Source organism: Hyaena hyaena, unplaced genomic scaffold (genome assembly GCF_003009895.1).
Source record: "Hyaena hyaena isolate Hyena2069 unplaced genomic scaffold, ASM300989v1 scaffold_7, whole genome shotgun sequence".
Lineage (NCBI taxonomy): Eukaryota > Metazoa > Chordata > Mammalia > Carnivora > Hyaenidae > Hyaena > Hyaena hyaena.
The window spans coordinates 7,938,998-8,011,086 of NW_024080639.1; the positions used below are offsets into that span (position 1 = coordinate 7,938,998).

Below are 72,089 nucleotides of genomic sequence, written 5' to 3' on the forward strand. Positions count from 1 at the left end.
TCTCATCTCTGATTCTCTATGAATGTCAGTTTTGCTGAAGATCCCATTTCCTCCATGAAACAAGAGCCATGTTGTCTTTGAAATTCGAGTTTCATGGGTTGTTTTTAGTTTCGCTTATTTCTTTTAATAATTTTAGTTTTTGGAGAGTTAGATTCTGTTTTTCAAGTTAGAGAATCCTGGGAATGGACTTACTGACCCATCCAAAGACCAGGGATTTGCAGATTACCTAAGAGGAGCTCCCTTACTTGGGGGAGGGAAGAATATTACCCGGAAACAGACAGGATGAGTCTGATCAGACAATACTGTAGATGTCCATTACTATACTACATATGGCAAGGGCAATCTCTAATTCTAGTTAATAGTGTATCTTGAGGTACCTGGATGGCTCATTCAGTTGAACGTCTGTCTGACTCTTGATTTCAGCTCAGGCGAGTGGGATGAGGGAAAAATCCCTTGTGTTTAAGAGAGATGCAGAGACTGTGTGAGGCTCTGCATTGAGCGTGGACAGTTCTATATGTTTTGACAAATGATCACACCAGTGTAACCCACAGCTCTATGAAGACATAGAACAGAACTTTGTTCCAAGCCATGATGGAGTAACAGGGACTGGACTTACCCGACTACCTTAATCAACTAAAAAGTTAGAGAAAAAAAAAAAAACCCTTACAAAACAAAAGGTGAGGCAGTAAACAACAACAGGCAGCACAAGGTAGTGTTCTCTGAGATAGGGAAACAAATGGAGCAAGTTGCAGGGTGCCCCAGCTTTCCGTCTAGCAAAAGGTTTTAGGCCACAGGGAATAGGGAGGGGAATACCAAACAAAACCTTTTTCCACAAGGCTTTGGAGGACATGTGTTTTTACTTCTCTTAGGTGATTTCCCAGCTAGGAGTGGAATTGCTGGGTCATAGAGTAGATGTAGATTTAATCTTGTAGGAATCTACCAGTTTTCCAAAGTGATTGGATTATTTTTCATTCCCACAATCAAAATTTTGATTGCTCCACCTCCCTGACATTTGATATTGTCACTCTTTTCATTTTAGCCATTCCAGTGGTATCTCAGTACTTTTAATTTTCATTCCTTTTGAGCACCGATGATGTTGAACATTTTTCCATGTGCCTATTGGCCATTTGTATATGCTTTGATGTTTTGAAGTTCTTTATATATTCTTGATACAAGTCCTTTATGAGATTTATGTTCTGAGAATGTCTTCTCTCTCTGTGAGGCTTGCCTTTTCATTTCTTTATGGTGTTCTTTAAAAAGCAGAAGTTTTTAATTTTCATGTGGTTCAATTTATCAATTTTTTCTTTTATGATTTGTGAGTTTCTGTCCTCAAAAATTTTTACCTACCTCAAAGTGGCAAAGATATTCTCTTATGTTTTCTTCTAAAAGATTTATAGTTTGAGCTCACATTTTAGATGTGAGCTCTATCTCAAATTTTGCATATGTGTAAGGTAGGAGTTGAAGTTGATTGTTTTCCCTATGTGGATATCCAGGTGCTGGGGTACCATTTGTTGAAGAGACTTTTCCTTCCCATTGTATTGCTTTGTCTTCTTTTTTTAGTGTTTATTCATTTTTGAGAGAAAGCACCTCAGTGTGAGCGGGGGACAGGAAGAGAGAAAGGGAGACAGAAGATCTTCCACACTGACAGCAGAGAGCCAAATGCAGGGTTTGAATCCACGAACCATGAGATCATGACCTGAGCCGAAGTCGGATGCTTAACCGACTGAGCCACCCAGGCGCCCCTTGTTGTACTGTTTTGTATCAAGAGTTATTTTGTCAATACAAGTGTATCAAAGACGTGTGTGTGTGTGTATGTGTGTGTGTGGTCTTTTTTTATGCTACAGTGACAAACGTATGAGTCTATTTCTAGACTCTCTTCTATTCTTTTGTCTGTCCTTTCCATAACACCATACGTTTCTGTAGTAGGCATATGCATGTTTACCATTGACAGTGCCAAATTGCCCTTCCAAAAGGTTGTACAAATTCACACTCCTACCAGCATGAATCCCCACTCTTACAAGCATGGGTCATTATTAACTTTACAAATCATGAGACCATGTCATATTCACTGCTGTTTTCCCATCACTGAGCATGAATGACAAGAAGCATGAGTGTGTGTACCCAGCATGAATGACAAGAAGCTCTAATATATCTGTGAATGTTGCCAACACTTACTAAGCTGCCCTAGTGGGTAACAAGATGAGACAATCAAGCTAAACTCCAGGCAGGTGTTTCTGAAAGCCCAAAAGATTGTGTCCTAAGATTAGGGTAGAATAACACAACAGCAGAAATAATAGCTAAATCTCACACAGTGTTCACTACATACATACATGTTGTCCTTGTTGACATGGCTCAGATGTCACCCATTACAGCTGTATTCCAAGCAGCTAGAGGACAAGGAAGAAAAGGGACAAAGGGGAGGCACCTTCTGATAAGGGAAGTTCCCAGCAGCTGCTACATGACATTATTTATGTCCCACTGAATTTATGGCCAGATATAGAAGCAAGGGAGGCTGAGAAATGTAGGTTTGACTTACCCAGTTCTTAATTTCTCAGGTTTGTTCTTCCCTGTCACATGCAACCAGAAAAACCCTAACTTAAATACTCTGTCTCCTCGAGTGGGGTTTTAGTACACAATGTGTATCCCATGATGCTGACCCAAAAGACTGGGGGCATCCTGTTTAGAAGTTTCAAATCAGCAATGGCAAACAGCAGCTTACCTTAACCACAAAGGGATAAGGGCTCACAGAGGTCCTTTGGGGGAGGGCACAACCCCATGTAAATACCAAGGAGCCCAGTGATTTCAGTTCCTAACTGGCACCAGCCAGTCAAGGTGGACCCATACCAAAAATAAATATCTAGTTACAATGTCCAGTTGTAAAAAGTAAAGTTTAAATTGGACTTACCTCATAAAGACCCCAGTGTAACTGGACTCAAGACATTTTTATTTCAGAAACTGTGACTAAAAAAAAAAAAGAGACAAGATATCACTGACAAAAAAATAACTAACCAGTGTACTCTGCCTCACAGATTATGTTCAGAAGTTTTGGCAAATGGTCCTCACAGATTCTGTCATTTTCATATTGTATCTGGCATATTGAGGGCATATTTTCCCATTCAATTTCAACATCATCAAACATAGGTCATATCAGCACTGCTCTAAACTGGAGATACTCATGGAAAGTGCTCAGTAAGTAAGGCTACTTGCCAGGAACTATGCTAAACTCTCTCTCTCTCTCTCTCTCTCTCTCTTTCTCACACACACACACACACACACACACACACACACACACAATTTTTCCCCATTTAATCTTCATAATTATCCTACTACTCCATGTTGGGATATTAGCTCCATTTTACAGATGGGGACAGAGGCTCAGTGATCCTACAACTAGTAAGAGCTAGAGCCTAGGTGTGCCCCATGGTCTACCCCACTCTGGACTCTGCCCTGGGGATGAAGCCCTTGAAACTCATGACAAACACTCAATCCTAAGAATGTTCCACAACAAGCCTAAATACAAGGGCGAGGGAGGTGTGATACCCTCTTAATGTGAGGATGCTAGTTATGTGGCATTATTTTTAAAAACCAAGAGCCATATACAATCTAAATTCTTAAGAGTACACTTAACTAAATGATGGGATCCTCCACAGAATTGATGAGATGACCAACCAAACTGCTCATCAGGCACCTTTATTAACATGTTGTGTTGCTAAGTGGGGAAAAAGTCAGGATTCAAACCACACACACACACATACACACCTCAACCCCATTAAAAATATTCTCAGGAAAAGGACAGTAAGGAAATCTTCCAGTATGTTAGACTTCTAACTCTGGTTAGGGGATTTCAAATTTTCTGCTTTTTTTAAATTTTCTAACTTCTCCACACAAACATGTTTACCTTGCTAATCAGAATATTTTTTGAGTTTTACACTTTTGTGGATTGCATACTTTTATGGTCTGAACTTGTCAGTTATCACTGGGATTCTGGATGTTGAAATATCTTCAAAGTCTTTAATATCTTTATAATCTTCAACATTTCATATCTTCAAGGACTTCAAGGGGATGTCACAGTATGTGCATTCAGAGCAAAGGCAGATGAAGTTGGGGAGGAGACAAAAATTCAGTATGGTTGTTTTTTTTAAGTGGGAGAATGAAATCTTTTTTTTTTTTTTTAATGTTTATTTTTGAGACAGAGAGAGACAGAACATGAGCAGGGGAGGGGCAGAGAGAGAGAGGGAGACACAGAATCTGCAACAAGCTTTGTTGCTGACAGCTCAGAGCCTGATGTGGGGCTCGAACCCACGAACCATGAGATCATGACCTGAGCCGAAGTAGGAAGCCCAACCGACTGAGCCACCCAGGCACCCCAGGAGAATGAAATCTTAATAGGAAACTTTATCTGACCTGTGCCTTGTAAGGAAGAGAGCTGAGTGGTGGCAGTTAAGACCCATTTTCTTTGTTTCTTAGGGAGAGGGATGTCTCCTGGCTTGGGGGCAGGATGAAAACCAAAGATATCTGGCACACCTCAGAAAGTACCAATCCTTAAATTGGTAGAGAACAGCATCATCCCCTTCTCCTAACCCACATGCTTCTTTTAAGCCCAGCACACTGGGTGGATTGAATTTGAGTACTGAACTGTCTGGTGGCCATTGCATGTATGGCTTTTTGAGGACAATGATATCTTATTAGTTTTGACTCCCTGTTCCCTAGAAGTCCATCAGCTTTCTAGGTATTATAGCAAACCATACCAAAAATAATATAGAATAAGTCCTTTCTAACCTGTTTAATAAACTCTGTGTATAAAAAGCTACACCAAGTTTAACCTCCAGATAAGTTGTATATGTTTCATGTATATGAATGATGAGGAAAGATACAGAGAACATCTCTAGTCCCCTTGGTTATCAACCAGTAATGACCCTCAGCACACCCTAAACACACCATTTCCTCCCCCAGTGTCTCTCTAAAGAGACACTTTTGGTAGATGAGGCCCCCTGTCCTACAAAGAGCAGTTCCTCCAATGGCTCTGATGGAGCTGGTGACTCTAAACTCCTCCTCTGCCTCCCCAGAAGCACAGGGCCAGCCAAAGTACCCTGGGCCACAGAGACTGATTCAGGGAAGGACACATGGGCCAATGTACCCAATATAAGTCCTTCCTTGGAATTTTTCAATGTGGAGCTGGTCAAGACAGGTTTTGCATTTAATAGAGTAAATAGGAATCCTCCAGGACTTCAAAAAATTCCTTTTTCCAAACTCAGGCTACTCTGAGTAGGTTTCCATTTCTTCCAACTAAAAGAATCCTACTTTTTTCCGTTTTACATTTTCCAATTCTTCTTTTATTTATTTATTTTGAGAGGCAGAGAGAGGGGGAGAGAATCCCATGCAGGTTCCATACTCTCAGCGTGGGGCCCAATCCCACGAACTGTGAGATCATGACCAAGAGTCAGATGTTCAACTGACTGGGCCACCCAGGTGCCCCTCCAATTCTTTTTTTAATAAAAACATATAAATTTTAGTTTTGAGTGAAAAATAAAGTTTTGAATTCAAAACCACACATCAAAACTGATGCAGTTGTATCATCAGTATCAGTGACTTGTATCAATGACTCCTCCTTTCCCCACAGGCCTCTCTGTGCTTGTTGAGCCTCTCCTGACCCCTCTGAAGAGGATGTTTGTTCTTATTCTACCAGACAAGGTCTGTATTCATTTTAACAACATCCCATTTCAAGAATCTGTTTTCCGACCTCAAACAACAAAAAGTGGCTCAGAGTCCTGGGGGTTGACATAAAAGGAAACAGAAACTGAGGAGTTGTGAGAGAAGTTTGTAGTATTTGAGGAAAATATTCATTCTAGTGCTAGGACCGTTACATTATAAAGAGTGAAGATGTACAATTAGTGAAATCCGCTTGCCTTTTAAACTACAAGAAAAGTTAAACACCGTCACCATTTTGGACATGTATTTTATTGTTTAGAAATTTCCAGCAGAGCTATCATTAAGTACCTTTTTCAGAAGATGCCTATGAGAATCTAAATTGGGAAACAGGGACAGGCAGGCCTGTCAGCTCTTCCTGCAAAATCACACAACACTGGGACGGCAACACGCCGGGCCTCGGGGTATGAGGTGATTGACTGCCCAAGGTACAGTCCAGTGTCCCCCGTGTGAGGATCTAGATGAAGAACATAAAACTTTGCAGGTGTAGATTTAAAGTGCGACCCCAAATGACAAATTACTTTCTTTGGCGGTACCCAAACAAGATACCAGAATAAAGTCTGTAAAAAATCAAATCTATCATGATCAGCATTCCTACCCTGAATGAAGTTAACCTCCTAAACAAGGTGACCTTAGTATGTTTTTATTTATTTTAAAAGCAAACCAAGTGCCTACGGTGTCTTTTAAAAAATCATGTAAACGTTCCAAAGTTTTTAGGTGTTATTTATAATCTGAAGAGATTTATAAAAAACTACTAGGCTTGTTAAGACTACAAATACTAACCCCCTCATCCCCCCATGAAAAAAGCAATTGTTACAAAAATATAAAAAATAGACTAGCTTCTACTATGTAACCTCTCCACCAGAAACCTCATGACTCCGGGACACATTCTGGTTGATGTGCCATCCAACAAGCACAAGTGCAATTTTCTCAATTTTTAAGGAAGGAAAAGTTCCAAAGCATTCCCTTTGTTACTGGATACTGTGGCTACTTTCTTCACAGGAACTGTAATGTTAGCAAGTAGGGGCAGTCTGTAGTGTTCTATCGAATTCCCCCTGCACAGGCCCAAGCATGGAAATTACAGCCTAGGAGGCTGCCCTCAAAGCTCGCTTCTCTTCATATTTGTCTCTCCGGCCCCTTTGATTCCAATTTGGGACTTGCTGGGCCCCCAGGCTCCAGAGAGGGCCTTGGCTTCCCTCACTGCCCACTGGGGAAGGCCAATGGTAGGAGGGGTCTCTTAGTGAAGGGACTCTCAGATAAGCCTATGTCTCCCATAGCACCCACTTTGTTCAAACTGTGGGTCAGGCCCCAACCCAGGCTTGCTAACACCAGGGAAGTGGCAGGCGTGGTGAAGGATACTCCCCGGCTGGAGACCTGACTGATGCCACAGCACAGTCTGCAGAGTCTGGGAGGGGAGCCAGCAGCAAATCTGAAGGCAAAACACTTGGAATTCAGTTAAAATACTTTTATAAACTTCAAATCCGATTACATGCATTCGCCCATGGCAGCCAAGCTACCAGCCACTTTGACCAGTTATGAGCTAGGAAATGGACTGAATTCAGTTTGAAACAATTCAACAGACACTACAAGAGGGGACTGATTTGGGGGGCAGGGGACTTGACTGGTCAAGTCCTTGAGGATGCCCCTCCCTCATTTGGACATCTTCAGTGTTTCCTTTTCCCTGCTGTTGCCAACAGGGGCCGATGTGTGGGGGCTCAATCAAGCCCTTGGTAGAAAATGGCTATTGGCTAACAGCAGGATGAATCCACACATCAGCGGGCAGAATGCCTCCAAGTGATTGGGACAGGCTGAACCCTATGTCCCTGAAGTCCAGGGAGACCTCCCAGATAGGGGTCCCAGCCTAAGCATGCTTAAGAGAATGTTTCACCTCCAAAGCCCTCATTACTTGTTGCTCAATGTGCAGAGTCCTCAGTACCTGGTGTGTGTGTTCCCAAGTGAAGACCTGATTCAACTTGGAATCTGGCTCATACCTACTCTTCCCCTGCAGAACCCTTTGACCTTGGCTGTCCCCCAGTACCTGTCACAACCTAGTCTGGCATCTAATCCAATTCACATGCTATTGCCTTCACCATTCTTGTCTGAGAGGCAGACTGCCTACAGGCCAGAATGGTGGGCCCTCTCTGAGCCTCTAGTAGACTTCCCGGCTCTCCTATTTGAAGAACTAGATTTTCACACCACTAATGGTTTTATTTCACAGATCACAGTGGTGAGTTTAGGATTTCCATTCCTCACCATGGTTGTCATACATTTCCCGACACCTTCTTGTTTCTTCAGATCTGAAACATCTCGCCCAACATACCCTGGTTGTTTTAAACCCCAAACGACCTCTCCAACAGCAACAACAACAGATTCAGAGAATACCGGCCACATGTGCTGAACAAGTCCCCTCTACTTTGGTTGCTTCCAAAAAACAAACAAACAAACAAACAAACAGGGCTTCTGAGATATCCCCAATTCACATTTGCTCAGAAGAGAAGTGCTCCCAACATCAAGGCACAAAGAAAGAAGTCTCTTGGGGCAAAATGACAACGAAAGCGACCAGTGGCCTTTGTGAGGCCTGAGGCAGAGTCGCTGGGGAAGGCAAGTTCAGTCTGGTGTAGGTGGGCCATCAGGAGGAAAGCCCGAGGACTGGGTCTCCCTTTGGGCCCAAGCAGTCCTCATGCGTACTTCTCTAGGAACTTTATGTGAAAGTCCTTCACCTTCTGTAGAACCGTTTTCAGCTTCTCCACCGGAGGGAGGATGGTCATTCTGTTAGGAAAGAGGACAGCATCAGCCTGGACACAAGTTGCTCTGGAAAAGGGGAGAGGAGTGAACCCAGCAGCTCCCTCCTTCAGCTGCAGTTGTGGAGATGAGGGGGTGTGGGCAAGCAGTGCGGGAGGGGGAAGGCTCGTCTTGTCCACTGCGATGCAATAGCACCAGCCCCTGGACAGAACCCAGAACTTGTTGACTTATTGAACCACCTCCCACCCCAACTCATACATTTACTTTTTACTCAAGTAACACGTATGACCAAAAGCAGTAAGATGGCGGCTGCATTTAAGCTCACTAACACATCCACCCATTGTCACAGAAGGCCTGTACAACATTCTGACCTGTGTATACAGCTTTCTCTAGAGCATGACTTGGTGTTTCCTGCAGATACAGTGCAAGATGTTCCTCCTGCTAGGTGGGCCTTTTTAAAATTTCTCTTATAGGAGTGCCTGGGTGGCTCAATGGGTTAAGCATCTGACTTTTGATTTCGGCTCAGGTTTGTGAATTCGAGCCCCACATCGGGCTCTATGCTGACAGTGCAAAGCCTGCTTGGGATTCTCTGTGCCCCTCTCTTTCTGTCCCTTCCCTGCTTGTTCTCTCTCTCCAAAATAAATAAAAATAAACTTAAAAAAATAAAATCTCTCTTACAGTGAGAACCTCCAGTCACAACTCTTACTCCAAAGGAACTCCCAAGTTGCCATAGTAACTAACTCCTTCCTCTAATACTATTGGTTTGCTTCCCTACCCTAAAGGCAGCCCTGTCAATTTAACAGTTTTTTGAATGAGCCATGAACTGCCAAGGTGAACCTCACTAGGGTGGAAAGGCCAACCAGACACGTTTGTCCAACTGGGGCACACTGCCCACAACCTGAGTCAGGACTTGGCTCCAGGTGCTAACTAAGCTCATGACATTTCTTTTTTTAGCATCTGCTGCAGGAGACATCTGAGAGCACTGAGCACGGAGAAGATGCTGTTCTGAATAGAACTGGCCTCAGTGGGGAAACCCAGGCTGAGCTGCTCTAGCCTGCTCTGCTCCTGGGGTTGCCATCCACACAGGGGCAGAGTTGGCACACCCTGTAAAATGCGTCACAGTAAGTGAAACTAATTCCATTGTTTTGGATGCGGTGTCCCTCCAGACTTTTGAATGAGCTACTGAGCACCTGGGTGCTGCGTGCTGCTATCATGGAGTTGGAAAAGGACAATGGAAATAAAGAAGAAAACATCCCACTGGGAACATTTCAGATAGTATGCAATAGATGAAGGCAATGGAGGAGGAGACAGAGTGGTCAAGGAGATGACCTTGGAGTCTACCCAGAGTTCTCCTTAATCCCTGGACCCAGGTCTTGGCTTGGCTCTGCAGGACTGAATGGGAGGGGGTGGGGCAGGTGGTTTGCAGGGAGTTTGGGGCTGCACACACCTCAGTTTCTGGAGCCAGCCTGTGTTCTATGAAAAGAAGCCCAAATTTTCCAAGACAAACCTGGGCCCAGCCCTCTGGCACAGAGAGGCAGAGGTACCTGAAGTGGTAGGTGCCTTCCCTCTGCCCGAAGCCGCTGCCAGGTACGACACAGATGCCAGTCTCCTCAAGGAGCTTCATGCAGTAGAACATGTCAGGGGCCATTTTATGGGCCTGTGGGAGCAGGGCAGGACTGAGGGTTCATTACAAAGTTACAGCTTTGGACTGCACAAACCCACCACTGAACACTCAAAGCCAAATACAACTGAAATGTCAGCTTCTTTCCCGTCCCAGGTCCCTGCAAGGACCAGGGCAGGACACTGCTGGAAGCTGGGGCCTGAGGGCTACTTCACGACGCCCATGGGTTGCAGTACTTCTACTCTCTGCCCGGGACAGACAGTCTCTCCTCTGCGCCCTACAGCCAGGCAGTAGCTCCACAAGCTTTGATGGTGGCCCCCTATATGCCAAGCCACATAACCCTCTGACAACACAGCCCTGAGGTCTGTGCCCAGGGAGGCTTTAGAGAACAGTTACTTGGGGGCTCTGCTCACAGTGCCTCTCACACCTTGGTTTTTACAACCTGGGGTACCTGTTAAATGGCTTCCTGGGCTCCAGCACCAGGGATTCTGACTCAGCAGGTCTGAGTGAGTGAAGGAGGGCCCAGATTCTGAACATTTAACAAGGTATTGAGGAGGCTTGAGGGGACACCAGGACAACACTTTCAGAAATACTGCTCTGGCTTCTGATCCTCAAAGTAGCCAGATGTCTATGACACGGCCTGAAACTTGTTGCAAACACAGAATCTCGGCCCCTCCACAGATTTCTTGAACTGGCACTGGGTTTTAACAAGGTCCGCAGGTGATTTTGTGTTTACATTCAAGGACTGAGAAATGCTGCTCCAGGGCATTCGCTATGCACGGGAGATGGGTGTCACTGCCTCCCCAGCATGTGTTCAGTTTTGAATGCATCACATCACGCTTGGGCACCTGCCTTCAGAACACTGGAGGTAACAGAGCCCAGATCAGCACCACTCGCCTGAGGCTGACCTCATTTCTGCCCCTTCATCACAGCATACTGCAGGACTGAGCCTCCGGGGGCTTATCACCTTTATGCTGTAAGCACCATCTGGATGAGGGGGCAGCAAAATTCCAAGCTTCCAGAGGCAACACTTTTGCTCTCCAAGGCAAGAATCAGCCACCAACCCAGCAATTCCAAGTGAACCCAGTAAGCCCCAGCCCAGCACTCCAGACCTGAGCTGCTTCCACGGCTTTGCTGGGGATGAAGATCCGAGGAAAGGCATACATAGCTCCCTGCAAGGGGTTGCAGTGAATTCCTGGGACTTGGTTAAACAGGTCTTCTGTCAGCTTGGCCTTTTTAGCCAGATTACCCAGGACAGACTCTTTCTCCTGATGAGACACAGAAAACATAAGAGTCAGCACCTCTGGGCTTCATGGAAGGCTCCAGCTACTGGAAACCGTCTCTTCAATGTGGAGGTAATGGGGTGGCCTAGTAAAAAGTGAGCCTGTGTGTGCATGAACACAGCAAACCAGGGAGGTGGGTGACATGCATTCCTCTGCAGGGACTTCTTCCCTGGGTGCTCAGCCCACAAGGCTACCAAGGGCCTGGGGCACACAAGTGCAGGGAGTTCTGGGAAAAAAGGTAAGTCCTAGGTAACTTGTGTCATGGCTTCCATTCTCTTACCAAGAGGTCATTCCTGAAAATGAGAAAACCCCATCCCTGCCCAGCAGTCTGAGTGGACCTGGCCCTGGATGGAGTGTCCTTAGACATGCTTCAAGGAGGTGTCCCAATCACTTCATTTTTGGGGGCCACTTTCAATCCATGTGGTGTGCACAGGGCATGTGACTCAGGCAAAGCAAATCTGTGGCTGGCTCAGAGGTGCACATGTGTCAGTCCAGGACTTCTGCAAGTACAGGGGATGGAAGCTATGGCCTGAAGATAAAGGAAACGTGGTATACACACACAGTGGAATATTACTCAGCCTTCCAAAGGAAGCCAAGTCTAACACATGCTACAACACAGATGTACCTTCAGGACATTATGCTGAGTTAAATAAACCAGTCACAAAAGACATACACTGTATGGTTCCATTTAGATGAAGTACCTAGAGTAGTCATGTTCATGGAGACAGAAAGTAGAACAGAGGTTAGTCACCAGGGGATGGGGGGATAGAGAAATGGGAAGTTAGTGTTTAATGGCTATAGAGTTTCAGTTTGCGATGAGGAAAAGGTTCTGGAGATCGATGGTGGTGATGGGTATGCAACAATGTAAGTGTACTTTATGTACCAAACTGGTGGGTGAAAAACAATGAAGACAATAAATTTTACGTTCTGTGTATTTTGCCACAATTTTTAAAAAATGTGAGCCTAGAATAGCTGGGAACTGACTTTTTGGTTACACGACCCATAAATTCCTTTTTTTGTTTTGTTTTGTTTTGTTTAAACAAGTTAAAGTCAGGTTTTTGTCACTTACAATGGAAAGGGTCTCACCAGATCACTTTGAGCTGTGAGGACATATGGTTGGCCAAAGGCAGGCCTATGGCCTAGAACCAATGCCATGCCCATCCTTTTCTCCTTTTTAGTTTAGAAAAGAATCCCCCAGGGTGTTCTCAGCACACAAGGCCCTTCCCTCAGGGTGCCTGCCCATCCAAGGTGCTCACAGGGGAGGAAAAGGTAGGGGTCCTCCACCCACATGCATGCACAGTCCTCCACTTCAGAACACAGCCCAGCTACATCTTCACACTGAACCTCGTGGAATGGTTTAGATACCAAAAGGAACCTAGAGAACCTGGTGGAGTGTGGAGAGAGGCTGGCCATGGTGATCCTGAATATACCATGAATACTCATGGCCTTCGCTATGGCAGGAATGCAGATGGGCCACAGGATACAGTGACTCACCCTGTGGAACAGCTCAAAGGACTCCTCTCCAGGCACTGGGGGGTTCACAACGATGTCCATGGCAGCCTGCCCGGACACTGGCGGGCACAGTCGTACAGAGAGCAGCTTCACCAGCTGGCCTTTGATCTCAGGGTGCAGGTTGATCACCTCCATGTAGCCTCCTCGGTAGCCACACCTGCAGGTTGAAGATGGTGAGAGGACCCAACAGTCACAGAGAGGTCTCAACCAAATGCAGTCTGGTCGGCCAGAATGTTCTGTAATCATCCCCATGCCCAACACTGAGTGGTCAGGTATGGCTGAGTTCTTCCCAATGGAAGGTAAATGGAAGTGACATGAGCAAATTCTACATCACTTCCTTACAAGAAAAAAGTATGCTCTCTTCTTTTTCTTTGATTTTTTTCCATTTCCTGAGAAATGGAGATACTGGAGCAGCAGCCTCAGTGCTAGAGATGGATGCCACATGTTAACATGGCAGAGCCACCCTACCAGCCCTAGTCCTTGAGCACAGCCTGTCCTGGACTTCCCCTACCTTTGGCCTATTATGTTAAAGATAGATCCACTCTCATCTTGTTTTAGCCACTATATTTTTGGGCCTCTTTGTTAAAGCAGCTTAGCCTGAGTCCTACCTAATATACTAGCCCCTGTTCTAAAGGGGCACATGATTCAAGCCTGCATAGGCTCCAGGGGTAGGTACCTGATTCACTGAGGCCAATGGGCACAGTCTGAGGACTTTTGCTGGAACTTTCTGCTTTCTGAAAACAAAGCTAACCTATAGGAGAGCAGAGCTGAGAAAAACAGCGAGACAAACCAAAATATCAGAAACAGAGTCCCACTGACATCTTTGACACTCCTAGACTTTTTACTGATATTAATTTTTTTTTAAAAAGCTTCTTTGGTGAAGGTCAGTTCAAGTTGAGTTTCCATTACTTATCACCACAAGGATCCTGATATTGATATTTGATACAGAGTCAAATCACAGGAAAGTAAGATGAGATATGCAAGGAGTTAAAACAAAAACAATACCAAAAACTTTCAGACCTGTATCTGCCCCAGCAGTCACAGTTTCTGGAACTGTGCCTCCTTCTCTGGACTGTGATAGATAACGTTCAGACTAAGACCCCAAAAATGCAGACTCCCTGACATGGGCACCTAGTCTTACCTTCCTCTGTATACCCAACACCCTCAACCTCAGAGCACCTGACACAATGAGACACTCAATAAAATGCCACTGGAATTAGGCTGCAGAACTGAACTGGCAAAGGCAAGTTACCATCTCATTTCTTGACTGGACTTTCCAAGGCAAGAAGATAAATTCAGGTCTTGCAGAAAGGTTTCCCATAAGAAAGGCTGACAGAAAGAACTTTCTGCTTAATCCTCTGCTGATGAGCAGAAAATCAAATTGAGAAGAGCAGTCTAATTCTAGGTAATCAGGATCTGAGGATTACAGGTCATAACTCAGGATACCAACATCCAGAAGACTGTTAAAACAATAATCAATAACACAGATGCAGACATGGCTAGGCTTGTGATAAAAATGCTTGAGTTTGAAAAATGAGTTAATAGAGAATAGACTTGTTTAGGAAAAGAGGTACATAGCACACGAAAGTCTAGCAGAGATAAAGCACGGCTATTCGCATAGATCAGAAAGACCAGCATAAATTAACCTCTGCCTACATCAAATAAAGCCAGCTGGCAATCATCCCAATGGTGCAGCTCCCTCGCCCTGGCCAAAATATTCCTCCAAGCTTTATGGTTCCACTGGCCTCCAGCTTAACAAGGGAGATCCTTCCCCATCCTGATAGCTGGCACATAAAAGAACCCCCACAATGTTGGGGGATGAATGCCCTTAGCTGTAACCTCACAGCCTTTCCTTCTCATTCTCTTCTGCAGGTTCCTCCTCTTCTCCTCCATTTTCTGAGCAATGAGGGCCTGAACCAGTCCCTGGTCTATCTATGCTCACTCTTTGTGAGACGTCCAGGCTCAGAGATCTAACAATTCATTCATTGCACCTCCCAAACTTAAATCAGCTGCCTATCAGTCCTGAGCTGGGGACTCACACATCCATCTCCATCTGGATATGTAATGGATATTTGCAAATTCAACAAGTCAAAAAACCAATTCCAAAAATTTCCCCCAAACCTACTTAACCCATAGACTTTCTCATTTGTTGATGGCTACTTCATCCTTCCTGTTGTTTGAATAAAAAGCCTGGGAATCATCCTTGATTCCTCTCTCACATAATCATCTTTTCCATCAAGCAACTCCTGTCCACTCCAGTTTTGAATATATCCAGGATTCAGAGTCTTCTCCTCATCTTGATCCTGACCCACAGAACCTCACCTGACTGTAACAGCCTCTTGACTCGTCTCTGTTCCTGTCCCCACCAGACAGCAACCAGACAGTGTCCATTAAAACTTAAGTCAGGAGAGTTCATACCTCTGCTGTATGAACTTCCAATAGATCCTCTCTCACCCTGAGTAAAAGTAAAAAATAACCTAAGTAGTCCAGATGATCTGGCCTCTTATGACTTTTTTGGTCTCAATGTCTGCCACTTTCCCCTCAAACACTCCTTTCCAGTTCCCCTGCTACTCCTTGAACATTCCAGGTATGCCTCAGGGCCTTTACACTTGAAATTCTCTCATCTTAGAAAGTTCCTCCCTCTGATACCTGCATAGCTCCCTCCTTCCTCCTCAGTGACCCCACTTCTACCTACATTCCCATTTCTTCTCTATTTTTGTCCACCTAACACATGATTTTATTCATTTGTCCCCTGCCTCTCTCTCTTCACTAGAACATAAGCTGTTAGGGCAAGGATTACTGAGGTTTGCTCACTGCTGTAACCTCAGAGCTGAGATCAGTATTGGACTTACAGCAGGTCATCAAACAGTATTAGCTGAATGAGCAAATACAGGATTGAAGCAGACTCTCTGGCCCCAGTACTAGGGCGAGGTGCACATATAGCTTGGCCCACTCACCGGCCTGACAGCATCTGTCCACTCAACCTGCCTTCCCTGGCCCCTCAGATTTCCATCAATGTTGGACTGAATTGGGTTGGCAGAAAACACTAGTGTTGGAAGCTGCTTTAGGTCCTGCTTTCATTTGCATTGTTTATTGCAGGCAGGTTTCTTTCAAGCATGACCTTATTTTATACGTGCCTCTGCACAAGGCTGTCCTGCTGTCCTCATACCACAGAGCTTCCCCTTGGGGAGATGTGGCCTGTCTCCTGCTTTTTAGGTCAGCAGAGGCCATAGATAAGGGCAGCCATCTCTGTCTAGAAGGTTGACTGTGATGCAAAGGAGAGGGGAGCTGGTACAGGGCAAGCCCAGAGGCAGTGAGAGGGAGGTGAGGGCCAACATACTCGCCCATGTAGCCCTTGGAGGTAGAGTGGAAGGAGGCAAGCTCCACGTTGCTGGAGTACTCGGGCCCCATCTCATAAAGCACCTTCTTAAAGGAGTGGAATCTGCAGTCCGGAGAGTACACATTGTCCTGGTACACCTGGGGGAGAGGACAGGATGGGGACAGTCACCCACATTCCCAGAGAGGCCTGAGTCCATGCAGGGAGGGCACAGGTACTCAGGGCCAACCTGCAGTCAGGCTGTGTGCTGTGAAGCCCATTCCAGGAATAAGGCAGACATGCCCGAAGGAACCTTCTAGAACAACCATGGAGAAAGGCTTTGGGTTGTATGCCCACTTGATTTCTCCCATTCACCCACATTCACCTCTACCCAACTTCCAGATCTCCTTTCTACCTCATCTGACCAGTGATAATGTCAGGACTACTACCTGCCCAAGCAAGTTTCCTCCCTGAATGTTTACTTCTTTCCATAAGATTAATAATGAGCAGTTCAGGGACACCTGTGTGGCTCAGTTGGTTAAGTGTCTGACTTAGGCTCAGGGCATGATCACACTGTTCATGAGTTTGAGCCACACATCAGGCTCTGTGCTGACAGCTTGGAGCCTAGGAGCCTGCTTCAGATTTTGTGTCTCCCTCTCTCTCTCTCTCAAAAATAAACATTAAAATTTTTTTTTAAATAATGAAAGTAGTTCATGGAGCTATCACCTGACTTCCCTACTTGAAGAGCTAAATGAGTTGCTCTCCTGGCCTTTTACAACACCTACCCCATTTGGAACTATTCTGTATTTCTATTCACTTCACTGTCAGCTTTCCCACTAGACTGTAGACATGAGCAGTGCCCACACATGCTTTGTTTTTCCCTGTCCACATAGTCTACACTCAGCAGGCAAGCACCCTCCTCTGCCCTTGAAGATGAACTTCCCACACCCATTTCAGAGATCAGGGAAACTGACATCTCCAGGTCACTGTGGGGCAGTGGGAGGGTCAGCCCAGCTCCATCTTCAATGGGCCAGGCACACTCCTCCTTCTCTTCCTCCTTCATGCCCTCTTCTTCCTGGACTTCAAGGGGAGGAGTTTTGTGAACCTGGTCACTCTGCTGTCCCTTCTCTCCTTCAGAAATGAAGATTTTTAACACCTGACACAAATATAATCCTGTATGTTAACTATACTGGAATTAAAAAAAAAAAAAAAAGAAAAGAAAAAGGAAATGAAGATTTTTAGGCCCATCTACTAACCATGGAAACAATTTGGTACATAAGTTATGTGTATATGTAGGGGGGTGTTAATGAGCAAAGAAATGAAACCAGTGTGCTAGAAGCTACTACTAACCAGAAATCATGCAGAAATTAAGAAGTGAAAAGAGAATTTGACAGGCCTTGAGTTTCTTCCCTTGCAAAGCAGGAAAAGAATGGGCAGCCTTGGCTCCAGAACTGGGGTTCAAAGAGTGACAATCATGAAGTTAATTAAGATTTCCCCACCTCCCCTCACAGGCTGCATTGAGGACTAAATGAGATGGTAGATATGGAAGCAGAGGAGGCACAAGAACACAGCATTATGTCCACCCAGCACCCACTCTCCCTTCCTGAGAAAGAGTTCTCTGATTTCCTCTCAGGGAACACTGCTCCCGGGCTCAGGGAAGAGAGCTTGCTCCCTGCACAGGGCCTGGCTAATTTGCATATTGCAACCACTTGCCACAGTGATTGGCTCAGCAGTGGGTGTGTGATTCAAGCTGCATCAATGAGGCTCAACTCCAAGACTTTTGCTAGAATCACCAGGAAGAAATTCTCTTCCTAGGCTGGGAAGATAGGCTGTGAAGGCCTAAGTGGAAGGAGAGAGAATCTGAGGGATATGGTTGGAGTCCCTGGACTTAGCCCCACACCTGTTACTCCACTGCCTTTTTTCTTCTTAAGTTTATTTATTTATTCTGAGAGAGAGCGAGCTAGTGAGCATGAGTGTGAGGGGGGCTGGGGGCCGGGGAGCAGGAAGTGGTGGCAGAGAGAGAAGGAGAGAGAATCCCAAGCAGGCTCCACTATCAGCGTAGAGCCTATGCAGGGCTCGATCTCACAAACCCTGAGATCACGGACCTGAGCCAAAATTAAGAGTCAGATGCTTAACCTCCTGAGCCACCCAGATGCCCTTCTTTTTAAGTTTAAAGTGGTTTAGGTTAACTTTCTGAAATTTATAGTCAAGAATCCAAACCAATAGAGGGATGATTTAGGCCGCAGCTTCATAGGTTGTTAACATCCTCCTTGGTTGGAAACACTCCTCCAACACCTACAGAGTTCCATGTGGTACAGAACAGTCAAGTCTGGCTCCCTCCCCCTAGAAGAGAAACCTCAGCCTCACTTCTCATGGAGAAGAGAGCTGAGCAACTCTTACCTCATCAGCCAGAAGAAAGAGCTTCTCTTCCCAGGCAAAGTGAATCACATCTTCTATGCACTTTCTGCTTTGGACCTGTCCTAAAAAATCCCCGACAAAACCAGAATGTAGCTTGAAATGCTGTTTAAACTGTCCCTAGGTAAGAATCCCACCCAGAATCACTCAGGTATCCTATGTTCCTGCATAACCCTTAGGGACCACCCAAGTTGCTGTGCCTAATAAATAGGGTGTAAGTCAATGTCTAGGGACTCCTGAGTGTCAGCCCCTTCTGTCTGACTCACTTACACCAGGTATGTGGGGGGAGAAGTGTTTCACACTCAATTTCTTTGTTATTCTTATGAGAGATGTGTGTGGGCAGGTCGTGGGATGTGTTTGTGCTGGAGGACAGTGTCTTAAAGAACAGGAAAATAAAAGTCAAGGGGTTAAATCAATCAGCTCTGAGCCCCCCTTACCAACCAGACGAACAGCAACCAACAGAGAGAATCACACTGGCTGATGGACAGTTACCACAGCTTCCCAGGGAGGCACACACAAGCCCCATGAGGCAGGGACAAGGTCTGTATGGCTCATAGGGTATCCTCAAAACCCATACTCAGCAGGTGCTCAGTAAATATTTGCAGAGTAAGCACTAAATGAACAAGCCTGTGCATCAGCTCTGGTGTCTCCTGTTCGTGGCCACATGGGAACTATGTATGCATCACTGATGATGATGGGGAACACTCTACAGTCTTCCTTTTCAAGGTCTCCCCTTGAGCACTTGACTCAACACAAACAGTGGAAACCACCACCACCCATTTAACAGAAATGAGCACAAATAGCAAAATATTACTCTACCAGTTCACCAGAAATGCCATGGGCTTAGGTGGGGAAGAAACAAATGCAGCAAGATGGAAACAGAAACTTTCCCCAGAGTTTCCTGAGACCTGCTATTGGTGTGGCACTGGGGGTTATCAGTGGTGCTCATATACCTTCCAGAAAAGCACCACCACAGACAGGCTCACTGACTGCTTAAAAAGGCTATTTTTTTTACTATGTATATATGCATCTCTATGGATATTACATATAGCTCTGTACATACATGTGTACGTATATGCATAGGTACTATTTACATACATAGAGTATGTTGCCTTTTTGTTAAAAATAAAAACACCTATATTCTTCTATGTGTGAGAATATCAAAGACATATCTGGAAAAAAATAGATCTATTTTATAAGAGTACAGTATGATTCAGCTAGGATCTTGGCCTTGAACTATCTAAGCAATGAACTAATTCCTTTACTAAAGGTCAATTCCCTTATGAAAGATCCAACTTTTTTCTTCCCAAGCAACCACCAAACCAGGCTTCCTATGAAGCTCAGGGTTCTGGGATTCTAGAAGGGAGGCAGCCCAGGATTCTACAAGGAACCAGCCACTGTTACCACTGACTGACAGGTGCTGGTTCTCCAGGGGGCTGAACCTGCCTGCAAACCCTACTGCACTTGCCATTCCATGCCTCTGATCCCACAAACTATCCTGTTAGAATGCAAGCAAAGATTTGAGCAGCAAGAATATCAAAACCATGTGCACATAATGCCAAGGGGAGTGCAAAGAGGAAGTAAGCAATGACCAGGGCCTCAGAAAGACTGTAGCTCAGTAGAGGGAATGGATACACTATATGTAAATAATCCCACTGATGTGTGCAACGCAACCCTGAGGATGAGGACAGAGCTTATTTCTCTCCAGTGTCTGGGAGTCACTCAGAACATGCCTCTGAGCCAGTAGATGGACAAACACATACAGTGGTATAGAAAGACAGTCATAAATGGCATTAGAAGGCCAAGGCAAGCTGTGCCCAGCAGGGGGAGACATGAGACTACCTCATAGAAGGGATGACTTTGACACAGAAGGCTGGAGAGGGGTCTTCCAAGTGCCTCTCACTAGAGGCCAGGTCAAAGGAAATTTCTGGCAACCAAAGAGAAAATCTGTTGCTTGTCTGCCCAGTGTCTTTCCCTTCTTTGAGTGACAGAGCTCAGCTGTTCTGTGGGGAACTGCTTCGCTCTGCACTCCAGCAGGGCCAAGGGACACAGACCTGGTCACAGTCTTAGCGATATGACTGGTTCAGAGATGGGCTGAAGACCCAATCTGGGCCAAAGAGAATCTGGTCTGGAATTTTTGTTAAAACTATGGGTGAAGCTCTCTGCTGAGGTTGCTCAGCTGGTGGGTGGTTGGAGGTGCTGAAGGTCATTCCAAGGACAGATCCTTCCTGAGAAGGACTCCAACTGAGACCTGGGAAATGGACCGAGGTCCTATGACAATGATGCTGATTCAAATGTGCTCCTTCACCCCTGGACTTCACAGTTCTAGGACCCAATCTCTTTGGTCTTGAGCTGGGTTTTTATCTTGGAACCCAGAGTCCTGGCTTAATATCCCACTCCATTTTCAGCCTAAGTGGTCAGTGTATGGTCCAGATACATGGATGATACATGGCCTTCACTGGAGGTTTCTATTAAGAGCTCACCGATTTTCACACATTTCAGGCCCCAGAGATCAACACCAGCCTCTGCCCACTTATAGTTACTCTAAAAATTACTCATATTAATGTACATTCCCATGATTCCTTTATCTAAAATAGTAACGTCTCTGATGCAATTATTTCTTCCCAGAGAATCTGGTGAAAAGAAATGCATAAACACCTGGCCTTAGACGTTACCAACCTTGTTATATAAATGAGGTATACAGAGTATTTCCCAAGATGTAGGACCTGTTACTCTACATTGGGACCAGTAGCAACAGCATCACCTTGGGAGCTCATTAGAAATACAAACTCTCATGCCCCAACTTAGCCTAACTACAACAGAATCTCTTGGAGTGGGGTCCAGCAGTTTGTTTTTTAACAAGCTGAAGTCTGAGAACCACTGTCCTAAGGTGGTGGTTCTCATCATCAGCCGCAGGGAATACTGATGCCTGGGCCTGATCCCCAGAGATTCTGGGATGCAGCCATGACTCTGGCATTTTTAAAAGCTCCCTTTGTGATTCTAATGTGCAACCAGGATTGAGAACCCAGCTGTAGTCATTTTCCTATTGCATTAGGGTTAGAATCTGCATTCCTACCCCCAGGGAGCTGATGTAAATAATGAGTGTTACAGCCCAGCGCACCCATTTTCTGCACTCAGGAATTCAAGTGGTGCTTTCAGCTTATTGAAGCATCATTTAATGTTCCAAAGAAGCAGATTCCACAATCAACTCCAACGCATTTTGGCCCTGACCCAATTTATCTCAACAAAGGAGGAAAGAGGAGCCCTTGTTCTCAGCATCCAAACAGCACTGGGGGTAAATGAAGCCAGCAGCCCAGAAAGATCTAAACAGGCAGGGCTGGATTTTAAAGAAAAATATGCAAAATTAGGAGTGCTTTTCAACTTCTGGAAACAGGTGTTTTTTTGTTTTTTGTTTTTTTTCAGTTTATTTGCTTTTGTTTTTAATAAGGCATTTCCTTTTCAGGTCTCAAAGTACACAGTAATGCTGTGTCAAAGAAAAACAAAAGCACACACCAGCAATCTGAAAACTGGTTCAGAAAAACAACTAGGAATAAAGTAAAGGTAAAATGAGGCCTATGATTAACGGCGGCAGGTTGTAAGTAACCTCAAGGAGATTCTTTGCAAATGTAAGAATGGAAAAAAGAAAAAAAGCTAGTCTTAATAATGCAACTCTGTCCAAAAAAAATGCCTGCATTTGCTCATCTCCTAAGGTGGCCTGCAGCAGATTTTATGGCTTTATGTTAGCAAATCTGGAACTGGATTGGGAAAATGGGAGCAAAGAGAACAGCACATTATTTACTCTTTAGTGTCCAGAAGTACATGGGCTGCCCTGCCCCCACCCCCTAAGAAAGTGCAAAGCGAAGCACAAACCTGTAGGGTTCCCGGGGTTGATGATGCACAGCACCTTGGGGTCACAGTGGTCTTTGGCCTCCTGCACGGCCCGCCGGAGCTCATTCACATTTAGGGCCCAGCAGTTCTCTTCATCCAGGTAATAGTTCACCTGGATAGCATCGAGCTCAGAGATGACTGCTGAGTAGAGGGGGTACTGTGGGATGGGGATCATGACGCCGGTGCGTGACTTGCCACCCCCAGAGACCAGGATCTTCAGAATTGTCTGCAATAGAGAAGTCATGTCTTCCAGGAACACCACCACTCTGCACCCTTTGGGGGCTACCAGGCAGACACTATGGGAGACCCCACCCCCAGCCATTCGCCAGCCACCCTGCTGTCCACCTGCGTGCAGCCCACATGAGCCTCTTGGCTTCCCTGAGCCTCACTTTCCCCATCTGCAAAATGAGGTCTGCTATGAGGAATAAACAAAATGAAATGCTTTAACATTCTTAGCACAGTAGTTAAAAGACTCAATGCTTCTACTTTTTAAAGAGGCCTTCTAAAGCAGTGGTCCACAAATTGGCCCTGTCTCAGAATTACTCTGACCTCAGCCCTTAAGTTCATTCCGTCTGTCCTGGCAAAGAGGAGCGGCAGGGATCTGTCTCATTAGTAATTACTGTTGCCCAAGGTTGGACAGGCCCCTGAACAAGGGATTGTCGAACTGGAAGAAAATACCCATCTACTACCAGCAGGTGGTGCTTCAACCTGGTTGTTTCCACAGCTGCATGGGCTCAAGGTTTGCAGGACTCCTGAGAAACCAGGCCACGTGAGTCCTATGGGCTACTGGTGGACGTGACAGTAGTTCATAACAAACCCTCTTCTGGCAGAGGCCCCACCTTACACACAGGCTCAGTTCCTTGTTTCAAGAGTGTCAACAACTTGATTCTTTTCCCTAAATCTTGAAGATCCCTCTCTCCCTGCTCCAGGACATCTGTGTAGGTGGGCTTCTCTGGGAATCACAAGGGGCTGACAGCAGAACACAATGGAATGTGCCACGGTTAGAAACCTGAGCCCCAGTACTCGAATCCCAGATGGCGCAAGAGGCTGACTTAAAGCCTGCAGACCACTTAACATTACTGGTCCTGTTTCCTCACAGGCTCCAGTAAGAGTCTAATGCATCTGAAAGGTTTAGGGAAAGGATTAAAGCACTCAACAAACATTAGAAACAAGAGCCTTGGAGGTCAAAAGACAAAGATAACCATTAAAGGAAAGATCAGCACACACTCCCTAAGGAGGGAAAATAAGTGAATTGAAGGCACCCAGCACTGATTAGGCACAGGAAGGAGCATGCTACATGGGAATGGAACACAGGTCCCTTAGACCTAGGACTTCAGACCCCTTCTGCTAAGCACACTTTGATACCAGCACCTCCTCACTCCATCCACAGCTGAACCCCAGTCCAAGTCACTTCTTCCCCCTCCTCCTAAACACTCCCTCACACTGATCATGCCCCTTCCCTGCCAAAGTTAAAACATAAACCTAATTATCTGTCTTACATCACTCCCCCACCTTCAGATCCTTCAATGGACACTGTTATTAGGACAATGACCTAAATCCTCAGAATGGCCACAGAAGCCCTTTAGGTCTCCAGCTCCAGTTGCCTCCCTAGCCCATTTCTGGAAATTCTTGCCCTTGCTACATGTGCTCATTCACTCCAACTCTCCATTTCCAAACACAAAGTCTCCTTCCAGCTCATGGCCTCTGCACATGTTGACCTTCTGTTCCAAAAACACTCTGACCCCAGCCTCCCCTATTCACACCTACATATCCCCCAGATCTCTGCTCCTCCATTCTTGGAGAAACCTTTCTGCCCCCCCACAGCCATTCCTGCTGCCTGCTGCCCCTCCTGTAGCATTTTGTCCTCTTCACCCAGAAGAGAAACTGAAAGCGTGTGATGAGACATTTATTTAAGTGATATGAAGGCTAATCTGATCCAATACAAGTGTGTAAGCAGAGGCCAAACATGTTTGGTTCCCACGGTGTCCCCAGCACCTGGTACAGTGCCTGGCAGAGAAGGAACACCAGTATGTACCTAGTGAGAGAAGGGCCAATGCACCCTGTAGTGCCCATGGCTCCTCTCCAGTGGGACCTGCAGGTGTGCACTCTGGAGGGACACCAAGGCTGTGGGGGTATCCAGCTTCAAGGCAACTGAACAGGGGAAGGACAGCAGCACGGGGGAGACAGCAGGAACCAGAGGGTAGCCAACCGCTCCTCCCAGGCCCACGTCCCTGCTGGCAGGCTCACATGCTTGGCCCTAGTATTCAAGGCTACTCTTCACATGGGTGAACACTAGGTACCACATACAGAAATGCCGTCACTGGCTCCAGTGGTTAGGTAAATGTTGTCTGGGTCTGCAGGCACACCGCCGTCTCTCCTGGTAATGTAGGCAGCCACGTCTTCACGGATGCAATTGACGCCCTGGCTAGCACTGTAAGAGCCTGTAAGACAGTAAATAAGACAGTGACTAGAGAGGCAGGATGACTGGTACTATGGAGTCTCTGCGCAGCTCTGCTACATCTCTGACATCCACGTAATTAGCTAGGGTGGGGTTGGAGAGGTCTTGGACAGGACCCAACTCCCACTACTCTAGGCTGTGGAATTGTAACCAGCTGTTTAATCTCTTATCCAGGCTTCATCCACCCACCCTCTCATTCATCAATCCACTCATCTGCTATCTATCCATTCATCCATACATCCATCCACCTGTCATCCATCCATCTACACATTTGTTCATCTACCCCCCCCACTCATTCATCCACTCAGTATTCACTGAGAACCCATTATATGTCAAGCATTATTCTAGGCCCTGGCTTCCCATCAGTTAAATGTGCCCATACCTGTTTTATCCACCCTTGTGGGATTTATACACGTTCTACAACAGTATAAATCATTTCAGCTGGGCTTGCTGTGTCTTTATCACTGCTGCCTACACACAGTTCCACAGAACCTGGAAGAATGGGTCGACCCAAAATGGCACCAGCTGCCAGCCCCAAGACACCAGAGCCCTGCTCAGTACTAACCACAGATCCCCAGGGCTGCTGGGCATGACTCCCCTACCCCTACACCATGTCAACAATTACCTTAGGCTATCATTTGGATTAAAATCCAGACTACCACTTACGTTTAGTTCAAAAACAGGCAAAGCTAATTGACGGTGCTGGAAGGTAGAACAGTGATGACCACTCTGGGGTGGTGGTATGACTGCCAAGGGGGCACAAAGCAGCCTTCTGCAGCCCTGGAAACGCTCAATGTCTTGATCTGGGTGGGGTTACACAGGTGTACACATGCAAAAACTATGTGAGCTGCACATTAATATTTGTGCATTTCACTATAGGTTTGCTATACCTCAAATAAAGAGGTGGGGTTATTTTGTTGGGTTTTTGTTTTGTTTTGTTTTTAGGTCAAGCCACTGTTTTTAGAGAGAATTTGAAAATAGGCACATGCACAAGATCTGGTAGGCATCTCAAAGTGGTGAGCTGAACTCTCTGGGGAAGTGGACAGGAGGCTGGGGGTCAGAGGTGGGAGGCAGATTTTTCACCCTCTATCTTTTTACACCATTTATATTTTATACCACACTTAAAAAGAACCAGCCTATTCCTTCCAAGTCTACTGCAAAACCACCAACAGGAGGCGGGATGCGGCTTCTTTGGGCCTCAGTGGCTATCATTCCAAGCCCTGCACCCTGGAGGAACATGGTTTGAGGCTGCACTGAAGAGGGCCAGGCAAGCTCTGCCTCAGCCTCTCCTGGAAACTGGCTCACACTTCCCCTCTGACCAGCTATAAAATGGAGGGGGAGGAAGAGGGAGGCTAAGCCAATTCTCAAAGGTTCATAGGCAAACATTAACATGTATTAAATCTGGGTGGTAGGTGTGAGGTCTTTTGTTACATTACTTCCAGTATTCTATTGCAGTTGAAATTTTTGGTAAATTAAAACAGTGAGAAGTATAAATGCTGGTGTTAGAGAATCCTTCCTCTACTGAGTGACTTACTTATTTCTGAGCTCCCATGCTCAGAAACCTTCTAGGATTCCCTATTTCCCTAAGCCTTCTCTCAATGCCCTCTTCTCCACTCCATGGGGCAAAGCCTCCCTTTCCTTCCTGCCTCCAGCTCAACCACTTCCTTGAATTGCCAGGCCTTCTGCCATTGGCAAACTACCTGTTCCAGGAGCCCATGACCTTCTACCCTTTTCCTTTAGCTTTTCTGTTATGATCTGAACCACACTGGTCCTTCAGAGCTCAATCTAGTCTCTCTCCAGAAGGCCTGTCATACCCCACCCCCAGACTCTCTCCTGACATGCAATTTCTCCAGTTATTTTATTGTATACACAAGAAGCCCTGCCTCTCCATCTTGACTGTAAGTTCCCTGAGGGCAAGGGCCTGATTCTTCTGTGCATCTCTGCTACAGCACCTCTCCTCCTGCTTGGCCCACCCCACCACACCCCTGCTTAGGGCCCACTGCACTCAAGCTGATAGCAACATGCCTCCCATGGTCTCCAGACGGTCACCATCACCCCTACCAAACTTCCCAGCCCCATCACATACTGCCCCATCCAGAACTCTTCACTTAATCACTCAGTTCTTAGACCTCAGGACCTTTGCACACACCATTTCTTCTGTCTGGTATGCACTTGCAGATTCTCTATTTCTCAACCTCCACATGAATTTGAAAGGTATTTGCTCCTTAAACCTTCCCTGGATGAGAATCCCTTGTTAAAGCCCCATAGCTCTCTCCTTTTTCTCTAAGAACTCATGAAAACTAGAACATTTTTTGTCCTGAATTCTTTTTAATGTTTGTTTCTCCCAAATCTGACAGTGAGTTTTGTGAGCATGGAAACTCCATTTACCTGGTTCACCAGTGTCCCTCAATACCTAGAGCAGTGCTCAGGAAGGGCTAGATAAGGGCTCGATTCCACCTTAATCCTACCTAAGATCCAAGATACAACTTGAGAGCAGAATTACTTGTCAAACAGATAATAAAGGAAACTCTAGTAAAAAGTAATTTTAAAGGGCACAATAAAAACATATCCAGGTGAGCTCTAAGACCTTGTGTGTGTGTTTAATAATCCCCACTTGGATCAGAGTAGCCCTAAGTACACTGACATTTTCCATTTCCTTTACCCTTATGGGCAGGCAGGTGCTCAGGCTGCCCAAGGCTTAGTGGACAGAGCACTACCCTCTGGATGACATTGCCCTGCCCCCTATAATGGACAGTAACTGGTAGCAACCCCCAGAGACAGGGCTTCTCCACACCTGACAGGAGGCTTTAGCATGTATGTCAACCTTCACAAGCCCAGGAGATGAGTACAAAGTACTTCCTAGTTCAAGGATGAGGAGAGGGACTCAGAGAGCACCTACCTCACCTATCTTCATAAAGTCCTCAGAAAGAACTCAGTGCAGGTCCCCCAAACCCCGACTTTCCTCTTGGTATAATACCCCAAGAGGAAACTCACAGCAACATGGCTTCTCAAACTCCTTCCTATAGCGTGCTTGACAGAGTTGCAAAAACTTGATGAGGCTTCCTACATGGAACAAAGAACTCCTCCTTCTTCCCCAGACATTCCCCTCAGACAAGCAGAAGGCAAACACTTCCTCCTCCTCTGTCTCCTTGCAGCTTCCAGGAGTCTTAGGCCCATGGCCAAGGGGTCTTTGAAAAGCACCTTTGTCCTCTGGGCTGGGCAGAGGGTGCAGGAGGAGAGGAGCCTGGAGGCCGGGCCTCTGGGCTTGTTGGGTGGCTCTCTACCAGCTTGTGGTTTAAGCCTTGCCACACAAGTGCTGGCCCACACCCTACCCAGGCTGACGGGCAGGAAAGCAAGGGGCAGCTGGCCCCTTCCTGAGAAAGACACCATTAAAGACAGTGAACAGGGCACCTAGGTGGCTCAGTCAGTTAAGCGTCCAACCTCGGCTCAGGTCATAATCTCATGGTTCAGGAGTTTGAGCCCTGCATTAGGTCTCTGTGCTGACAGCTCAAAGCTTGGATTCTGTGTCTCCCTCTCTCTGCACACCCCCCTCCAAATAAATAAACATTAAAAAAAAAATGACATTGACCAGACTTGGATAGAGGGCTAGTGGGGTAACCACGGCAAGGAAAGTAAGCATAGGGCTCTCAATAAAGGGAAAGAGCAGAAAAAGGGAGGGGAGAGGCAGAGAGATGGCAGAGAGGCCAAAGGTAGCTGATCCTCTGCTGAACAAGCCACAAGAATCCCTCTCCCACATTCTAGTACATTTAGGCATGTGTCCTAAAAAAGCACTAAGAACAACTGTTTTTCTTCAGGTGAGGAAAGCTGGATCCCCTGTGTAGGCTCTGGGCAAAGGAATGGGGCAAAAACAAACTGAACAAAGAACATGAGATGAGAACAAAGAGCCAGAGGGCCAGAGACCAGAAATCCATCTCAGCAGCAAAGGGAGAGAGAATATCATTTCCACATGTACAGGGACCAACTTCTGGGGCCTCCTCCATGGAGCCCTCTGGTGCCTGGTGTGCCCCCTCCATAAGGAGGCAGATGGCCAGACATGGGCTTCCGGCAGAGAGGACCAGAGGCTGGGGTGGTGGGAGCATAGCCAGAAGGAAGGAAGCCACCAAACAGGGGTCACAGGCATCTCACAGCACTTCCCTTCCCCCATAACTGACCACCACTTCCTGGATGCTGGGTGGGGGCCATAGACAGGCAAGAAGGCTGGACAAAGCCGCACACTGAACTTTACCCAGCCGCCTGTCACTGAGGCCAGTCACTGGGTTAAACCCTCTCCTCTGACAGAGGGCTCAGCTATCCAAGCTGGCTCCCAGGTGTAACACCAAAACCCAGGCAAATGTAACCTCTTGTACCTGATGTGCCCCGACCTACTAAAGAGGAACTGACCTCACTGCTTACCTAACAGGAGGTTAGCAGAGCACAGACAAGAAGAGGAACACTATTTTTCCTTTACTCTGCATGTCATCATCCCATGCACATTCACACACTTACACGAATATCTCTCCATTCGGGACCACGGCCCAAGCCCAGGCTCAGAACACACTTTCATTTCACACCCTCTGGGACCTAGCCAGTCAGGGGCCTCACCCAGGCTGTTTCCGCCACAAGCCTGCAGGATCCTTCGTGCTCGTTTCTTAGCATCTTCTGGGAAGCTGGGGCTGTCCAACAGGTTTGGGTAGGTACAGAGTGCCATCACCTGGGGGAAAAGAAGTGCAGCTGGGCTCCTAGCACCCCCCACTCCAGAGCCCCAGGAGAGGTAAAGATGACAACTCAGGGACATGCAGCAGACATGCCCCACAAGGCCTCCAGCCAGCAGGGGGTTGGGGGTGGGTGGGGAGGAGCACACTGGGCTCTCAGGAGCAGGAGAGATGCTGAAAAGTGGGGTATGTCATGACCTGGGCTTGGGGCCCAAAGAGGGTCTTCCAGAAGAGGAGCCAGGGGACAGTCCCTGGCACCAACTCTTCCAAAAAGGACAGGAGTTCACACACCAGGGGGCTCCTGAGCAGGAGCCAGGACTGAGCAAGCAGGTGAGCCCCAAGTGACAGGAACATAGGCCCCTTCCTAAATCACAAACTGACTGTACCTGATCCCCATGCCCCAGGCCCCCTTCCCCTTTCTCACCATCATCCCCTTTCCTGGCCAGAATCAAAAGCCGATCAGCTTTCTCATCTCTATAACAGAGAAAATCACTCTAACCTCGCAAATTAAGAGGATTAAGCAAGGAAATGTTTGCAAAAGTGCTGGTAAACCCCAACTCACCGGGCAAGTCTAAGCTGGCAGTTTAGGAACTGTGCCAGGACCACTAAGGGGAGGGTGGGGCTCACAGCTTTGACCCCAGCTGGGTGACTTCAGGCAGGTGCTGGCTTTTTGGAGGCTCACTCTTCTTCATTTGTGCAATGGGTAGTGACCCAGCCAGCGCTCCTCCCAGGGGCACTTGTGAAGGGGAGAGGAGATGGGTGAAGGTTGCAGGAGGCCAGCGTAAGGTGGGAGAGGCTAGGCTTGCCATTGCCAGTGGCAGAGCAGGATTTGGGAACATGTCAGCCAGACGGAAAAGGCTGAGGCAACAGGAGCCTCTTCATGCCCAGAGTCTTAGGCATGTGTGGGGAACATGTTTTGCCTCTCCCCGCCAAAGCTGCATGATTCCAGGACAACCAGGGCCCCCCAGCCTCCTCCTGCCTCCACTTCTCTGGCAGAGCTGCTCTATTTGGTCTGATTCATTTCCTCATCCTGGGCCCAGTTTGGGGTCTCATATTCACAGGCAGCTGGCATGCTCCTGAGGTTAGCAGCAGTGGCCACAGGTGGGGAGGCCAATGGATGTCCTTCAGGTCAGTGCCAGCCTTGGTTCTTTTCCTCATACCCTGTGTGTGCTCCCTGAGCTAAGGTCCCCAAGCACCCCCACACCCCTCCGCCAATAGCAGGGCAGGGTCGCCCTCCCTGTATTGACCCCTGCAGCAGGAGACACAGCACTCAGCTTCCCTGCCTGCGCCTGCAAACCTTAACCACACAAGGACCATATTTTGCTCCAAAAAGGGCCCCAATTCTTTTCTAGGAAACAGCTTTCACCACAGCTGGTCTCCAGCCTCTGTTCAGGAGGCCCCATGGCATTCTCCCACCCTGTTTTTCCCCCTCCAGCCCACCAATCCCACAATTTCAGCCCATGCAGCATCCTTGTGGTTGGTGCTCAAACTGAAACATTAAAACTTGCCTCCTGGAGACCTCAGGAACAAGCTGGGTCACATCAGCAAGGCAGCCAGGAGAGCAGCAAGTGACAGTGACCACCAACCCCACACTCTCCTGCTGAGCCAGGGACAAACACTTTACACTCATCATCGCAATGAGGCCCCCAGCTGGGCTCCAAGGCAGTGCTCTGGTGATCTTCACTTGCTCAAAGCCACACAGCTGGTAAGTGGCAGAGTCAACACTCAAACTCGGGGTATCTCACTTGGGAAGCTATATCTGGACTTCCACATACCACTCCAGGCTGCTTCTCTGATGCCCTCATCAACCAAGCTCTAAACTCAGTATCCAAGACCATGGACTATGGAAGGGCATGCCTGGGAGCCTGGTACACTAGAGTAACCCCAAAATGAGTCTAGGAATTATAGACAACTTTGGAAGGGAAGGAGGTTGAAGGAGAGACCCAGGGGACATCAGGCACTGGAGGGGACTGCTACTTCAATGGCACCTCCCTGTGAGATTCTGGTGCCTGCTGTGTCCTGAGGGGGCTGGAGAGAAATGGGCTGGTTCTACCAGCCTCTAGTTCCTTGCTCTCCCAGTAGCTTCTGCTCCTGAAGCCCAGCTTACCTGTCGGAGGAAGGTTATAGGCTGCTGGCCCATGGCCTGGGCATCCCCAATGTTGGCACGGATGACCTCAGTGAATGGTTTCTTGATACCCTGAGCAGAGAGAAGGCAACAGGTGGTTACTTGGAGACTTTCAGGTCCTGGATTCCAGAGGCCAAGCAATGCCCCCACAGGATATTAATAAACACTCCTATTTTGAGCCTTAGCAAGTGCCAGGCATACTGCCAAGCCCTTGACATGTCTAGCCCCATTTAACCTTAGCCACCACCCCCATGAAGAAGGACTGGTATTAATCTCATGTTACAAATGACGAAAATGAGGCTTCAAAAGGTTAAGAAACTTGCCTGAGGTCACTCCAAGATCACTCTTCTTAACCACTATGCTCACTGCCCTCCCCCCCACCCCCAACACCTTTCTGAGAAGGCTGGAAGAGCTCTCCGGCTGCCAAAGCACCCTGAGGTAGCTGCAGGTCCGGGGCTAGCCCACTGCAGCCTGGAAGGGCTGACTAAAAGAGGGCCATGGAGCAAACGTGGCAGGAGGAAGGCAGGGGTCAGCAACAGAGGCTGCCAAACGCCAGGGAGAGGATCCCACTACTTATCCCCAAGGCAGCTCCACCTTGACAGCCTAAATAAATGGGAGGGGCACTAAGGCACCCTCCCCTCCAGAAGACCCCAATCATCAGGGACCTCTCTGGTGGTTCCCTTGCAACCTGGCTTTGCAGAATAAAGAATGTGGGCTGATTTTTACTTAAAAAAAAGGTATAAAGGTATCAGGGATAGAAGACTGGCTGATGGACAAACTCACAGCCGCAGCCTGTGCAATGTACTTAGCACAGGAAGGAGGTCCCAGAAAGGAGGAACTCAGAGACCCCACTGACAGCACCATCACTGGGGGATGCCTGAAAGGCTCCTGACTGCTGCAAAGGAGAAAATGCACTTTGGATGGAGGATTGTGAAGACCTGGGAATGTGGGGATTCCACAGAGCTCCCTGATAAGTCCAGAATTAGTCACTGGAAGAGTAAGAATCAGCAGCAGATTCCAGGACCTCCCAGAGCAGCTGAAGGATTACCCGAGACAAACAGTACGAAAGCACGTGGCCGAGTACAAACATCATCATCTTACAAAGCCGGACCAAGGACGAGGCTGAGAGGGTCATGGTGGAGGAAGAAGGAGGTGGGGCAAGGAGGTGGCAAGACCGAGGAGTGGCCTGGATAGAAGGCCTGGCCACCTCATCTCCAGCTGCCCTTTCCTCAAGTTTCCTCAAATTTTAAACATACAATTCTATGGCTTTGACACTTGTCTTCTCTCCATTTCCCAGTGTGTGAATAAAAGCACCTTTAGAAAACTATTTTTTAGAATCAGTAATGTATACCTTAAGTAAAAAACAGTGGCCCTAAGGGATGAAAGTAGTTGGCACATAGTTTTTCTGACCCTCATCTGCCACCCCTAAGACCCTCCCATATAGAAATTCTCCAGCTGCTCTGGGGCAAAGAGACATGGGTGGCTGAGGAGGGTGCCCAGAAATGGCCCTAGACCTTCATAAATAGGGCTTGATAAGTCTCCAAAAGTTTCTGCAGGGAAAGTTTTAATTCTCTTGTGTCCCTTCTGAGGAGCTCTTTGGAGGTGGACAATACAGAAAGAGGTCCCAGGGTGAATGGGAGAAGCATTCAAAAGGTCCTGATGGCCAAGGCAAGGGGTGGCACCACCCTCTGCTCCAGGGGTAGGCCAGGAGTGAGAGCAGGCACCTTGGAGACAAGCTGTGAGGCATATGGCCTCAGGGCTCACCCCACAGTTGAGAGGCAAGAGGCCGGGGATGGGGGAGGAACCCAGGCCACTGTGTGCAAAGGGGCAGGCCTGACCCAGCCCTTGGCACTAGCCTGGGCTCTTGGCACAGGTCCCTCTATCAGCCTGACTGAATTGGCCCTCTAGGCCCAGCCAGCTGAACACAGGTGATTTCCATGGTATGGGCATAGTCCATTCTTTGGTAGGGAGTAAATCTGTCACAATTGAGGGCCAGGAACAAACATGCAGCTGCAGGCCCTCAGCCAGCCCAATGCAGGGGGAGAATGATGCCTGGAACAGTGCTCTGGATGTTCCTTTGTCGTCCCTCCCTCTGTACTGCTCATCCAATTCAGAGCCTACTGACAAGGAGCCTGGGAACTCTGAACATCTCTTTTCTTGGGTCTGGGTGCCCACAGACCCCAGATACTTTGCTGTGATGGATATGCTGGGGGGAGAGGTGGGAAACTGGCTCCCATGAATGGGCAGGAGACCAGCCTGCCCAAACAGCCACCATAGAAAGGAGACTGTTCTGGGCAGACTTCTGTATCTAAGCACTAAAGATGTACATGGGATGGGAAATACCAAGGAGCAGGGGACAGACTCCTGCTCATACTGACTCATCCAGGTCTGACAGGCACACCTAATGCTAACCTTGCTTCAGGCCAGCCCAGGAGCCAGCCAGGTCAGCATGTAGCAACCTAGTTTCCTCTCACAGTATCCTAGAGCCCATCTAGATAATCCACTTGCATATATCCCGCCCAGAGCTGCCTCCCTGTGCAGCAATGAGATGAAGGTCCCACCCAAGGGAGCTCCCTTCCCACCATTCAGCTTCAGTAGGGATTGGGGGAGTAAGCTCTTGTGTTCTAGGGATATTTCAGCAGGTGTTAGCAGGGAGCAAGAAAAAGACTATCATTATCTTCCAAGATCACAGGCCCAGCATCACCATGAGGGCTGAGGGAATGACAGATGATTTTTTTAAGTTTTTTTTTGTTTTTTTTTTTTTTTTTAATATTGAGAGAGAGAGTAGACAGAGAGAGGTGGAGAGAATCTCAAGGAGGCTTTGCACTATCAGCACAGAGCCTGAAGCAGGGCTCGAATTCACAAACTGTGAGATTACGACCTGCGCTGAAATCAAGAGTTAGATGCTTAACTGACTGAGCCATCCAGGCCCCCTGGATGACAGATGATTCTAACAGGCACAAGGCAGCTTCCTTGAGTGAGGGATGGCTCTTGTCATTTCATGTGACACGTGGGTGGAAAGGCTTAGTAGGATAGTTTCCCCCCAGAGAATCTCCCTCTCATTCAACAGATACTTATGGATTGCCCACACTGAGTGACAGAAATGTGCAAAACAGGAGATAGCACCACCCGCAGAACCCAGGTAAAGAATAACAAGTGGGCACAGGGAAAGGAGAGAAGGCACAGCAAGTACCAGGCCACGAACACCATGTGAAAAGACCCTGAGGCAGCAGACAGGACTAGAGTAGGCAGGAAGTCCTACAGAGAGCCCCATAAAGAGGCCCCAGAGACAAACTCCAACCAGGCCCCACTGTCCCTGAAAACAGGTGCATTTCACAATTGAGGAAACTGAAGCTCAGCACAGGGTCTGGTCCCAACCATTGTGGGAAGACAAACAAAGCTAGAAGAAACCCAGCTGAAGCTATAAATGCCCACAATTAAGAGACTAGATGGGAGCTCCAACGGCTGAGTTTCCCAACCACTAAAGCAGGGAAGGCTGGGTGTAGGCTGCTGAACTCTGGGGGTCTGTGGGAGAGTCAACCATAGAAACTGAGACTCACAGGGCAGAAGCAGGGATGAAAGCTGAATGAGCTCCAAATAGGATAATTCACGACAGCAAGGCTGAAGCCCAGACAAGACAGAGCAAACTCCACAGAATGCACATTCCCAGACCCAAAGAGGCTTGACATGAAGGCAAGGACAGGGGGTCTGTTGGTGCTTCTCCTCAAGCAACTCTCATTAGTTTAAAAAAAGGGCTCTTAAGAGTTCTACCTGGCTTCTGTTTTCAAAGCATCATTACTGACATCACAAACTAGTCTTTAGGAGAAACACATTGGCCCCATTTTGCAGAGGAATAAACTGAGACCAAGGTGGTCTGAAAGACCTCACTGAGGCCCACAGCACATAAAAAGCAAAGCTGAGGGTGCAGGTCTATGTGACTTGAGCAGGGTGGGTGGTGGAGGGTTCATCTTATAATAACCCCACACAACACATTTATTTTATCTTTAATTTTATTTTTTATTTTTGAGACAAAGACAGAGTGTGAGAGTGTGTGCACAGTGGGGGAGGGATAGAGAGAGAGAGGTAGAATCCAAAGCAGGCTCCAGGCTCTGAGCTGTCAGTACAGAGCCTGACGGGGCTCAAACCCATGAACCGTGAATCATGACCTGAGCTGAAGTCAGATGCTTATCCAACTGAGACATGCAAGTGCCCTATCTTTGTTTTAAAGAGAGAGGGTACACATGTGACTGGGGGAGAGAATCCCAAGCAGGTTCCATGCTCAGCATGGAGCCCAATGCAGGGCTCAATCCCATGACTCTGGTATCATGACCTGAGCTGAAATCGGGCATTGGACGCTCAACCGACTGAGCTACCCACGCATTCCTACAAATTTATTTTATTATTTTTTAATGTTTATTTATTATTGAGAGACAGAGCATGAGAGGGGCAGAGAGAGGGAGAGACACAGAATCTGAAGCAGGCTCCAGGCTCTGAGCTGTCAGTACAGAACCTGACGGGAGGCTTCAACCCACAAACCGTGAGATCATGACCTGAGCTGAAGTTGGACACTTAACCAACTAAGCCACCCAGGTGCCCTGCTACTAGTTTATTTTAAAGTAGCATCTAAACTCTGAAGAAAATGACCAATGAGATTTCACTACCTGTGCTTGGAATAGCCAGGGTTTCCAATCTTAGGTCTTAGCTGATTGTAACCATGTGGTATAGCAGGTTTTAGATGAGTACACAATGATATTAAGAGTCATAATCAGTTTTTCTCTCTATTTATGAATGTTTTGCCTCAGCTGTATGTACTTTACAAATAAAAGTAAAGGCATTCCTCTGTCTCTACTTGTGCCAACTTCCTCCCCTCCTGTAATAAAGGAAAAAAGAAGTAGGTTGAGGAAGAACTGACAGATCTTTTCAAAACTCCTACTAATTGCAGCTTATTTTTAAGTGCTGCTCCCAGTGAACAGCAGGATCTGAAAAGCTAACAGTGTCTCCCCCTTGGAGCTGCTGTCAGGGAGAAACAAGGCCTCCCTGAAAGCACACAGACTGGACTAGAGGAGAATGGTCCCTTTCATACCCACTTAGCCAACCTTCCCCCTCCTTCAGGCTTTCCTGGGGATTCTCCCCTCTATCACAGAAGAAAGAAGGATGGGGCTCGCCCATGAAGCCACCCCAAAGTCAAACACCAGAATCATACGTCCAAACAGTGGGTAGTGTTTGCAGAGCACATGGTGAAATAATTCCATAAGGCAGCATAAAGGCCAGGACACCTTCAGATAGACAAGATGGTACAAAAGTCAGGGCAGGGGGCTAGGGGGGCGGGGACTTTGGGCCCACCAAGACACCTCTCTCCTCTTATAGACCGGGGAAACCAAAGCCCAGAGAGCATATGAGATTCACCCCAAGTCACCCTACCCCTGCAAATCCTTGCTCATTCCATCTCTACCCAATCAAACCCTTTATAACATCAGTCCAGCTTTGATCACTGCAATACAAAACAGGTAGGAAAAAAATGAAGCTGTGCCAAGCCAAGCCCTGCCCCCCAAAAAATTACTGGGAAAATATGGCTCTCTCAGAAGGAGCCCTGTGTAAGCTACCACAGAGGTGGTCTCCCAAAATGAAAGGTTTAGGTGAGGCTATGCTAGCTTGTGTAAGCTATGTCTCCGGCACCTCAACTAGGAAACAGAGACTCGAATCAAGTGAGAATAGATGGGCTTGAATGAAAACATCTCAACTCACTCAGGAGTAGGCTATGGCAGTGTGGGGTGTCTTAGCTCAGAAATCACAGGGGTTTTCGGCTTAAATGGCCAAGGAATTTGTCCACCTCAATTATGGAACCATATCCTGCTGGAAACCCTTCATGGTTCCTCCACTTCACACCGCAAAACTTTGAAACCTTTGCACCATGAAGTCCTGAGCCCAGCACCCAAGACTCCAGTCCACCTTTTCTGTCTCCTTCATCTCTCATGTGCCCCTGCCACAGCACTCTTCCAACAGCACCAGCCCCTTCCACAAATGCCCAGAGCTTCCCAACCTCTGTCTTTGCTCACAACCCTGCTCCCACATGGAATGCTCTCACATGTTTCTCTGCTAAAAAATCCCACCAATCCTTAAAGACTTTGGGACGGAGAGGCTCAGGCCCAGAGAACTGAATGGCAGTCAGCTTCCTGAAGGCAAAGACAGGGCACCTTTCTGTCCAAATCCTCCTCCTACTTCAAGAAGCCCACACCCAAGCTGTTATTTAGCAAAAAAGAGAGAGGGATAATCTCTGGAACCCCTACCAGCTCTGGAATCTGAGAAATTAGCAGTAAAGTGATAAACCAGGAACAATTCAATCCCAGCTTTAACAGGGAGACTGTTGTCTCCAGGACGGTCACCTCCAGCCAGCCAGATATCAACAAGGAGCAGAGCAGTAAAACTCACGTTTTCTGCCGCTGGCCCACAGAAACTGAGCCAGCCTCCTATAGGCCAAACTTTAAACTTAGCCTTGCAAGGAGTCAGAGGAAGACACTGGATTCTGACTTGTCCAGCTCATTAATTTCAGTCAGGAGAACTGAGCATTCCACCACAGCTTCCTCCCAAGCATTCAGGGGACAGTAAGTGATCAATTTGCCCCCCAGCCATCCAGTTCTAGTGCCTCTGAGAGCAAGATCAAGTAGCCTCCCCTACCCCCCTTCTGGGTTAGAGCTATCTTAAGCAAGCAGCTATTTCATCAGATCTTACAAATCTTAGGAGTGCTACATTTTTTTACATTGCCCCTCTTGATACGGCCTCCTAAATTCCACTCAGATTAGAACTGGTGTCCTACACAAATACCATATGTTTGCACATATAGGAGGATTAGGAGGAACCTAACGAAGGACCATGGGGGAGAAGAAGGGGGAAAATAGTGGGGGGGAGAGAGGCAAACCTTGAGAGACTCTTGAATGCTGAGAACTGAGGGCAGATGGGTGGAGGGAGTGGGAAGGGCGTGATGGGCATGGAGAAGGGCACTTGTGGGGATGAGCACTGGGTGTTATATAGAAACCAACTTGACAATAAACTATTCAAAAAATAAAAATAAAGAGACATCAAAACCAAAAAAAAAAAAAAAAAGAACTAGTGTCCTACAGGGGCATCTCTCACAAACACCCAGTCACCCTGGTTGGAGGGAGGAAGAAATCACTCCTAGGGATGTGGTCACTTTACATCAAGTACAAACTAAAGCATGATCCTAGCCAGCCAGCCACTGAGATGAAGAAAGTCTCAGAGCCATCCTACCAAGGCCCGACAGGCCCAAGATTTTGACTACTCACTGGAGATGAGTGTGTCCTCAGAGAACAAAATGTGATGGCTAATCAAGGTTCCAGTGAGGGGCCTAAAGGAAGTTAATTGTTCAGGAATCTCCTCCATACCTCCACTCTTGTCATGGAATCATTACTGGCCGAATGACCCAAAAGGTCTCAGACGGAAAGGAAAAGGCTTTGGGAACAAATCCAAGACTTAGAGCCTTCTTCCCTCTTCTCTTTACCTAACATAATATCCTTCCCACCACTCATCCAGCACCTCCTTACACCGCCCCTTCCTTTTACTTTCTTCAAAGCACTTATTCACTATCTGAAATTATCTTGTCTATTTCTTTACTGCTTGTTGTTGCCCTCCTCCACCCCCAACCCCTCACCCCATGGATCTTGGTTCTCCGCGGATAGGACAGTCCCTGAACGTGTAGTGCCTGGCACTATTAGTCGCTCAGTTATAACTGATGAATTCAATTCAACAAGTGAATGGTATCTAAGGGCCTTACTTTGTGCCAGGTGCCTGGCACTAGTGGGTGAAGGGATGGGAGGTGGGCATTCTTCTCTTAGCCAACCAAAGAGGTGGCCGCATGGCTGGGAGTAAGTCCAGCGGGTGGACCCCAGCCGCAGACGGCTACTGCTCTCTCCCCACCCCACTTCAGCGCCCCCCTAGGCCCTCCTGCCACACGGGCCCTGGCGCCCGCACGCACTAACCCTCTGCAGCTCAAGCTCGATCTCACCAGCCTTGAGCACGATGGGTCCCCGCACCGCATACTCCACAGCCTTCACCTGCGGGTTCATGGACTCGAGCGTAAGGATGCGCTCGCGCGGGCTCCGCTCGGGCCGTACCTTGAGCACCGCGGAGGCCTCGGCAGCCGCGCTGCTCTGCCTACGGCCCCACGGGCCTGGGGTCCGGGGGCAACAGCCCCTCCAGACCAGTGCCGCTGCCCGCTGCATCGCGCGCCCGCCCAGGAAAACCTTGGCACAAAAAGAAAAAGAACAAACACGTCGCGCACAGTCCAATGCAGGCACCAGTGCCCCCGCCCCCAAGCCCAGCCAAGGGCCCTTTCAGCGAATAGTGCCAGCCTGGCTCCGGGGCTGGGTGCCCATCCCCCGGCGACTCGGACCCTCCACCGCGCCACTGCAGAGCCAAAGCAGTTTTGCAAAAGCTGCACCTAATGCATGCATGCAACGTGCCTGTCGCCACCGCCTGGGAAACCCTCGCCGCGCCCCGCTAGCGCGCGCGCTTAAAACTGCTCCGGTGCTCCGGCACCAGCAGCCGCATCTCAGCGCCCAACACCCGCACAGCCCGGCCCCCAGCGATCGCACACCCACAGCCGGCGGGACCGCCCCAGGCCTGCACACTGGCTCCTGGGCCTTGTAGTTCTCCAGTTTGCTTCCGGAACTCGTGTGGGGGCTGGGTCAACTACAAGTCCCATAGTGCCCCGCGCTGGCCCGATAGGGGGCAGGGCAAGAGGCGGAACGGTCTTCAGAAGCTGTCGGGGGGGGGGGGGCTAAGAGGCCTCTTTGTCCCCGCTGAGGGGACAGAGTTGGACTGGGGCCAGCCAGGGGCTGTTCTTTCAGCCTTCTGCGAATTTAGAGCTATTTGCAGCGTCTCCTTGGAGGCGCATCCCGCCTTCCCACAGCCCCATCCCGCCTTCCCACAGCCCCACCCCCCCGCTACCCAATACCTGCGAGGAGGCTGGCTGAGCCATGGTGCAGTCCTAGCCCCGAGTTTCATCATCCAGGGCCCGACGGTGGCTGGTAGGTTAGGAGTTTGGGATTTCACTGCCACTCTTATCCCTTCTGAATGTGGGTTTTCTTGTTAGCAAAGCAGAGGTCTGAACCTAGCCTTTAAGGGTTGTTGTGAGAATTAAAGGACCGACACTTGGTAGGTACCAGGTGGTCAGGCTTTTCCTGACTACTCCATGTGGAGTCTTTCACCACTGTCATTACTTCTTTATTTCCTTGCAAGCATCTGAAATTACCTTGTTGCGATACTTCGTACTGGCTTGTTGGCTACCTCCCCCATTCACCATGTAAGCTCCAGAAGGGCAGTTTTCTTTGTTCATCCTATTCATGGCACCTCTAAAGTTTCCTGGCACATAGTAGGCACTAGTAAATATTTGTTAAAGAATGACTGCTCAGCATGGATAGCTATTATCTTTGGCAAAGATATTAACAGGCAGAGGCACCCTGGCTCCCTGAGAGTGGGCAGGAGTAGGACTAGAAGACACCAGGTCTGAGACCCCAAAATCTAGAGAGTATGTGGGAAAAGTCACTTTCCCTCTCTGGGCCTCAGATTCTCTATCTGCAAAGTAAATTAGATTAAGTAGCTCCTAAGGTCCCTTCCCATCTTGAAAACACTGTCTAGGTGTTTTTCAGGCAGAAAGACAGCCCAAAGCTCCCTCACCCCAATAAACACACACACTCACCGTAGATGTGTGAAAGGGGGGGGGGTCACCTGGGTGGCTCAGTCAGTTAAGGAACCAGTTCTTGGTTTCCATTCAGGTCATGATCTCACCATTGTGAGATCAAACTCCACATGGGGATCCTCACTGAGCATGGAGCCTGCCTGGGATTCTCTCTCTCCCTCTATCCCTCCCTTGTGCTCTCTCTCTCAAAATAAATAAGCAAACTTTAAAAACAAAAGCAACCCCCCCACACACAACAGTGTAGGGGAGGAGGTCCTAGAAAAGCCAGGTTTAAATGTAGCTACATGTAGTCCCTTACCTCTTGATTGACTTTGAGCATGTTACCTAGCCTTTGTAAGCCTACTTTTACGTCATCGGGCTGTGAAGAAAGTTCAGTGAGGTAACTGAAAACGCCAAGAGTTTGGAACCTTAGTGCAGTGGGTCACTCTTATTCATCCTTGTCAAGAGAATGGCATATACTTGGATTAAATAAATTGATTACCAATAAAAGGGGAAAGGGAATGGAGAGAGCAGCAGAAACCAAAGATCTCCGGATATTCCTATGTTAGCAAACTGGCTTGTCCACCAAGGACCCTGGAAATTTATTTGGGTTTCTTATCAATAGCTCCACCCCCAGCATCTATGTCTATACTGTCTTCTTCCTGGCTTCTGTCTCAGTGGCCAGGTATTCAGTTAACAGGTGAAAGATTTCCCCCCAGGGAGTTTGGCTTCTCTAAGGACTATACTGCCTTCAACATCATGTTCTCACCTGCTCTGCCCAGTTGTAGACAAACACACCCACACACCCCTCCACCTCTAAACACACTTAACCTTGATCTGCATATAATGTAAACCCTGTCTCTCACTGTTCACCCAAGGGTTGGGGCACTTCCTGTAGTCTCCACCCCAATCAGAAGGGACAGAGGAGCTAGGAAGGAAGGCAGGCATAGAAGGGAACACAAATCCATTTGCACAACTAGGAAAAACAATGCCTAGCACACAGTCCATCTACGTGGGCTCCCACGTCATCATTGTAGAAAACAAGTTGGTGTCCCAATTATGTCCTTTGTCAACCTGTCATGATTACATGAAAAGAAAGCTCCCTTTCTTTCCTGTGAACCACACTTTACGATCTGCAAAACACTTTCCTACCTATCACTGCATTTGAACCTGATCAACATCAATGAAGTGAAAAGGGCAGACATTATCCCCATCTTACAGATGAAGCTCAAAAAGATTAAGTGACTTATTCATGTGGCACAGTCAAGTGTAGAGCAGGGACTGTGATTTCTAACCCAGTGATGCAGCCCATACATGCAGAGACCAGGCTTGTGTAGCTCTCTGGGTTTGGAAATTTGTGCTGCCATTGCAATGCACTGAGCCCTTAAAAGGGTTTTGGGTGGTAGTTGTGGTGATGATGGTGGTGGTAATAGTGTGAACTTTGCCTTTACTTTGCCCTCTAGACCAGATTGGTGTGGGGCAGGAGCAGGCTCCTAAATATTAAAGATAAAACCTGAAACAGTCATGAATGTTTCTGTGAGCTGGATGAGAGCTCAAAGACACAGCAAGCTCTTGACGATCCACACAATTGGGAGAGTCATTTGTTTGCAAGACATGGTACTAGTCTTCATTCCTTAACAAGTTTTTACTGAGCACCTACCATGTACCAGGTACTGGCCTGAGCTCTGGGACTATAGTGAGTCACACATATGGCCCTTGCCTGCACAGACATACAGTGTCTTAGGAAAGACAGACATCCATTAGATAATCACACAAACACAAGCATGTGATTACAAACTGTGAGAACTGCAGGGGGGGAAAGGACAGAGTTTCATGCCCAGAGGTCTGGGTGAAGGTTTCTCAGAGGAAGAAGCCTATGAACTGCCCAGAAGCCTGTCAGGATGATAAGGGATAGCAGTACTGACAAGTGTGGTAGACATGGGGATGTGCCCTCACCTGCAAAGGAAGAACTTGCCAAAAAATAAGAGGGGAAAACTTGCCTTCAACCAAGAGGTGTGGTTAGCAGACAGCCTCTACCTGTCAGTGTCATCAGTGTCAGCCTCACTTGCACAGAACTGTCTTGCCTGAGGTTGCCATCACACCCTAACTGAAGAAGCCTAACCTTAGTGACTGAGCAAGACTCAGCAAGTGCTGGAGCAGTATTTGCTCTAAGCGTTCTCCAGGAGGCTGACTGAGGCTTTGGCAGGCCAGCTTCATGGCTTTTCTTCCTTGCCCAATCCTGCTGCCTCCCACTTCCTCTTACAGAAGTAGATCCCTAATATCCATCTTACACTTCACACTCCATCTCTGTCAGTGATGAGGCAGACAGTGTCCCAGGCCAGGGACTGCTGAGGAGCTCCAAGAAGGCTAGGGTGACTGTCGGGAAGACAGTGAGGGGGCAGGGCTAGAAGACAGGGGTCAGAGGTGAGTGGTGTTGGACAGGCGGCCTAGGTCCTAAATATAAGAATTTCAGTTTTCATCCTAAGAACAATTAGAAGCCTCTGGAAGGCCTTAAGTAGGGGAGTGACACAATCATATTTATGTTTAAATTCTGCTGCATGAGGATGGGTTGTAGAGGGTGCAGGAGGATGGATTGTGGTACTAGCAAGGTCCAATGTTGGCCTGGACTGGGGAATGGATGATGAGAAATGGACAGGCTCTTCTGCATCTCCAGAATCTAGTATATTACTTGTCACATAGAAGTTCTCTGTTGAATGAATGAATGGAGTAGACTCTATAAGGTCCATACTCCCAATATCCTTGCAGTTCAGCAGGATATGGGCAGTGCATAATAAAGGTGGTAAGAATAGCCCCTAAGAGTGCAGAGAAGCCAGTCCTTGGGGTCGGTGAGGGCCAGAACAGAAAGTGAGATGATCTTCCAAGGGTAGATGGGCATTATGGTGCCGCAGTGAGAGATGAATGACCTTCCAGAATATCAAATCATGCTCAAGATGGGTGCTTGGGTGACTTAAGGGTAACTCTTGGTCTCTTGGTCCCAAGGACACTTGGGGAGCTGGGTAGAAGTTAGTGCCCTTAATAATCAAATGCCTTGATCCAGGGCAGTGATTCTAAAGGATTATCAAGGAGCCCCTGAGTGTTTGTTTAAAATGCAGATTCCAGAGTTGCACTTGGACTTGTTGGTTCTAAAATTCCAGGGGTGAGTTTGCCCAGGGATTTTCCTATAATCAGGATTTTGATGTGCACTAAAGTTTAAGAACCATAGGTGCAAGGCAAGGTTTGGCAGTATCATAGTGGGAAAAAGCATAGATCAGAGAATTCTGAATTCTGGTTCCAAATTTGTCACTAACCTGTTGTATGTATGACCTTGAGCCAGCACTGTCCTCTTCCTGGGCCTTAGCCTCTTCATCTGGAGAACAACTTGCATTTCTACCTGATTTCTAAGTTACTGGCTCTAGCTCGAAGACATTTCAGCCTCCTCTTCTAGCCCAACTGGCTCCCTCAGTCACAGCTGCGGCCTCTGCTCACTGAGCCTCAGTTTTCTTACCTGTCAGTAAGGTGATGACAATGTCTTCCTCAGAGGGTTTCTGAGAGGACTAAACAGTGTTTAAAAAAAAAAATTTAACAGTGTTTTTAAAACAAGCTCTGGTAAATTTTAATAAAGAAAAGTTTTACATGATTTACTTTTCACCAATCTGTTCTGGCATGCTTCTAATGATATCAGAATCACCTGCATCAATGCTAATCAAAATGCATACTCTGTAGTATTTCCTCCATGCTGTGCCCAAATCAATATTATTGCTACTGTAGTTATGGACACCAGTTTTAGCCAACATTCCACAGTATTCTATTTCAGATTTCCTCAAGGCTGAGCAGTTGTTGGTGAGGACAAACAGTTTTGCTTTGCCATATCTGATTATTTTCAGAGTCTGCTTGTACCCCACATGTACTTTCCACTTGTCATAATGAGTTGGAAACTAGAATTGACCAACTCCAGTGACTTTTTCGTCTTCTTTGCAGCCACCATCTTCCTGCCTTAGGTGTGAAATCAGCCCCAACCAAGAGCAGCCTGGGAACAACAAAGAGTAAAATGACTTTTCTTTTTTTCTTTTCTTTTCTTTCTTTTTTTAAAAATAGGCTCTATGCCCAACATGGGGCTTGAGTTCATGACCCCTGGATCAAGAGTTGCATGCGCTGTAGACTGAGCCAGCCAGGTGCCCCTAAAGTGATATTTTTAAAGTTTCTTTTCTTTAATGGATATTAGGATAGATTTGAAAGTCTGAAAGAATAAATACTCCATTGTTAATGATAGTTATCTTTGAGTGGTGGGCTTATTGGTGACTAACTTTTCCTTTTGCATAATGTACTGTCAGTGTTTTTAAAAATAATGATAAGGGGCACCTGGATGCTTAGTTGGATAAGGGGCCAACTCTTGATTTTGGCTCAGGTCATGATCTTACAGTTCATGAGTTAGAGCCCTGGGCTGACAATGTCGAGCTTGATTGGGATTCTTTCTCCCTCTCTCTCTGCACTCCCCAACTTGTGCTCGCTCACTCTCTCTCTCTCTCAAAATAAATAAATTTTTAAAAACTTAAAAATATGTTTAAAATAATGACAAAAATAAAAGTAAGTTTTAAAAAACTAAACAGAATTACCACATTCTGGGTAAACTGTATATACAAAGGAATTGAAGGCTGGGACTTGAACAGGTATGTGTACACCAGTTCACAAAGTAAAAAAGTGGAAACAACCCAAATGTCCCTTGACAGATGAATGGGTAAACAGAATGTAATGGAATGTTACTTGGTTTAAAAAGAAGGAAATTCGGACACATGCTATAACATAAATGAAACTTAAAGACTTTATGCTAAGTGGAAAAGACAAAGGCAAATTATGCAGGCACAAAAGAACAAATATTATGATTTCCCTTATAGAAGGGGTATCCAGAATAGGTAAGTTTATAGAAATAGAAATTAGATTACCAAGGGCTGGGGAAGGGTGGTTAGGAAATTATTATTTAATAGGCATAAAGTTTCAGTTTGAGATGAGAATGTTCTGGACATGGATGGTGGTGATGATTGAAGAACAATGTAAATGTACTTAATGCCACTGGACTATACACTTAAAAATGCTCAAAATAGGCGCCCTTGGGTGGCTAAGTCAGTTAAGCATCTGACTTCTGCTCAGGTCATTATCTCACTCACTGTTTATAGGTTCGAGCCCTGCATCTGGCTCCATGATGACAGTGAGGAGCCAGCTTTGGATCCTCTGTCTCCTTCTCTCTACCCCTCCCCTGCTCTCTATCTCTCTGCAAAATAATAATAATAATAATAACAATAATAATTAAAAGAAAAAATTAAAAATGCTCAAAATAGTAAATACCATACTAAAAAATAATCACAAGGATTTCCTGTGTGTTGCAAGAAAAAAATTTTCTTACTTATTTAGAGAGAGAGAGAGACAGAGACAGAGAATGAAAGGAGAAGGGGCAGAGAGAGGGGGGAGAGAGAAAGAGAAGATGCAGGACTCAAATTCACCAACTGCTCACCAACTGTGAGATCATGACCGGATGCTAAGGACTTAGCCAAAATCGGATGCTAAGGACTGAGCCGCCCAGGTGCCCCCCAGGAAAGTTTAAAAAGGGAAACAGTGTAACTCTTAGACTGCTATGGCATTGTTTTAGAGATGGCTACTGAGCAGTTCCCAGAGGCATTTGCTCAGGCTTCTCCATCTATCTCTGCCACAAACCAGTCAGCTCCCATCCTTGCTCCTCATGATTCCCTTTCTAAATGAAGGTCTCTCTTTTTTTTAGGTCAGTCTTGAGATTTTAGTAGAAAATTAGCAGGGGATTTCATTGAGATCCCATCTGCTCTGAGTCCATTTGAGGCAAATTATTGCCTCCTCAACAAGCAAATATTAGTTGAGTTGAGCTAATAGCCAGGATACACATATCAGTAAAGCTTTCAAAATGACGTGCAAAGCGGTTTAAAGATAAACTTGTGAAGATACAAAGCCAAGTAAGACAAGGCAACTGGCATGTTCAACATAAGTGTAATTTACAGAGATTGAGACAGAATAAAAACATTTCACGAAAGCAGTATTTATAGTTCAGTATTGCATTGATAGAGAACATTTCAAAGCAGAGGCAGCATGTTGTGGTCTTAGCAGCCAAATCAACAAAATCCGGGAAGTATTGAACATGAGAGGAAAGGGTAGAGGAGAAAGGAGAAAGAGCAATTGTATAAGCTTCAGGAGCAAATACAGCCTCAAACTTAGCAGCCAAATCAACAAAATCCGGGAAGTATTGAACATGAGAGGAAAGGGTAGAGGAGAAAGGAGAAAGAGCAATTGTATAAGCTTCAGGAGCAAATACAGCCTCTATCAGAGTGTTTGTTGTTCCACATTCCTTGATTTCTTGCTTCCTGATCCTGCAGGGGTATGAGGACTGTAGGTTTACTTTTTCCATGAAGGACATTTAGAAGATTTCAGAAACAGTCCAAGGGACCAATATAAAGAAAATCCTTAGCAGCAAACACAGCAATTTTAGCCATTCATTGCCTTAAAGCACAGACAAAATATTAAGCAATGGCTTGAATCAGTATTTCCAGCTGGTTTATTCTCCTACTTTTCCCAGATATTTTCTTCATGAAGCCACAGAATCTTTCACCTAGAGAGGCTTGCAAAATAGTTTCAGGACCTAGGAACTTAGGAGAAAAATATATTTATGCAAGGGCTTATGCTCTGAAAAAAATTTTTTTTAATGTTTGTTTATTTTTGCGAGTGAGAGAGATAGAGCATGAGTTGGGGAGAGTCAGAGAGAGTGGGAGACACAGAATCCAAAGCAAGCTCCAGGCTCTGAGCTGTCAGCACAGTCTGACACAGGGCTTGAACTCACAAACAGTGAGATCATGACCTAAGCTGAAGTCAGATGCTTAAACGACTGAGCCACCCAGGTGCCCTGCAAGGCCTTATGCTGTGTAGTTCTCACTTATCTTTTAGCTTTTTTTTTTTAAGGTTATTTTCAACTTTATGTTGGGTTTTGGGGTTTTTTTTGTTTGTTTGTTTTTGAGAAAGAGAGAGTGCATGCACATGGCAGGGGGCAGAGATAGAGAGAGAGAATCCAAAGCAGGCTCTGTGTTTTGAACACAGAGCTTGATGGGAGCTTGAACTCAGGAACTGTGAGATCATGACCTGAGCTGATCTGACCAAGAGTCGGTTGCTTAACCGACTGAGACACCCAGGCACCCCTCTGTTAGCTTTTGAATTCCAGTTCTTGTCCATTCTTCAGACTCTTCTGTGTTTTAAGAAAGGAAATCTGTTTCTTATTTTATGCCTAGAGGCACAGGCACAGATATTTACATAGAACATTGTCTGTGATTAGGGTTTGACACAAAGCTTTCTTTATTAATAATAATATTTTTAAATTATAGCTACTATTTATTAAGCATTTTAAAGGTGTCAGGTTCTGTACTAAGCACTTTACTGCATTGTCTCATACAAGCCTCAGAACAACCCAATCACGTACTTACTACTATGATCCCCATTACATAGATAGGAATACTGATGTTCAGAAAGATTGGGTTATTTGTGAAGATCACATTGGTGATAAGTGGCAGAGCTGAAATTTGAACTTAAGACCTAAAAGGCTCAGTCCCACAAGACTGCCCCCACTTTGACACTAGACACAAGTAGAGTCTCCAAGCTATGTGCACTTCTGCCCAGCCAACTACAGACTCAAGTGTTCCTGAGACACTCTGCTCAGGCTCAATAATTCTTTAGAATGGCTCACAGAACTCAGTGCTATACTTATGATTACAATTTTATTATAAAGAGTGCAACTCAAGAGCAGCTAAATGAAAGAGATGCATAGGGCAAAGTATGGGTGGGTAGGGGAAGGGCGATGGCTGAGAGCTTCCGTGCCCTCTTTGGGCAAGCCATCTATGATAGGAAAAGATAGGATTCAGTAGGCAGAGAGGGAAAGATTAGGACCTGAGGTCCCTGGGTGGGGAAAAACATATTTTGGAACAATGCTGGGAGCATCTGACCTCAGCAAAGCTCCTTGGGCATAAATTTCCTCTTAAGAATGTAACAGACATCATCTACTCCCCCTCAGACTCCCCTCAAGAATTTGTTAAAAGACCTGACTAAAAATAAGTAGTAAATCTGAAACATATGACCCATAAGGAACCATATAGCCATAGACGACCCCTCATACAATGGAAATGAGCCAATCAGGAATGGACAACCCAGCACCTAGAGCTATCAAGCCAATAAGGGTCGACCCTGAGAAGGAACAAGGGGGAAGGGGAAGGAACTTTATAAAACATGGACCCTTTTGCCTATAGTTGCAGGCATTCACTTTCAAATGCCCCCTCTCCACAGAGAGCTTTCCTACTAGTCTTCCTTTCTGATCTTATACTCTAATAAGCTTTTGCCTGCTCTCATTCTGTGTCCATGTCTTCATTCTTCAAAGTGGTGAGACAATGAACCCTGGGTATTGAGGTAAAAAATCCTACATAGGCATCTCTTTGGGGGCTCGTCTTGGATATCAATGTCTTCCAACAGTAAGAAAATAGTAGCTGGCACCCCTTCTTTTTTTCCTATCTTAAATAAAACTCTCAAACTAAATAATGGGCACCTGTCAGCCAGTAAAGAGTGAATAGTGTGGGTGCCATTATCAAGTCTTGGGTGACAGTCTCTTTGGATCTCCTTCCAGCTGATCCCCCAATGTAGTTGGGAATGTCAATGTGGTAGAGCCCCAATTTCCTTTTGAGAAAAACTTCTGGATGCATGGGCTCAGGGAAGACCAAACAGCAACTGATGGGTCCTGACCAATGTAACTTTTTGGTAGATGCTTGAAGGCCATTGGCAGAACCTGATCCCTGACCACCCATTTGGGTATCCAGTGGAATTCTCCTCTTTCTGTCTTGGCTAGTCTCTCCCTTTGGGAAATGGGTGGAAAAGCCCAGGACTGATCCCTTGGATATTCTCCTAGGAGTGATCTGGGTGACCTCCAAGAGTCCTACTCACAGATTTCCCAACTACAGTGGACGGAGGCCCAGTACTTGCTTCCATTTTTAACATTCTGGCATGGCTCACCTCCCAGGTCCCCATTTTTTTTGGATCTTTGATTTTCAAATGTCTCTTGAGAAGCAGAGAGCAGGACTGACTTCAATGCCACTTGGGCTCACCACCTTCCTCCTGCCCCTGATCCCATGGGGTGGATGGGAGAGACAATATTTGGCAGGCTCCAATAAGATGCAGATGATAATTAGAGCCAACTGTCTCTGGTTAGTCTACCTTGGGATGGGGACTTTCAGTAAGGAATATTCCCAAACAGCTGCCAAAACTCCTTTTGTTTCAAGGAACTTCCCCATCTTTTCTGGCCTGAAATGGACTGCCCATTTCCACTTGTTGGTGGGGGGAAAAAAATCTGCATCTGTTCATCTGTCCAAGCTGACAGGCTTCAGTACCAGGAGACCTCTTTCTTGGCCCTCTGGGCTTTCTCTGCCTCCAGGCTTCTTGAGGAACCTCACCTCCCTACTCCTGTTTCTGCCCCACCTTGAGTGTGGCCTACAAACTGGGTCCTATATGATACTCAGTGCCTCAGGCACCACTGGCTCTTCTTCCTCCCTTGCTGTCCAGGAGCAAAAAACACCCCCTTAGTGGCTAGTCGGTTGAGTGTCTGACTTTGGCTCAGGTCATGATCTCACAGTTCGTGGGTTTGAGCCCCACATAGGGCTCTGTGTTGACAGCTCAGAGCCTGGAGGCCTGGAGCCTCCTTGGGATTCTGTCTCTCCTTTTCTCTGCACCGCCTGTGTGTGTGTGTGTGTGTGTGTGTGTGTGTGTGTGTGTGTTCTCTCTCTGAAAATATATAAACATAGTTTAAAAAAAAAAACACCCCCTTAGACTTAAACCACTCACTTCAGATTTCCTCACTGGTGCCCCAGATAAAAATTGACAACGGTCTAGAAACTAATTTGACAATAAACTATTTGTAAAAAAATAAATAAATAAAAAAAATAAAAATAAAAAAAAATTGACAACGGTGAACAAATTGACTTTTAAATGCACATAGGTAGAACGTATTCAGTATTTAAACAAATTTTAGTTTATTGGCTTAATTAAGATAGACAAGTCTTTAGAGTTATCAGCACTAAATATATAAAACTTTTTCTACCCAGGTTTACTAAAGGTCAAATAAACTCAAAGTATCTCTGTCCCGATTTGCTAGCAAAAAGATGACTTAAAATGATGGTTAATTTTGTCTGTCTCAAAGTTTGCAATTGTTAAGATAGCTTTCATGGTCTTTAATAATCTGAAACTATAAAGTTTTACTTGAATGATAAACTAGATTAAATTTGCTGGACATTTAGGCCTTTTCCAAATTGGATAGGTTTGTGTTTTTTACTTATTGAAGAAAAACCAAGGATATTTGGGTTTGTTGAAAAACATGCTTTGGATTTATTGATTCCTAAGTTTGCCATCTAAGGAGTTCTGATGTAACAGGCGGTTCACTGTTTACTCCTTAGTTTTCACTGGAGACAAAGGTTTCTAAGAGTTAAAATTCTATAAATGTGGTTAAGACTGATGGAAATAAGGAAAGCAACTCTGTATGTAGAAAAGTAGATGTGTAAGAAAGATATAAGGAATGGAAATACATTTTTGTTGAAGGTAAAAGAAAATAACTTCATCCTAAAGTGAGACTGGTTCTTTGGAGAGAAATGGCTTGGGACAAAATCTGAATGCAAAGAAAAGTTGTAGAAGTTTCGTGAAGGGAAATCTTTGGAAAGGAATATTATGTTTGATCAGGACAGACTAAGGTTAAAATGAATGGATTTTAAAAGTACAATGGTATAAGATTAAAATTGCCCCTTCTTTGATCCAAAAGTTGGGGAAATGATGGCAATACCCTCGCTGCTGGCCTCCAAACACTCCACATTTGTGTTGTTTCTGAAAAGCAGAGGCATGGATGCCTGTGCTATATGAAGGATGGATGAATATGACATGAAGCATTTTTATTGGGATACATGGGAACCATTTTATTACACTTAGCCCAATATATGCTGACTTGTACCAATCTAGTGACTTTAAAATGGACACCCACATAGTTGGAACATATTTATGTCAGCATTGCTGAAAAAGGCAGGGGACTAGACCTTGACTTTGGCCCTTATAGCACCCTCCCCGCCCAAGGGCTGATGATCAATATGTAAATTACTATTGGGCCAAAAAAGCGGGGTTTGCGTAGTGGCTGAGAGATATGGGGATGAGCAACTCATTAATTATCATGGGACTGGAGGCCCTATAGGGAACTTCTAGTTCTCTACTGGATCTGAGGCAGTTCCACCCCAAGATCCTAGCTGTGACTATAACTTTCTTACTGAAGAATAGTATTGCCTTCACTTCCAAGCTTGCGTTTTGGAGAAATTAAGGAGATCCAAAGTTAGGCCTTTAAATTATGCTAAATTAGCTGCTATCTCACAGACACAGGATGAAACCCTGGTGGCCTTCTTGAAAATGTTAAGGGAGACTCTCATTAAATATATGGCTATCTCCCCTTAACACCCCTGAGGCTGAGACAATTCTGAAGGACAAATTTGTCACTCAATCGGCCCTAGATATTCAGAGAAAACTACAAAAATTGGCTGTTGGCCCAGAAGGGAGGAGCTCTTAGGAGCTGCCAATCAGGTATATTACAACCAAGATGGAGAGAATAAGGAATGGAAAAGGAGGCTGAAGAAAAAATCTGAGGCCTTAGTTGTGGCCTTATGTACTATGTCAGACCACACTTGCTAAGGTCTTGGCACCAAGTACCAATTAAGTGGCCATTCAGGGCACTGGAAATGAGAATGTCCTCAGAGAGGACAACCGAAACCAACACCCCATAGGTCATGCCCCTTGTGCGGAGACAGTCACTGGAGATCTGAATGCCTTCAGGGACCTCAATCTGCGAGGGCTCAGATAACCAATGTCCCTGAAAGGGACTGATAGGGTCCAGTGTTCTTTACAATGGCTCCCCTGAACCTACTACTTACTGGAAATCCAGAGCCTCAGGTAACTCTAGATATAGAAGGAAAAATGGTTGATTTCCTTCTTGACACTGGAGCCACCTTTTCTGTCCTTTCCACTCCTGGCCAACCATCCAAATGCAGCAAAACTATTAGAGACGTCTCCAGAAAATTTAAGACTAAATTTTTCTCTCAGCCACTGGGGTGCATATGGGGAGATTTGATTTTTTCATTCTTTTTTGATAATGCCAGAGAGCCCCACTCCGTTGCTAGAAATAGACATTATAACTGAGTTAGGAACTATAGTTCCTAACTATACATTGATCTGGATATCAAAGATCTATCTTTCTTTGAGGTAAAATCATGCCTCATGGAGTTGTTCCTATGGAAACTGGATGGCCAAAGGAAGATTTGAGGATTGAGAACCAAAAACTAGTTTAGGTACTTAATTATCCTAATCAGCACTATCACAAGATCCAAATAAATATGGAAAAGAGAGGAAAAACTATGGTCAAACTAATAAAAAATATGACCAGACATGCCAGGGATTTTTTTGATAGCTACAATGCATCTTTCCTTCCTATGGTGTAGCTTCCTCCCTAGGTAGCATTACATTTGGAATATTAATGTTTGTTCACCTAATATTCTTTTTGTATATCATTTGTAGATGCCATAGCATATGCCAAAATAAATAAATAAATAAAACATCCAAGAAAATTTTGCTAGCACAAGATATTCCAGACACCTTCCCATTATTTCAGATATCTGGGTCAATCGCTGAACCTGTCCTGACTCCCTTTCCCCTGTCATCACCTCCCTGCCACACACACCCCTTAATCAGGAAGCAGTTAAGATCGGTTGGTCTTGTCCCAAACCCTAACAGCAGTTAGGAGTCATGTGTTCAGAGGGGGGAATAGCTAGGAGCATCTGACCGCAGCAAAGGCCCTTGGGCATAAGGTTCCTCTTAGGAATGTAAGACACCATCTCCTCCCCCTCAGGTTCATCTCAGGTATTTGACAAAAGACCTGACTAAAAATAAGTAGTAGACCATAAAACATATGACCCACAAGGAATGGTATGACCATAGAGCACCCCTCATACAATGGAAATGAGCCAATCAGGAATGGACAACCCAGCACCTAGAGCTATCAAGCCAATAAGGGTGGAACCTGAGAAGGAACAAGGGGGAAGGGGGGCTACCAGAAAAAGGAGGACCCCTGCCTATAGTTTCAGGCATTCACTTTCCAATGCCTCCTCTCTGTAAAGAGAGCTTTCCTACTAGTCTTCCTTTTTGATCTCATACTCTAATAAACTTTTGCCTGCTGCTCATTCTGTGTCCACCTCTTCATTCTTTGAAGGGATGAGACAATGAACCAAGGGTATTGAGGTAAAGAATCCTGCAATACATCCTCCCAGCAAGTCAATATTCACCAACCCACAAGCTCCCCAAGTCTCTTTGTTTCAGTTTTTATCAAGGCTTCATTAGGTAGGTATGATTGATTATGTCATTGACTAACCATTGGTGATTCAACTCAATCTCTAGACTCATTCAGTTCCCTGGAATTTGCAGGTGGGGCCGAAAGTTCCAACCCTCTAATCATGGTGCATGGCCAGCCCCTCCCTTGAAACTATCTAAGGGCTCACCTTCAGCCACCTTCTTAGCATAAACTCAGATATGGTTAAAAGGGACTCATTATGAATAACTAAAGACACTCCTATTACTCAGGATATTCCAAGGGTTTTAGAAGCTCTGTGCCAGGAACTGAGAACAAAGACCACATATATTTTATCATTTTATTTTACCTTTTTTCATCATCATAAGTGTCTCTTTAATCCCCATCACCTATTTCACCCACGTCCCCACCCACCACCCCTCTGGTAACCATCAGTTTGTTCTCTGTGGTTAAGAGTCTGTTTCTTGATTTGTCTCTCTTTTTTTTATTTGCTCATTTGTTTGTTTCTTAAATTCCACATATGAGTGAGATCATATAGTATTTCCCTTTTTCTGATTGACTTATTTTGCTTAGCATTTACTCTCTAGCTCTATCCATGTTGTTGCAAATGGCAAGATTTTATTATTTTTTATAGCTGAATAATATTCCATTATATATACATAAATGCCCGGGTGGCTCAGTTAAGTGCCTGACTCTTGATATCGGTTCAGGTCTTGATCTCTTGGTTATGGGATGGAGCCCCATTATCAGGCTCTGCACTGAGTATGGAGTCTGCTTGGGATTCTCTCTTTCCCTCGCTATCTCTGACCCTCCCCCCTCTCAAAATAAATGTTTAAAAAAATTCCATTATATATATATGATATGTGTGTACATATATATACACATTATATATGTATATATGTATATGTATGTACATATATACATTACAGCATCCAAGAACAGTCTTTTTTTTAAAATCAATATCAACTTAACTTTAATCATATACAAAAACTCTACTTCTGTATGGCTCCATCTCCCCACAGTCTATGTTATTAATGTCAAAATTGCATCTTTATATATTCTGTACCCATTACATGGATTCATAATTATTCATAAGGAGGAACTGGAAGTAAGTCTATACTAAGAGAACCAATACCTTGGTCTTCCAGTTTCAAGGTGCTAGTTCCGGGCCCTAGCTTTTCTTTCTTGCCTCAGACTCAGGCACTCTGCTTGCTGGATTTGATACCTGATTAGGCACTTTAAAACAAAATTTTTTTAGTGTTTATTTATTTTTGAGAGGAAGAGAGAGACAGAGTGGAAGCGAGGAACAAGGCTGAGAGAGGGAGACATAGAATCCGAAGCAGACTCCAGGCTCTGAGCTTTCAGCACAGAACCTGACATGGGACTTGAACTCACAAACCATGAGATCATGACCTGAGCCAAAGTTGGCCACTTAATTGACTGAGCTACCCAGGCTCCCCCCTGATTAGGCACTTTGACCACAAGTGCAGAGTTCCTCTTTCTCACTCCCCCAGAACACAGAGGACAGAAGCTCCTAGCTTTTGACAAATTTAGAGAAATACAGAGTTCCTCTTTCTCACTCCCACAGGACACAGAGGACAGAAGCTCCTAGCTTTTGACAAATTTGGAGAAATAGAGCATAGAATAATAATATATCTGAGGAAAAGGCAAATTCTACAAAAACTAGTACTTGTCTAGAGCACCCAGTTTCCTACTGTAGTTAGGGTCTCACAGAGGTCAAGAAAGGCTCCAGCCAATCCCATTATCTAAGGGTCACTTTAATTAGGGAGGAAAAAGGCTAAAGTAGGGTATAACAATTGTGGTACTTTTATTTATTTATTTAGTAAATTTTTTCATATAGAAATGCTAAACTCATAGAAAAGTAAGACATCCATATATCCACCGATAAGATTCAGCAACTGTTAACATTTTTGCTGTATTTGCTTCATTTATATATAAATAATTCATCAAATCAAAATTCATCAAAAGGTGACACTGATTGTAAGATACCCTATTAGTTTATATAAAACAATAAGATAGAGAAAACACTGCTATTAATTGTTTAAACATCACCAATTTCAAAGATACATTCCGATTTCTAGGGATATTAAGATATAAAAAAAGAAATGTGTCTAAAGATTGTGTGTTACATAACTCCACTATATGAAGTCCTACATCAGATCAAACTAATCTGTGGCGAAAGAGATAATCAAAACAGTAGCTCCCTCAGTGAGGAGCTGGAGAGGAGATTGATTTGGAAAAGGCAGGAGGAAATTTTCTGGGGAAAATATTCTGTATTTTGATAGAATAATGGCATTTATCAAAACTCATTTCTTTGTAAGACTTCACATCTGTATATAATACATAATACTGTATGTATTATATCTCAATTAGAAATTAAAATAACAAAATGTGACTTGACATTGATTTTCTTTTGCTAAAGCATTTAAAAATTACAGTAAATTTTGCAGCATGCATCTCCAAAAAATAAGAACATTCTACTATATAACTGCAATGCCATTATTTCATACGTGAAAATTTAACAATAGTTTTCTAATACTCTAAATGTAATTGTCTAATATTTTATTTTACTTTTTTGAGACAGAGCATGCACATGTGCCTGTGAACAAGTATGGGAGGGGCAGAGGGAGATGGAGAGAAAGAATCTTAAGCAGGTTAGCATGGAGCCTGATGTGGGGTTTGATCTCATGACTGTGAGACCATGACCTGAGCTGAAATTAAGAGTTGGCCGCTAACTGAGCCACTCAGATGCCCCTATGTTTTCATTTTTAAACTTTTTTTTTTAATTTTTAAATTTTATTTGAGGGAGAGAGAGAGCAGTGGAGAGGGGCAAAGGGAGAGAGAGAGAGAATCCTAAACAGCCTCCATGCCCAGCATGGATCCTACCACCCTGAGATCAAGACCTGAGCCCAAATCAAGAGTCAGATACTCAGGGGCACCAGGGTGGCTCAGTCATTTAAGTGTCCGACTTCAGCTAAGGTCACGATCTCACGGTTTGTGGGTTCAAGCCCCACGTTCAGCTCAGTGCTGACAGCTCAGAGCCTGGAGCCTGTTCCAGATTCTGCATCTCCCTCTCTCTCTGACCCTCCTCTGCTCATACTGTCTCTCTGTCTCTCTCAGAAATAAAAATTAAAAAAAAAAAAAAAGTCAGATAACCAACTGAGCCACCCTGGCACCCCATGTGTTTTATTTTTTAATAAGAAGTTTAAGTTTAATTTTAAAAAAAGAGACGCTCAACCAACTGAGCCACCCAGGTGCCCCTTAAACTTTTTATTAAAAAATAAAACACATGGGATGCCTGGGTGGCTCAGTTGGTTGAGTGTCTGACTTTGGCTCAGGTCGTGATCTCCCCATCTGTGAGTTTGAGCCCCAAGTTGGACTCTGTGCTGACAGCTCAGAGCCTGGAGCTGCTTCGGATTCTGTCTCACCCCACCTCCACCCCCTGCACTCCTGCTCCTCCTCTCCTTGCACTCTCTCTTTCTTTCAAAAAGAAATAAAAACATTAAAAAAAAATAAAACACATATACAGAAAACTATACCACACATAACATATAACATTGTGAATTAATGTAAGGTGAACACTCATAACCACCACTTATGATAAGAGATAGAACTTTACTGTCCACTCAGGAGTAATTCATGTTTCCTCTCAATCACAACCAACCCTTTTACAAAGTGACTACAATACTGAGCAAGATTCCCTGAGTTTTGGCATGCTGATAGCAGGTTGTTTGTTTCTGTGCCCTTTATACTCAGTTGGATACAAAATCTTTGGCTCACAATTTCTTTCCTTGATGTATCAAATGTATGACTCTATTTTCTTCCAGCATAAAGAATTGTTGTTGAAAGTCTAATGAAAATCTAATTTCCTTTCCATTATAATTCATTGGCCTTTTGGCCTAGATACAAAAAAAAAAGCCAATTTTATTCTTTCTCTTTAAAGTTTAGAATATGTCTTAGTGTTTGACTTTCTGGGTCAGTATTTTCAGTTTTTAAATTTTTTTAATGTTTTGTCTATTTCTGAGAGAGAGAGAGAGAGAGAGAGAGACAGCATGAGCAGGAGAGGGTCAGAGAGAAAGGGAGATACAGAATCTGAAGCAGGCTCCTGGCTCGGAGCTAACTGTCAGCACAGAGCCCGACGTGGGGCTCGAACTCACAAACTGTGCGATCATGACCTGAGCTGAAGTTGGCCACCTAACCAAATGAACCACCCAGGTGCCCCAATATTATCCATTTTAAGGTGTGCCTTTTCAAAACCTAGTTTCAAATCTTTAAGAAAGTTTTCTCGAATAATGATTTTTAGTATTTGTCATGTTGTTCCCTTGGTTTGGTTTTCATTTGCAGTAACTCCTAATATAACATATTACATATTATTTACATGGCTTCAAAGTTTATCACTTTCTATCAAATCTTCTTTTTCCTTATTCTTAATTTAAAAAGCTTTCTTTTTTCACCTTCTATTTCTCATAAGGCAATATCTATAGTATGTATATACTCTTGTTTCTTTCTGGTTTAGCTTTATTTCTGAAATCACTTTTATTTATTCTTAATTTTCCTTAAGCTTTTTGTCACTTAGCTGCAATATTTTTCTAGTTCTGATTCATGTTAATCTTTGATATCTTGTATCTCCTGAAGTATCTTTAGCTAGTTTTGAAATACTAGTTTATACTTTTCATCAATTTTGTGGAAGAACTTGGTCAATTAGCTTTAGGAATCCATGTTACTTAAACTGCTCCAGCCTCTTCAGATCTTATCAGAGACCCTTTATACTCATCTAATATTGGAGCAGGCAAACTGTCTGTTGCTTTTTTAGCTCAACTGTTAGCTTTTTTTGCTGTTTTACTCAAATCAGCCCATTCTGCCTTCTATAAATACAATTTTGCCATCCCATCAGTTGCCCTATTTCTTCCCTCTGCTTTCTCATGTATCAATGTGAATATAATACAGATTTTATAATACTGGTACTGGTTGTCCTCACTCTCTTGTGTTTTTGAATTTTGTGGGGATACTTTGTCATTTGACCTTGTTGTTCACAGTTGGTTTTGGTTTTACTATCTAGTTACTGTCTGCTTCTTTTTCTTTTTCTTTTCTTTTTGGAGGGGGAGGGGATTCAGGGAGATTAAAAAACCATACCACTGCTGTCTCTTTACAGAATTGTCAGGAAAGAAAAAAAGTGCCAGGAGAGTTCTGATGAAGCCTGAGATCATTTTAAAAAAGGACAAAGAAGTTCATCTGGTACCAGTCAGACCCATATGTCAAAATTAAGTGCAACTTGTAGAAACCCAGAGCCATAGCGTTCTCAGAAGATTCAAGGGCTATATCTTGATGCTCAACATTGGTTAAGAGCAACAAGAAAACAAAGCACATGCTGCCTGGTGGCTTCCATAAGGTCCTAGTCCACAGTGTCAAGGAGCTTCAAGTGTTGCTAATTGCAACAAATCTTACTGTGCAGAGATTGCTTACAATGTTTCCTCCAAAAACCACAAAGCAACTGGGGAAAGAGCAGCTCAGCCTGACATGAGAGTCACCAATCCTGATGCCAGGAAATGAAGAAAATGAATAGACATATAGCTTATTGCACATCATATTTGTATTAATAAAACCATAAAATTACCAAAAAAAAGTATGATAATACTTGTCTAAGTAATGCAATTACATGACTTGTCCTTTAACCCTATTTTAAAGTTAACTTTTAATTATATGAATGATTTACAAATGCATTCCTTTATAAGAGATTAACACATGCATAAGGCTAAAGTCCTCTTTGACCAGCTCACCAATGCAAATCCCCTGGCTATTTTTGATGCCTGTCTGACTTTGCCCTATCTTCAACAAACTTCTGGTCCACAACCCTCTGCCCTGCTGAGAGAGCATTTAAAGTCATTTTGACATTAAATAAAATTAAATGTAACGATGAAAGTGAACCCATTAATAGCCATTTGTGGAAGATTGTCTGTGGTGTTTTCTATTTGTACAAAAATGTTAAAACTTGAGGATGGTTGAGAATTTAAGAAATTTGGCTCTTTATTCTGTAGCATGGTGAGGGCCTTAGACATAGTTCTGTCTTTGATCAGCAATCTTACTGTTCCACCACAGAATTGGTAACTAATGGGCTTTTTGGCTCTGTTTTCACAAGGTTTGTGGAGATTGTTTTGATTATGATTCAAGTTGCAAAAACAAAACAAAACAAAAAAGCCCTACTCATATTGGCTTTTAAAAAGGGATACTGTTGGTTCTTGGAACCAAACAGTATGGAAGTATTTGGTACTTCAAGAGTCACTAGATTCAGGGTCCCAGTGGGGTCATGACAATACTCTGCCTTACTCAACTTCAGGAGCCTCCATTATATTGCATGGCATGAGCCCAACATGGCTTTCTTACCATAGAAAGAGAAAGCATACTCTTGGTAATGCCCCTGTAGTCCTGTGCTGGGGGTTCTCATTGTTCTGCTTTCTCTGTTTGTTGACTCCTTCTTAGTGGTCTTCCTTCATAGCAGGAAAGTGCTATAGTAACTCCTCTCCCCACACTCCCCTGACATGCTCCTCAGAGGACTTCTTTCTCCCAGAGGCCCCAGGAAAAATCCCATCATGATTCACTGGCTCTGATTGGGTCACAGTCCCAGCTCTGAGCCAATCACTGAGGTCAGGGGTTGATATGCTGATTGGCTCATGCCTGGTCAAGGTTGGCAGCTTCTTTAAAACCTCTTACTGTGGTGATGGTGGGTGGGTGGGGGGACCCCAGGAATGGTTAATAGAGTGGGGCTGTGACAAGGGATGTTTCCATCTGACTTAGATGGCACCCCGTCTTACAAGGCAGCTTAACATAGCAGTTGAGAGTGTCGACTATGGAGCCTAATGACCTTGGTTCCAAAACTGACATAACCATTTAATGGCTATGTGACCTTGGTAAGTTACCAAACCTCTTTGGGGCTCAGCTTCTTCATCTGAAAAGTGGAGGATGATAGCAGTACCACCCATAAGATTGTTGTGACATAAAATTGATTATGTATGTATAAAACACTTAGACTAGAGACTGGCATGGGGTAAGATCTAAAGTCTTTGCCATTACTGAGAGATTTAATGATCCTGAGGAGAAAGTAGGGGAAATGTCCCGTATAGCAAGTATTCATTAAAGGGTAGGGTTCCTTTGATCTAAGGCTGGGTAGGCTAAGATAAAGTGACTGGAAGTGACCCCTTTCAACAGTTCATCCATGTTAGTTTGGAAAGAGATGCTTGCAGGTTCCATGCATGGGCATGATGAGGTATGGTTTGCACTTAGGAGATCTGGGGGTAAGGGCATCACTGTAGAATGCCATTAAGGGCAATTTACTGTGAGAATTGAATAACAAGCATTGTTCTAGAACTTTAGACTCTGATTCATGATTCTGCTCCAAGCCTTGGGAGCAGCAACCACTTCAGTTTGTGATGCAACACGCTGATTTATAAACCATTTATAGCTCTCCTCCATACTTAACACAGCCATCCCATAAATGACTCAGGTTGCAACCAAAGGGGAAATGGGACCATGACTGAACTTTTTCTATAATGGAGTGTAAATTGTCCTTTTGAATAGTGCATTTTTCATAAATCTCAGGTCTGGAACATGGTAATTAAGAGAAGCCTGAAAAACAAAAGAGGCTTGTGTTCCAGGCCTTCTTTTCAAATCCCAAATGCAGAATTCTCTGTGCCTGTGTCTCTGCCTGGCATCTGATTTCCCCCAACAGCCTCCTCCTACCCTTTTCTTAGTAACAATCTCAGATCCTGGCAGCAAATGGCATGCGAAGCGGGGCACATTATTATTCTACGCAGATAGTGTTACATAAATCTTCCTGCTTTAAAGTAATTTCTTTCACCCTTTATTTCTTTTGTGTGCCTTTAGGAGTCTGCTTGGATTCTTAATGGGCCATAAAACTCTGGGTGGCTTTGCTCTTGCTTTTAAGCAGAACAATGGATCCCCATGACTTTCATCCAGGCATTCACACATTTAATGAGGACCTACTATGTGGCAGTTGCTGATATAATCAGAAGGCTTCTCGCATCCTTTTAAGCTAGCATTTTCATCCAACAAACTCTACTTTAGAACTGCCCCCCTTTTCTTTTCTTTTCTTTTCTTTCCTTTCCTTTCTTTGCTTTTCTTTTCCTCTTTCTTTCTTTCACTTTCTTTTCTTTTTAAAGGCATACTCTTAGCTAAAAGGCCTATTTCCTATATGGTTATCCCTATTCTGGGCAGCTAATGAAATGAGATCAAGGCCATCAATTCTCCCAGGACTATATCAGGCTATATTACATTTTCTTGTTTTCTAACATTATTCTAAGGGCATCTTCTTCTTATCATTCATCTTGCTTATTTTCCTAAAGTTAGGTCAACATCATGACTCTTCAGGAAAACATTCCCAGATCTCCCCTCTGATTCCCTTGAGTCCACCCTTCTTGGTGAAAGCATTGCAGTTGGAATATGAGCACTGATTTACTTGTCTATCTCCTTCACTAGCATAGAAACCAGGCAGGGACCATATCTAATTGGACTTATTATCCCCAGTAGATGGATCAATACATATTTACTGAGTACCTACTGTACCAGTGACTGTACTAGGCTCTTGGACAAAATCTTGTTTCTTAGAAGATTATAATCTCATGGAAAGATACACACTAGGCTAATAGTTATGCATCATTATACGATCTGGAACTGATCAGTGCTTTGAAGGAGAAGAACAGGATGTTAGGAGACTGTGTGGAGAAGGACACAGAGGTTGGATAAACAGGACTTTTGCCTGGGTAGGAGTACAGAGGGAAAGCTGGGAGGGCTTTCTGTCAGGAGACTTTGAGGTGTACTGAATGAGTCAGTAGATTGTGTTAGGGGAGGGGGGGAAGGGAACTAGCCTGCTTGGTCATCATGGGTATCTGCTGACTTGGCTTGTCCTGTGTCCCTTCTCCAAGTGATAGTAACCTGATTTTTCTTCTTGGAATTCTAAGCCTTCCTCATTTCCACCCTGACCTATGCCTTCTTTTAGTGATACACATTTGACTAGTCATCACGTGATTAGTCTAGGGATGAATTTGGATGTAAGTCCAGTCTGGGAGTCTTGGAAAAACTATGAAGAAATGCAAGTATTTCTTTTAGCATTTGGGAGTTTGTGCTCAAAAGAAAAGGGAAAAAGATAAATAAAGACAGGTAGATTCGTGATGATTTTTTTTTTAACACCTGGATCCAGCCATGCCTAAAACTCATGTGGATATAATTGTGTCTAAATTCACATATGGCTCTCCAAGCTATTGGCTAAACAATTCTCCCATCTTTTTATTTGGCTTAAGCTCATTTTCACAGGGCTTTGTTGACTTGCAACTAAAAGTCTCTTTATTAATACAGTGATTTTAACTGACGTTACTCATTTGCTAAAGCCAAAGGGAGTAGGGGAGGCCAGCCAAAGCAAATGTGGAGGTCAGTTAGCCAGAAGGAGAGGCAGTTGAAACACACTAAGGGAGATACAGATACAAAACTTCCCAGGCTCTGGTAAGGCAGGGAAGTCAAGGTACCTGAGGTCCTGGAAAACCACAAGCTGCCTCTGTGTTGGAGGCATGAGGAACAACCATGATTTGAGAGTGGAGAGCTGGCAGGCAAACTGGTTTTTACCGGTCCTGCGGAGCCAGGCAAGCTGGGTCTGTCAGTGGCGGCTGTGAGCAACAGCACTGGTGGGTCATGGACGCCACCTAGCGCCAGATGTCACCTTTTGCAAGTTGTTTACTGGCTATTTCCAACTAGGTTTTTGAGGGCTAGTTGGAAGAAGGTCATTACCTCTGTCTTTTCATCAGGAAAAAACTCAAAATCAGATTTTTTATATTATCTCTAATTTACCTTCTTCCACTCCCAGAGCCTAATTGATTGGATAGGGGAAAAGGGCAATCATCTCACAATGTTAAACTTCTGTCTCATTTCAAACCTCTAGGGTACTATGAATTTCATACACTAGAGATAGATAGATAGATAGATAGATAGATAGATGATAAGATAGGTAGGTGGGTGGTGGGTGGGTGGATGGAGGGATGGATGGATAGGTAATTAAAAAAAATAAATCCCGTAATGGTCATATTTATGATTCAGCATTCTGGCAAGAAACAGCACACTCTAAAGCAGTAACTGGGGGAGAGTTTAATGAAAGGGATACTTACAAAGGAGTGGGAAGAAACCCAGGGAAATAATCAAGGCCTGAGGAAGCATGCTAGAGTTAGTGGCAGTAGGAGCAGCTACAACCCATAGGCCTGAAGGGGCAAAAAGAGGGAGAGGACCCAGCCGAAGCTGTTCTATGGAAGAGGCCACTTGATAGGTGTTGTGGTCCTAGCTGCACAACTAGGTTCTTGGCTGGGTTCCTGAGAAGCACACTAAGAAGAGGATTCATCTGTAAGTAACTACTCCCAGGGCAGATGGGAAGTGAAGTGGGAGAAGCAGGGCAGTACAGGTGAGAAAGCCAGGCAAAGTGTGATCCCAGGTAAAGTCCTCTGGGGGGGTAGTTTCAGCCTGATGCTACAGGGGAGCTTTGGAGGGTAGGTTATGTTTCAGAAGACCTGCCTAGAGGCAGAGAGCCTTAGCATTGAAACCCTCGACCTGCCAGTCACCAGTTAAGTGGGAGGGGATAATGCATGGGACTGGACTTTCTGAATGTTCAGTTAGAGTGAAGGACTAGGGTTTTTTTGTTGTTTTTTTTTAAATGTTTTATTTATTTCTAGGAGAGAGAGAGAGACAGCGTGAGCAGGGAAGGGTCAGAGAGAGGGAGTGACAGACTCTGAAACAGGCTCCAGGCTCTGAGCTGGCAGTCAGCACAGAGCCCGACGCGGGGCTCGAACCCACGAACCGCGAGATCATGACCTAAGCGAAAGTCGGACGCTTAACCGACTAAGCCACCCAGGCGCCCCGTGAAGGACTAGTTTTGAGGCTCTGCAAACACTGCCTTAACATAGCTGTAGGTGTTGGATGTTAGAACACACTGAAAATCAGTTCAAAGGGATCCAAAGGCATCTGGGTGAAGCAAGGACATCTGTCTCATGTGGGGATGGGAGCTAGTGAAATGTGAGATGTCAGATGACTCCTGAAGAAGGAAGACGCTGGGATGGTTTTGAACTAGAGAATTGTTGGGGGATAGGGGGAAGGTAATGCCTATGAAAGATAAAGGGGGAGCCTGAGAACACAGTCAGATCTGACATTCTCAGCCAACCCCATGGGAATTCTGGAGAAAACACTGAGCATGAGAGGGGTCATGCACTGTGCAGCAGTGACTTGTGGCCATATTTAGTCATTGCCTGGTAGTTGACTAGGAAAGGCATGGATCCTGAAGGTGGTACACCAGAGTCTGTCTCCTTGTAGCTGAATAGCAACTGCTTTTAGAGGGGAGATCCAAACAGCACCTCCACAGCTGCCACACTTAATGAAATGTAGCATATTTGGTTGCCTCGGCCATCTCCTAACACCAAGAAGGAAGAGCCTGCCTGCAAGGGGTATAGGTACAAGGGGCAGAAAGAGAAACGTGAGAGAAACATGGCCCTGGTGGTTCACATGAGCACATAGATCCAGCTGTGCCTGATACCCATCATATGCTTGGGTTTTTTGGTTATGTGAACTAATAAATACTCTGCTTAAGTCATTTTGAGTTTGGGTTTTCTCTTTCAGCAAAAGAAAGATTCCTGATTCATACACTCCCTGAACTTCACTTGACTGTAAATGAGGTTCATGATACCACTTTGCAGGGTTTGAGCTGGAAGAAAGACAATGTAAAGCACAGGCACAGAGTAGATGCCCAATAAATAATACTTAATATTATGAAAGAAAAAAGCAAAAGAGGCAAAGCAAGGTGTGGACACCCCTGGGGGCCGCTCTGTGTCCAGGACTGGCCAGAGGGCTGACTTCAGTGCTCAGCAAAGGCTAGTGCCTGATTGGGCTCTCCAATAGTGCCCCGCTGTAAAGCAGGACTGGCCTCTTGAGTCACTGTGACACTGTGGCTTTTCTTCAGTGAGTGCTCCCTGATCCAGTGCATTATTGTCCATGTAGGAGTAAAAACAAATCTTCTTTCTGGCCAAAGATGCGGATTCTCATCCTCTTTTTCTTTACCTGGACAGTCTTTGAATTTATTTTTGTTATTGTTGTTTGTAAACTATGTAAATTATTGTTTTGTGGAAGTATGTAAAGTTTACAATAAAATAAAAAGAATGAACATGACCACATTTGCAGCATTGTGATGATTCCAAAGCTTTGGGGGAAACAAAACAAAAAAAGAACAAAGACTTCTAATTTATAACTCAAGAGCTACTTTCAGTCTTCTGAGAGAAATGGGAAATTTTATACTTTAAAAATATGCTGAGCTTCGCACTGGTCTTCTCTTCTTCCACCAAAAGTTTTCAAAGCTTTAAAAGACTCCTTGGTAGAGACTGTTCTGAATGTTAAAACAATGATAGCAGTAGAAGTGGAGGCTGCTGCGGGTCATTTCTCCTAATCTCCCCGGAGAAGCTCAAGTCCTAATTATTACAGAGAACAAAAAGTGGTTTGAATAGCCATTTTGGTTCATCGAGTACTTAATACCTGTTATTAAAAGAACTCCTGCCTGGTCTGATTGCTTATTGTAAGACTAGAGTACCTTTACTTTAATAGCATGCATGACAGATCTTGGGTAAAGTTAGAAATAGGATCAAAAGCCAGTGTTGTTATGTCAAGGAGAGACTAGATGATTTTGACTGGTTTTTCTCATTTTTCTTAGGGCTTGGGGGACCCCAAAAGCCCATTTTCATGTCACTTCCTTTGTAATGCCCTCCCCAGCATGCCCTGGCGGAATTAATTATTGCTTCCTTTAGGTACCTGTAGTAACCAGCATCCAGAATGGCTTTCAGTGATCCCTGCTTCCTGGATTACATGCCCTTATCTAGTACCATCCTACACCGAATGAGGCCAACCTGTGTAACCAGAAGGATATTGCAGAAATGAGCATATAACTTCTGAAGTTAGGCCATAAAAGACATTGTGGATTCCTTATTATTCTCTCTTGGATCACCTGTGGAAGTCCAGTTGCTGTGTCATTAAAAGATAGTAGTTTTAAAAGATCTCCACAGATTCTTTGACCTCCCTTCAAGAAATGGAGCTTAGTTCCTTTCTCCTTAAGTATGTACTGGACTTGTTGGCTCACTTCTAATGAATAGAATATAGCAGACACGATGATTTGTGATTTCTGAGATTTAGTCATGAAAGGAATCACAAATTTATTCTTGTTGTCTCTCTTAGATCACTTGATCTAGGGGAATCCCCTGACATGTTATGAGGACACACAGACATCTCTGTGGATAGATGCGTGAGGCAGGGAACTGGGACCACCTGTGGAAGCCATGGGAGTGAGTCATCCGGGAGGCATAACCTCTAGCTCTGGTGAAGGCTGCAGATGGCTGGGTTTAGCTAACAGCTTGACTGCAACTTCCTCATGACAGATTCTATGCCAGAATCACCCAGCTAAGCTGCTCCTAAATTTATAGTCATTTAAGTTTTTAATTAAGTCTAAAAAAAATGTAGTTTATTATTATCCGCTAAATAAGAGGACAATTTACTTATTTTTTGCCCTAATATGTCAAAAGGAACTTTACTGGTTTTGGTTTGGTTTTGCCAATAAAAGCCAGAGTTAATAGTCAAGAGCTAAGACAGTAGTAGATTATTGGTGGAGGTATACTGCCTAATGAAACAATAAAACTATAAACAATGTAAATGACTTTACATACAAAACACAAAGAAGGGGGCACCTGGCTGGCCCAGTAAGTAGAGCATGTGACTCTTGATCTTGGGGTCATGGGTCTGGCCCCATGTTGGGGGTAGAGATTACTAAATAAATATTTTTTTAAACTGCAAAGAAATAAATTCAAAACCAAAATAATCAGAGGATAATTGACATATAATATCGTATAAGTTCCAGATATACAACATAATGACTTGTATATGTATATATTGCTAAATCATCACCACGATATGTCTTCAGTGTGGTCCCTGCCTCGCCTCTGCTTAGAGCTCTGCTATTTGGAAATACATCAGTGAGAGCTGGGGCTTCTTCCCAAGAGGGACTTCGCTCACTTTGGTTTCTTTCCAGGGTGGGGTTATTTTAGAGATTCCTCCCCATCTCACCACCCCCAGACCTCCCTCTCCTGGCCTTGCTTGAATCCTGGCTGTTGGCAGCTCAGAGTGGGTGGGGGTGGCCAGTTTTATTACAAGGAAATAAAAAATACTTTGGCAGAAGTGAAGATGAAAACACAACACTCCAAAATCTGTGGGATGCAGCAAAAACAGTTGTAAGAAGGAATTTTGTAACAATAAAGACCCCACCTCAAAAACAAAGAATTTCAAATAAACAAACTAACTTTACATCTAAAGGAGCTAGAAAAAGAAGAACAAATAAAGCCCAAAATTAGTAGAGGGAGGAAAATAAAGATCAGTACAGAAATAAATGAAATAGAGGCTTCAGAAAATAATCAAAAAGATCAATGAAACTAAGAGCTGGTTCTTTAAAAAGATAAACAAAACTGATACACCTTTCACAAGACTCATCCAGAAAGAAAGAGAGAGGGTCGCCTGGGTGGCTCAGTTGGTTAAGCATCCAACAACTTCTTCTTCTTCTTCTTCTTCTTCTTCTTCTTCTTCTTCTTCTTCTTCTTCTTCTGCTTCTTCTTCTGCTTCTTCTTCTTCTTCTTCTCCTTCTTCTTCTTTTGACTTTTTAATGTTTGTTTATTTCTGAGAGAGAGAGGAGGGTCAGAGAGAGAGGGAGATACAGAATCTGAAACAGGATCCAGGCTCTGAGCTGGCTGTCAGCACAGAGCCCGACTCAGGGCTCGAACCCACAAACCATGAGATCATGACCTGAGCCAAAGTTGGCGCTTGACCAACTGAGCCACCCAGGCACCCCTAAGTATCCAGCTTCAATTTTGGCTCAGGTCATGATCTCATGGCTCATGGGTTTGAGGTCTGCAATGGGCTCTGTGCTAATAGCTCAGAGCCTGAAGCCTGCTTTGGATTCTGTGTCTCCCTCTTTTTCTGCCCCTCCCCCACCTACTCTGTCTCTCAAGAATAAGTAGACATAAAAAAATGAAAAAGAGCCCAAATAAATAAAATCAGAAATGAAAGAGAAAAAGTTACAACCAATACCACAAAAATACAAAAGATCATAAAAGACCACTATGAACAATTATATGTCAACAAATTGTGCAACCTAGAAGAAATGGATAAACTCCCAGAAACATACAATTTACAAAGACTAAATCAGAAAGATAGAAAATTCAGATATAATGATTACTAATAATGAAACTGAATCAGTAATAAAAAAAAAAACCCAAAAACTTCCCAAAACAAGAATCCAGGACCAGACTGCTTCACAAAGAAATTTTAGCTAACATTTAAAGAACAGTTTATACCTTTTCTTCTCAAACTATTCCAAAAAATTCCAATCTCATTCTATGAGGCCAGCATCACACTGATACCTAAACCAGACAAAGACACCAAAAATAAATAAATAAATAAATAAATAAATAAATAAATAAATAAATAAATAAAATTATAGGTTGACATTCTTGATAAACATAGATGCAAAAGTTCTCAACAAAATATTAGCAAAAAAATATTCAACAATACATTAAAAGGATCATATACCATGGTCAAGTGGGATTTGCTGCAGGATGGTTCAATATTCAAAACTCAGTCAACAGATACATAATATTAAGAAAACAAAGGATTAAAATCATATGATCATCTCAACAGATGCAGAAAAAGCATTTGAAAAAATTCAACATATATTTATGATAAAAACTCTTAACAAAGTGAGCATAGAAGAAATGTACCTCAATATAATAAAGTTCATATATGACAAACCCATAGCTAACATCATACTCAAAAATGAACTTTTCCTCTAAGATAAGGAACAAGACAAGGCTGATTGCTCTTGCCACTTTTATTCAATGTAGAATTAGAAGTCCTAGCTACAGCAATTAGATAATAAATTTATTTATTTATTTATTTATTTATTTATTTATTTATTTATTTTAAAAGGCATCCAGAAGAGCGGCATGAACTGCTACCCACACCACATCTCCTGACCAGAGAGTTCTGCAGAGCCTCAGTTCTAGCTGAAGTACTATCAGGTCTCATTTAACAAGCAGATCAGAGAACACCTAGTTAAAACTCACCACATTCTGGCCAAGGTCCAAGCACTGCCCACTGCAGGCAAAGAGAGCCTCTGCAGGAGACTGACCTGAGGGACAGAGCAGCCAAAACACAGCACCAGAGTGCACAGAGCACACACCAGAGACAATTCCTGAAGAGCCAGGCCCCGGACACTACACAACCTAGTCTTTATAAGGCCATTTCTTTCAGGAGCAGGAAACACAATGTGGTTTCCTAACACAGAGAAGAAGACAGAGACTTAGACAAGATGTCAAGGTGGAGGAATTAATCCCAAATGAAAGAACAAGATAAGGCCATGGCCAGAGATCTAAGCAAAACAGATATAAGTGGCATGCCTGATGGAGAATTTAAAGCAACAATAATAAGGATACTTGCTTGGCTTAAGAAAAGAATAAAAGACATCAGGGAGACCCTTACCACAGAGATAAAAGTTTAAAAAAGGATCGATTAAAACTGAAGAATACAATAACTGAGATTGGAAACAGGCTTAATGCAATGAGCAGCAGACTGGAAGAAGCAGAGGAACAAAAAAGTAACATAGAAGACAAAATAATGGGGGGGCACCTGGGTGGCTCGGTCAGTTTGAGCATGTCGGTTGAGCGTCCGACTTCAGCTCAGGTCATGATCTCACAATTCGTAAGTTTGAGCCCCACGTTGGGCTCTGTGTGGACAGCTCAGAGCCTAGAGCCTGCTTTTGATTCTGTCTCCTTTTCTCTCTGCTGCTCCCCCACTCTCCATCTCTCAAAAATAAATAAATGTTAAAAAAAAAAAAGAAGAAGAAGACAAAATAATGGAAAATAATGAAACTGAACAAAAGAGATAAAGAATAATTATGGAACACTTAGGCAACTTAGTGACCCCATCCAATGTAATAACTTTGTATTATAGGAGTCCCAGAAGAAGAGAGAAAAAGAGGCAAAAAAATTTATAAGAGAATATAATAGCTAAAAACTTCCCTAATCTAGGAAAGGAAACAGATATCCAGATC

The 72,089-nt window shown here is 44.8% G+C and overlaps 1 protein-coding gene and 1 pseudogene across 1 annotated transcript; both read right to left on the reverse strand.

The window, feature by feature from the left end:
• Positions 1-5,939: 5,939 nt before the first annotated feature.
• Positions 5,940-40,357, reverse strand: GPT2 (glutamic--pyruvic transaminase 2). The gene is made up of 12 exons (XM_039241802.1): positions 40,256-40,357; positions 39,773-40,036; positions 31,761-31,850; positions 29,544-29,652; positions 24,791-24,924; positions 22,466-22,709; positions 18,581-18,660; positions 16,205-16,341; positions 12,847-13,021; positions 11,182-11,337; positions 9,993-10,105; positions 5,940-8,475 (listed from the first exon to the last, which is right to left on the reverse strand). The coding sequence occupies exons 2-12, from the start codon at positions 40,013-40,015 to the stop codon at positions 8,385-8,387; spliced, it is 1,572 nt and encodes a 523-aa protein (XP_039097733.1). The 5' UTR covers positions 40,016-40,036; positions 40,256-40,357; the 3' UTR covers positions 5,940-8,384.
• Positions 40,358-45,059: 4,702 nt separating this feature from the next.
• On the reverse strand, positions 45,060-45,457 carry LOC120238523 (annotated as a pseudogene).
• Between the last annotated feature and the right edge of the window lie 26,632 nt (positions 45,458-72,089).

Coding starts and splice junctions, on each gene's coding strand:
- GPT2 (XM_039241802.1), bottom strand. CDS start 40,015: ATGCAGCGGGCAGCGGCACTGGTCTGGAGGGGCTGTTGCCCCCGGACC. Junction 24,925..29,543: donor TTGTGGCGGAAACAGCCTGG/GTGAGGCCCCTG, acceptor ACTGTCTTACAG/GCTCTTACAGTGCTAGCCAG. Junction 18,661..22,465: donor CAACCCCGGGAACCCTACAG/GTTTGTGCTTCG, acceptor GGGATTTTTTAG/GACAGGTCCAAAGCAGAAAG.